General features: G+C 41.1%; 2 protein-coding genes across 3 annotated transcripts; both read right to left on the bottom strand.

Annotated features, from left to right (window-relative positions):
* Nucleotides 1-4,750: 4,750 nt before the first annotated feature.
* Nucleotides 4,751-5,797, bottom strand: LOC130910193 (ADP-ribosylation factor-like protein 8). The gene is made up of 2 exons (XM_057827223.1): nt 5,428-5,797; nt 4,751-5,012 (listed from the first exon to the last, which is right to left on the bottom strand). The coding sequence occupies exons 1-2, from the start codon at nt 5,548-5,550 to the stop codon at nt 4,800-4,802; spliced, it is 336 nt and encodes a 111-aa protein (XP_057683206.1). The 5' UTR covers nt 5,551-5,797; the 3' UTR covers nt 4,751-4,799.
* A 13,348-nt stretch (nt 5,798-19,145) lies between these two features.
* Nucleotides 19,146-53,045, bottom strand: LOC130910191 (carcinoembryonic antigen-related cell adhesion molecule 5-like). 2 transcript variants are annotated; one of them, XM_057827220.1, is made up of 10 exons: nt 52,935-53,045; nt 52,540-52,869; nt 47,584-47,750; nt 47,389-47,515; nt 41,724-42,002; nt 32,269-32,547; nt 29,202-29,456; nt 29,008-29,125; nt 24,875-24,913; nt 19,146-24,752 (listed from the first exon to the last, which is right to left on the bottom strand). In XM_057827220.1, the coding sequence occupies exons 1-9, from the start codon at nt 52,972-52,974 to the stop codon at nt 24,895-24,897; spliced, it is 1,614 nt and encodes a 537-aa protein (XP_057683203.1). In that variant the 5' UTR covers nt 52,975-53,045; the 3' UTR covers nt 19,146-24,752; nt 24,875-24,894. The 2 variants fall into 2 exon arrangements, with proteins under 2 accessions (XP_057683203.1, XP_057683204.1); XM_057827221.1 differs by having other exon boundaries at nt 19,148-24,752; nt 52,540-52,866; nt 52,935-53,031.
* Nucleotides 53,046-72,089: the final 19,044 nt, after the last annotated feature.

Here is a 72,089-nt window from a genome sequence, read left to right as displayed (position 1 = left end):
AAACTTCATTCTCCCAGTCCTTTTCTGGATCATCCAAATGCTCTCTAGCGAACCGCAGACGGGCCTGGACGTGTACTTTCTTCAGTAGGGGGACACGTCTGCAGTGCAGGATTTGAGTCCCTGGCGGCGCATTGTGTTACTGATAGTAGCCTTTGTTACTGTCGTCCAAGCTATCTGTAGGTCATTCACTAGGTCCCCCCGTGTGGTCCTGGGATTTTTGCTCACCATTCTTGTTATCATTTTGACGCCACGGGGTGAGATCTTGCACGGAGCCCCAGATCGAGGGAGATTGTCTGTGGTCTAATCTTTTCAAGTAGGAGAATTTGCACAATTGGTGGTTGACTAAATACCTATTTGCCCCACTGTAAATTCATAAAAGAGACGGTGCTTTGAAATTTGGATCGTATTTATGAACAACTGTTTAATAAAGTAAACTGATTCATTACAGTCTACCTCATCCTTATTAAATTTTGTTGTTTTATTTTGTTTTTGTTTGTTTAAAGAAAATAAATGCGACATTAATACCATTTTTTATCAGCGCTTTGCCCACAAGAAAAGAAAGTGTCAATCAGCAGAACTTTTTTATTCGAATGAACTTCTGTCTGATTAATGTTCTTAGAATTCTTTTGATGTTTTATACTCTGAACCTTTATTAAAAACTTGAACAAATTTCATGTATTTAAAACAGTACAATTATAGACTACAGATAAGTCAGGAAGGTGTAATAAAACATTATTTTTGAAGGAAATTGTCGTCCATTTTTTCTTCATTGTTACTTACAACATGTCTAAAACAACTTCAAGGTAAATTGTAAAGGTAATTGAAAAAGGGAGACATTTATTCGATTAGTTGTTTGATTAATTGTCTGATTAATCAATTATATAAATAATCGTTAGTTGAAGCCCTAATCGTTGTTGACTCGATCACTAAGCTCTGAAGGGTCCAGTTCACTTCAGCTGTTTAGAGAATTGGAACAGCCCTTAAGACAGTGGCGAGGATTCCCCTGAGGGCAAGTGCAGAGGGCAAGTGAGCGAGGGCGACTAAAACTATTTTTGAAATGCAGCCATTGCGTGCCTAACATTTACAAGCATTTTTCAAACCTTGAAAACACGACCCAAAAATCCAAGCATTTTCAAGGACCCGTACAAATCCAGCCAAAGTGTCCAAGTTGTGTTATTGTGTATTTGCATCGACTGCGTTTAGGCCTGGGACCTGTCAAACATTATTTGCATAATTGATTTTTTTTGGCAACAGCATCAAGAATGCGGCCGTCTAAAAGTTCTCTCACATCTTTTCTGAAAAGGAGAACGCAGGCGCCGCGCTCCCTGAAGGCCCGCCGGCCCTCTAAATCCTGGGCCCACAGTGCCACCCAGTGGGTGGTATATGTACTAAGAGGGAACGGCAAATAGGGCAATTATATCCGTTTGAATGTTTCCCTTCCCTCAAAAACTACACTGCAAATTTAATCAGATTATTTTTCTTAAAAAGTAGTTAAAACAGCTTTCTCCATCCTGTTTTGAGTGTTAATGACTAGTTGACAAATTTATGTGTAAGATTATTCCACTTACTTTAAGTAAATATCACTATTTGTTCTTACTAATACCATTCACTGAATTTTCACTGAAAAAAATAACTGGTTGATTTACTTGATGAAATCGTTTTAATAATTTGCACTTACTTTTACTTCCTAAATTTTACTGCTTGCAATATTAAGTTCAGTTCATAAGCAGTAAAATTTTCTTAAGAGAAGCATGTGCAAATTATTACAACGATTTTATCAAGTAAATCCACCAATTATTTTTTTCAGTGTACATCTCTAAGAGTTTGTCATTTTTCACTTAAATCAAGAAAGATTTGCTTTCAAATTGTGTTTTGAACAATATCTATTCTTGAACTAAGAACATTTCTAACAAACAAGGTTTTTATTTAAATTGGCAAATTCATTATACAAATTTATTGCTTAAAATAAGTCTGTTTAACATGTTTTCAAATAGCTATTTTTCTAATTTCAAGAAATCTGCGTAAAATTTACTTGTAGCACTGGCAGATAATTTCATTTGTTACTAGTAGATTTACCGTACACCGTTTTGCAGTGTCAACAGGAAGACCTTCCAGGAAGTCTTGGGACAACTTTTGTGCCTGAGCGTCTCCCTGAGGTCTTTCCATATCCAGACATCCTTTAAAGGGCCAGTGACAGCATAAAAAAACCCATCTCAAATAGCATTATTATGTGAATTAAAATCATATTTTGAGACGATTTGACTATATACAACAATTTGGCAAAGCGCAGATGACGGGAAATTAGTCTTTTAATCTGCTGTTTAGCCTCACCTGTCATTATAGCACTCTAGCGTCCCCAGCTTGATGATGACATCGGCAGGGTCACGATTTCAGCTGATTTAGAATTCAGCACACTGAGGGGGAAGATTCAGAACTCGGAAAATGTGACACAGAGCAGCGAAATATCATCGTTTCAATCTCTCTACTCCAATATTTTTACATGATATTCTTTTTATCAAAATATTTTTCTCTAATTAAATAAATGGTATGGTCATAACAAATAACAGTCTTGTGCCAAATGGAATATGAAATATTAAAAATGCATTTATTCAGTACGACATGGCAAAATTACTAAAGATGCACCGATACTGATACTAGTATCGGCAGGGGGCGCCGATCCGGCCCGAAATGGTGGTATTGGTATCGGCGAGTACCAACAAAGACGGCGCCGATACCATTTACTGGTCCATTATTATAACATTTGACCGCAGCCTTTTTTTTCTCCTGGCGCTCACTACACTCAGTCTCTGTGTTGTGTGATGACACGTGATCACCAAGCAGCTATCGCTATTGGCCTGCTCCAGACCAATGAGAACGGGCCAATAGCCACTCCCGACCAATGAAAAGGGCGCTTTTTCATATGAAGGGAAAAATAAACCAGGATAAATGGCAGCGGTCGGGAAATATTTCAAAATACAAATCCAGTCGATTAAAATCAATGGCTGCATGCAAGATTTGCGGCTTGAAAGTTTCGAGATGTGGAGTAATATGTGATGTGGAGTGATAAAACATTTGAAGACGAAACGTGAACGAACACAACGAGTTTGAGCCTGCAAGAGCAGGACTGCTATCCAGAGGAAGGGCGCTGGACGGTGCAACAATCTCTGGTAAGTTCACTACGTCAACTTTACTTTGTCTTTTACTTAAAGAAATGCTGCAGTAATTTGGGAACTGTTTCCAAAGTAGGGTGGCCACCTTTCAGAAATAGAAATAAGGGACTCCCCCCGTCCTGAAAAAAGGAGGCTAATAGAGAGACGGGATGCTGTGGTCAATTATTATTACTTATAATTGTTAGCGTCCGCAAATGCGGAACCAAGGTTGGACCTCGAAGCGGACAACAAGCGGGGGATACGTACAAGGGTTTAATGATTGCAAACAAAAAAAATAACACGCGATCGCGGGATAGTAGAAATAACAAAAGGAGTCTGTGACAGCAGGTCGACTGAGCTCAATACTACAAACTCGAAGGTTAACTAAGACGATAGGCAGCGAGCCAAAAAGCCAAAATAAAAACACTCAAATACCTGCACAGGGTAGAGGTTACAAACGAGCGCAGCACACTAACAGAAAAAGCCCAATGCAGGGGCGTAACAAGCAAATGTAGCGAGACTATAGTGCGAGACGTCAAATGGCGATCAGCAAGGCAAATATCTCGGCAGCCTTCTCTGAGATCACCCGTGCTTAAATGCTGGTTTGATGAGCCTGCATCGGATTCAGGTGCGACGTCAGGAACGCCCCAACTAACAGCCCAGCAACAAAACACAATCTAACCAGCAGCAGAATGTGACAATTATTTCATGAAAGTTGCACTGTTTGGCCTTTGAGAGGTTTAAAAAAATTTACTCAGTTCATTCAGAGTTTATTATTATGAATTTATTTTTACTTTCTTACTGTTGGGCTAGTATTATACTTTGTACTAGTCTTTTTTCCTATTTTGCAAAGGTAAGCAACTGCCTGACAAAGCCTTGATAGCAATGATTTCACATCGAATTATGTAGCTCTTTGGGGAAAAAAAAAAAAAAATATATATATATATATATATATATGTATATATATATATATATATATATATATATATATATATATATATATATATATATATATATATACCGTATTGGCCCGAATATAAGACGACCCCCTCTTTTTCAAGACTCAAGTTTGAAAAAAGACTTTTTGAACACCAAATTAATTTTTATACAGAAAATAATTACAATACATCTGAAACAAATGATTATAAGAATATATTTGAGAGAAAAGGCATTTAATTTCGCATTCAAAACTTAATATCTGAACATTTAAACATTTAACATTTAAATATGTAAACTAAAGTGCAATCAAATTCATAAATGAATGGCTTCTGGTTTTTGAAATATAAATAAGAAAAAACCTGTGACACCATATTTCACAGCCGCTTTGCAGTTGTTTGAAGACACCGCCTCATTTATCACCATCAACTTGAAGTTTGCGTCATAACTTCTCCTCAGCTGCCGGTTAACCTGGCCAATCTTCGACCCACTTTTCTCCAAATTGTCGAGAAGTTTCTCCATTTTCGGTTATCTCTTCCATACCTGTTAAGTTGTAGAAATTGCAAATAGGGAGATTTCTGTTTGCCAACCCCGATGACGCGCGCGCGCGACAATCGCTAAGACAAAATGCAACCATTTTTTTTCAAGTTTATTTTGGTCACAACACTTGTGTAAAAATTAACTACACTGTCAAAGAACCTCTTTTTGGTGGCATCAGAGATAGTCTTCAACTTGCTCCATGTATTGTCTGGCATCATGTGATACTGCTATGTTGCCTGTGTCATGCCAGTTCTCCTTGTTCCTGTAATCAACATCTAGGATATCCTCAGCTTTCCTGATCACATCCATTTGCACAAATTTGGACATCAGCTTCCTCAGCAGCCTCTTCATCTCATCAACCATCACTCCAATTAGGGTTTCGTCAGACTAAATCAGCAAGATTAAAAACATTAATTATATCATTTAGAAAATTAATCATATTTGTTTTTAAAAGTATCTTTGTCATGGCAGTTTTTTAATTGAATTGTAACCTAGAATTGAAACTTTATATTTTTTGTTTCAGCACAGTAATAATGATATAATGTAATAAAGTGTATAGTATACACTTTAGCTTTAGCATAATAGCGAATCTAAATGATTAAACTTTAAGTAAGTAACGATATGTTTTCTCACTTAAATTCATATATTGTGGGGGAAGGACCGCAGTGGTTTAATATTCCATGATGTTTGATCCACGAAAACACAGAGTAAAGCAGCGACTTCTTCCTCATCGTTCTCCCATCATTAGCTCTAATGCTATTAGCATTAGGCAAGTTAGCTATCGCTAGCAGGTAAGACTTACGGCAATTACGTTGACGAACATCGTTTTTCCCGAATACTGGAGGCCGACCAGGGTCAGCTCCATCTCTTCCTTCCAAAATAAAGACTTGAACCAGTCTAAAAGCCGGTTTATTAGTGCCAGCATCTTGGGAAGTCGGTGGTGCTTCGCCTCTTCCCTCCCTGTCAGATGTTTGGTTGGGCTTTTCCAGCTCTGAAGGGGAGGGAGGGCAGGGAAGTCGGAGACGGCCAGGCTATTCGTTGTTGGTCACTTTCCGAATCGGGCTGAATGGTATCGTTACAAAACGGTGACAAACAAAAACGTAAAAAAAAAAAAAAAATTGACATTTTTGGAAAATCGGGAGATTTGGCTTTCTAATCGTGAGGCGTGAGCATTGGGGTCAAAATCGGGAGTCTCCCGACCAAATCCTGAAACTTAACAGGTCTGCTCTTCTATTACAGGTATTTTCTTCTCTTTTCCTTCTTACCACTTTCTTCTTCGTGTCAGGGGTTCGCTTTGGCCGCCGGAGTCGCGTTCAGCATTCGATTCATTGAGTACTGGCGCCATCCAGCGTCGTGAATGGGTATATGTCTAGGCCGCAGTTTTTTTTTTTTTATTTTTTTTTTTAGGCCGCAGTTATAAGACGTCCCCCAGGTTTTCATTCTTACTTTAATGCAAAAAACACCGTCTTATATTCGGGCCAATATGGTATAAATATATACATAAACGGGGTGGTATCGGTATGGTATCGGCCGATACTGCACAGCCAGTTATTGGTATCGGGGCCAAAAAATGGTATCGGTGCAACACTAAAAATTACTGCATAATGGCCAAAACTGCCGACTTCTTTCACCTCCTGAATGGTATTTTATGCCACTGGAGTTAGTCCAGCTTTTGTCTTCAGAGACGGAGGAAAGAGCGTAAACAAAACAGGAGGCATGACAGTGAGCCGACATGCTAACCCCAGCAACAAAAGCCTGCAGCACATTGGGCTGGCGTAATGCGGATTAACAAATTAATCCGCAGAATCGGCTGAATCCGTAGCCCTTCAGCATGCTATGGCTAATGGCTGTATTGTGAGATGGGGACCCGGCTGACGTCACATTCACATTCTTCCTCAATTTAGGAAGTCACTCATTTTCATGGCGCGGGATTAAAAAAAATTTAATAAATAAATCGATCGCTTCCACACACATTCAAGCGGTCAATTTCATACAGCAACATAAAATATTGCGTGAAATATGAAATAAACAAGCTTTTTGCTGTCATTGGCACTTTAAAAGCAAGTCTGTCAGACCGTCATCCAACGGCTCTCGATTAAGAGAACTGATAAGCGCTATCGATATGACAGGCAGTGTTTTTTTTTCGTCAACAATAGTTATAACGAAAATATTTTGTCGACAATTTTTTCATGACAATGACGAGATTCTTACGAGCTAAAAACGTGACTTAGGAGAATAAAGCGTAACGGCACGAATGCCAGTTTTTGCCTGACGAAACAAGAACAAGATGAAAATGCGCCATAGTGCCCATCATGTTCACAATGTGTGACATTTTATGTGTAGTTAGCCTGCATCGTAGCAGTGTCTGGTTGTGTCACTCATGTGATGTGCTGCGCTACCCCCACTCACCCACTCCAGTATCCTCATTGCTTTTTTTTTTGAGACACACAATATAAGATTTGTCTTCTTATCTTGGCAAGAGAGAATATGCAATGTTGCTTTAGCCTTTAAAGGTCTGTGCTGAGTGAGCGGAAAATAGTAGCTTCCGCAACTCTGGCAGGGCTCTTTGCTTTACCAGCCAGCTTCTTTTGCAAGTTCCGAGGTTGAAACATAAACAGCGGGGAGACCGATCTTTTGCGGTAGCTGCCCCAAGGTTGTGGAATAGCCATCTCCCTGAAATCCGCACCAATACGAATGTAAGCCTATTAACATCTCGGTTAAAAACATACTTTTTTAGACTCGCCTTTTCCCCAGACTCGGATAGCCTGGTTTAATTTCTAAAGGGTTTTAATGTTTTAGTTTTTATGTGTCTTATTATTTTATTTGCTGTTGTGACTTTTATCGCGATGCGCTGTTTTTGTTTTCGTTTTTTTCTTAATGTCATTGTATAATACTTTCCTTCCTTTTATTTTTCATGAACCATCTTTGTTGTAACGCACATTGAGGACCTTACGGGTTTTTGTAAAGGTAAGGCAAGGCAAATTTATTTATATAGCACAATTCAACACAAGGCAATTTAAAGTGCTTTACATCACATGAAGATCATAAAAATCACATTTAAATCAATACAACGTAAAAACCAAGACAATCAAAATCGGAAATAGAATTATACTTAAAAATCGCATTTAATAACAAATAGAATAAAAATAAATAAATAAAAATAAAACAAAAACTACTACTACTTATAATAATTGAAATCAGCAATGGAGATAAGCACAATAGGAATAGAAAGCAAGTACTGTAGATTGAAATATATAGACAGTTATGGATATGCAGTGCTAAACAAAAGCGTTTTTAGCCCTGATTTAAAAGAGCTAACAGTTTGAGCATACTTCAGACATTCAGGTAACTTGTTCCAGAGGTAAGGACCATAATAACTAAATGCTGCCTCACCCTGCTTGGTTCTTGTTCTTGGAACATGCAGAAGACCGGTTCCAGACGACCTTGGGGGTCTAGATATCTCATAGGAATCTAACAAATCAAGCATGTATTTTGGTCCAAGGCCATTAAGTGTTTTGTAGACGAGCAGTAGTATTTTATAGTCTATCCTCTGACTCACTGGAAGCCAGTGTAGATATTTCAAAACCGGTGTAATGTGGTCCAGCTTCCTTGTATTTGTGAGGACTCTGGCTGCAGCGTTCTGTACTAGCTGCAGCTTCTTGACTGATTTTTTATCAAGACCCGTAAATATACCGTTGCAATAGTCCAACCTGCTGAAAATGAATGTATGAATAAGTTTTTCCATGTCTTGTTGAGTCAGAAGCCCCTTAATTCTGGTTATATTTTTATAGGTGGTAATAAGCGGATTTAGTGATGGACTTTAGATGGCTATCAAATTTTAGGTCTGAGTCAATAATTACGCCAAGGTTTCTGACTTGATTTGTAGCTGTAAGTGACATTGAGCTAAGTTGCCTGCTTATCTTTGACCTTTCCTTTTTTGGCCGAAAAATGATCACCTCTGTCTTCTCCACATTTAACTGGAGAAAATTCTGGCACATCCATTCATTGATTTGATGAATGCATTTACTCAGGGAGACTAAGGGACTATAATCATGTGGGGACACAGAAATGTACAGTTGTGTGTCATCTGCATAGGCGTGATAGGAGATGTCATACTGTTCCATTATCTGAGCTAAGGGAAGCATATAGATGTTAAATAAGAGTGGTCCAAGAATTGACCCTTGAGGGACTCCACACGTGAATTTGGTTCGTTCTGACTGATGGTTTCCGATTGACACAAAGAAATCCCTATCATGTAAATTGGATGTGAACCACTGAAGTATAGTGTCAGTAAGCCCTACCCACTGTTCCAATCTGCTGAGTCGTATGTTGTGATCAACCGTGTCGAATGCGGTGCTGAGATTCCAATAGTAACAGAACAGATGATTTGCCTGCATCGGTATTCCGACCAATATCATTTAGGACTTTGATAAGCACAGTCTCGGTGCTGTGTTGTGGCCGAAATCCAGACTGAAATGAGTTAAAAATATTGTTTTGCATCATGAAAGTCTGGATCTGTTCGAACACAACCCTTTCGATAATTTTCCCCAGGAATGTCAGATTTGATATTGGCCTGTAATTACTAATGATTGAGGCATCCAGATTAGTTTTTTTTAGGAGAGGTTTTATTACTGCAGTTTTTAAAGTCTGTGGAAACTCTCCTGTTTGGAGAGAAGTATTCATAATCTGAAGTATGTCTGGGGCTATGCAATGAAAAACAGTTTTGAAAAAGTTTGAAGGAACGATGTCAAGGCAGCATGTTGTGGGCTTTAATTTTGACACAATTTCTGTTAAAGTGGCATAGTCCAAGAGGCTAAACTGTCTACAATTGACGTGGGGGACATTTTGGGAGGCATTTAGTGTAACAATTGTTAATCTGGAGTTGCACACAGTCTGTCTAATCTTTAGTACTTTGTGTGTAAAGAATGCTGCGAAATCATTACAGGACACCTCAGATGCCAATTCCTGAGGTATTGATGCTTGTCGGTTTGTCAGTTTGTCAACAACAGAAAATAGTGTGCGGGTATTGTTGGTGTTTCTACTCATGATCTCTGAAAAATATGACTGTCTAGAATTTTTCAGTTCCTGGTTGTATTTGCGAAGACTCTCTTTGTAGATATCATAAAAAACTAGGAGTTTGTTTTTTCGCCATCTGTGTTCTGCTCGTCTACAATCTTGCTTTTGTTTTAAAGCTAGTGTGGCATTTCTCCAGGGTGACATCTTCTTTCTTGACAAAGTTTTTGTCTTAAAGGGCAACTGAAGACCTTTCCGGATTTTGGTGCAATTTTACGAATATAAACTTTGGACGAGTTCGTCAAAACAACCATGACATTATCAACACGTAATTGCAAGGATACTTTGTGTTTTTTTTTTAGTTTTTTTGCACTCCGTTAATGGTCCCTTCGCAAACCCGGAAGTGTGACGTAGATTCCCCGACGCAACAGAGAAGACTATCCACAGCTAGCATAGCAGCAACAACGATGTCAGTGATATTTCCACCAAAGGTAACCATTCAGGATCGCTCTTTCGTGATGCTACCGATGGCAAAGGCTCCCAGGAAAGATGAACTACAATTAATCCCTACATGTTTGAACCTGAGGCGTCAGATGACGGCGATTTACTTGACACAGCAGATGGTGTCATAACGCCAATTGACAGCTCGACACTTCACGAACGGGAGAGTGAGTGGTAAGTCCAGCATCGCGATTTTTTTATTAGGGAGAATGCGATTACATGGTTGTATATTTTTCCATGCTCTACACATAGCTAAAACTGGATATTAGGTAATGGGACAGCTCCTCCTCTAAATATGATAAAGCTAGCCCAAATGTGGCTAAATGAATGATATGTTTTTGATATTTCGAAATAAATGACAAAACGATTTTATTTTCCAGGTGTTGCTGTAAACCGTCAAGCAATTACCCTTCCAAGAGTATGCTTGTGTCGTCAGGAAATCCCAGACGTGAGAGCCAAACTTGAGGAGGCTGAAGCACTGACAGGGGCATGAATTACATTTTAAAAAATAAATTCATAAATTGTAAACAACATTGACACATTTTGTTGACTGTTTAATGTATTCTATTGGTATATAATATATTGTAATTATATTCCATTCTGAAAAAATATTCAATAGGCCACAATAATAAATGACACCAGATTTATGTTGAATCAGCATCAGCTTTCGCTGTCAGATTGTGACACAACATATAAGATAAGTTATACCAAGCACACATCAAAGACCATAATTTTAGTAAGCAACACAAAGTTAGGATAGCAACGGACTAGCGCAACATTGAAAAATGATAATGGCAGTGGGAAATATGTATTTACTCTTTTCTGTAGCATTAAGTGTTCTCTATACAAAGATAATGCATTATCATTAAAATATGAATGGTAAATGGTGTTATACTTGTATAGCGCTTTTCCACCTTTCAAGGCGCTCAAAGCGCTTTACACTCCATCGCCATCCACCTACTGGTGACGCAGCACCAGGAGCAATGTGGGGTTCAGTATCTTGCTCAAGGATACTTAGGCGAGTTCATCAGGGCAGAGAATCAAACCCACAACCTCTGGGTCGGGGGACAACTACTCTACCACTGAGCCATACCACCCCAATATGAAGGTAACTAGATTTTTCTTTTTAAAAATGTGTACTGTATATATGACTAGTTTATGATTTCATGTCATCAAAATTTGCTACGGTACATTTATTTCTCCTAAGTCATTGTCATTTGATGTCGCAGACGGAAGAAATTCAGCATCTGGCAGGCCTCATAGGTTCTCTTCAGTTGTCATCGCTGGACACCGCATCACTTGGGTCATCATATGACGACCCACTCTCTCTTGATTTTGGCAAACTGGGTGGTGACTGACTTGCAACGCTTTTTTCATCGTGTTGAGGGTTTCTGCCGCTTAATTTTTTATGTTTGGCTTCCTGGAGGAAAAAAAAATCACAGCAGCATGAAAATATTGGATTTTTTTATTTTAATTTAATAATAATTTCTTGGTGATCAAATAATAATGCCCTAGTCAAAGCAGCATCTATTTGATGCTATTGTTCCCTCTTCAAATAGGCAGACCTTGATGTTGAAGTATGATAGTTATTGTTTTATTGAGATGTATTTGATACATTAGGGCCTGGCAGAGGATTGCTTCACATATAGGCTTCATATTTACCCTGTGACAGGCCAAAAAACAACGAGCCAAGGACCTATTTGGTGCTGGGAACATTTGAATTTACATAATACCTATTGATATAGTAATAAAATCAAATGAGTAGACGACATGTCAGCCAACCTATCTACTTATGACAAGCCAACAGCAACAACAAAAAAATGTCGCACTACAACAAACAGGCAGTAGCAGTCCCCCTCGTTTATAAAAAAAACCTAGTAATGTTCTACTTACGTCTTTGTAAAACCAAGGTTGCATTGTTGTAGGTTTTCAAAGCTGTCGTCGCTGAAATGAGGAAAACAATGAGCCGATTGGGGACCTGTATGCATACTCACAAAAACGGTCCAAAGAAGTTTTTTTGGATCACTCCTAGAGTCTCGAGTCTTCCTGTGAGCAATTCATTGCTACACATCGAGATGGCATGACGAATCCCGCGAGTAAAACCCAGAAAATGTTTGCAATATATGGCGAGGATAGCGTGGTGCTATATTTCCGTGTTCAGAGTGGTGGCGAGGCTTCCTGGAAGTTACGTCATGAGGTAGCGGTCGGCAGGACGGCGCGTCCCTCGTTGCTATGGTGTTGCTATGGCCATAACTCAAAAACTACGCGGTCAATTATTTATTTATTTTTTTTAATGTGACTTTTTGAGACAGCGAATGATGCATTTAATACAATTCAACTGAGTAAAACACTCAAGCGCGAAATCAGAAAAGCTCTTCAGTTGCCCTTTAATCGGGGCAATAGTGTCAATTACAGTCATCACGCTGGAACTGAAACTATTTACAAGTTCTTCCACTGGAGCTGTTGTAGGGGTTAATGGTGAGGCATAGGCCTGTGTGAATAACGCACAACTGTTATCACTTATGTAACGCTTCCTAATCACCTCTGTTTCCCTTTTCAGAGGATGGACGGGGGGGGTGGGGGGGGTGTCATTGTAAACATAATGCAGTAGTGATCAGAAAGAGCAACATCATTCACTGTAACCTCAGAGATGTTAAGACCTTTGGATATCATTAAGTCCAGTATGTGCCCTCTGTTATGTGTTGGAACTGTGACATGCTGAGATAAACCAAATGTATCCAAAATATTTAAAAGCTCTCTAGCACATCCTTCTTCGGGACTATCAACATGAATGTTAAAGTCACCCACTAAAACAACACAATCAAAGTCCATGCTATAGAAATCAATTTGACTGATTGATCATCACACACGGAATGTAACTCGTCGCGTTTGCATAGCATTCACATTCCCATTAGGCTATTGCTAAAGGCTAAAGGTCCTCTGAAACTATCGGACATTTTTTTACATACAGTTCGTGGCATCCAGGTGGGTTTAATTAAATGAAAATACTTTACTGTTTTCCTGCTGAGTGTTTCTTATCATGTGATAGATTTGTAGATGCTTGAAGACGCTAAAATGTCTGTCAATGTCCATTCGATTGAGTTGGAACTTGGAAACCTATTTTTATCTATTTACTTTTATAATGAAACTTTCGAATTTTACAGACAAAAATATTGAGTAAACGTAGACTAAAATTAGACAAAATTAGTTTTCGTTAACAAAAACTAGAGACAAACACATTTTGAAATGACTAAATGACTAATAAGTATCATTGTCCAAAAGACTGACTACGTCCATGAGTTACGAATGAGTTCTGTTCCTACACTGGCGATGCAACCCAGGGGTGGCGTGGCTCAGTGGTAGAGTAGTTGTCCCCCAATCCAGAGGTTGTGGGTTCGATTCTTCGCCCTGATGAACTCACCTAAGTATCCTTGAGCAAGATACTGAACCCCACGTTGCTCCTGGTGCTGCGTCACCAGTAGGTGAATGGCGAGATAGTGTAAAGCGCTTTGAGCGCCTTGAAAGGTGGAAAAGCGCTATATAAGTGTAACACCATTTACCATTTTGACGAAAGTCGGAAATAAACCTTTAAGTACACCTAAATCTCAAAGTAACCATACAAAAAGTCCAAAGGTATTGTATTTTGTTTAATGATGGCGGATACATTGCCCTCTGGTAGCAGTGTTGGGTCTGGCTTGGGTCTCATCTGACTTGGATGAAGGACAGCTGGGCTCTGGTTTGGCCCACATAAGGCTGTAGGTTGTTTTAGCTAATACAGTGGGGCAAATAAGTATTAATCAACCACCAATTGTGCAAGTTCTCCTACTTGAAAAGATTAGTGAGGCTGGTAATTGTAACATGAGTAAACCTCAACCATAAGAGACAGAATGTGCAGAGGCAGAAAAAAAAAAAAAAAACAGAATATGACATTGTTTGATTTTTAAAGAATTTATTTCCAAATTAGTGTGGAAAATAAGTATTTGGTCACCTACAAACAAGCAAGATTTCTGGCGAGGTCTAACGAGGTCTAACGAGGCTCCACTCGTTACCTGTATTAACGGCACCTGTTTTAACTCACTGTCGGTATAAAAGACACCTGTCCACAACCTCAGTCAGTCACTCTCCAAACTCCACTATGGCCAAGACCCAAGAGCTGTCGAAGGACACCAGAGACAAAATTGTAGACATGCACCAGGCTGGGAAGACTGAATCTGCAATAGGTAAAATGCTTGGTGTAAAGAAATCAACTGTGGGAGCAATTATTAGAAAATGGAAGACATACAAGACCACTGCTAATCTCCCTCGATCTGGGGCTCCATGCAAGATCTCACCCCGTGGCGTCAAAATGATAACAAGAACGGTGGGCAAAAATCCCAGAACCACACGGGGGGACCTAGTGAATGACCTAAAGAGAGCTGGGACCACAGTAACAAAGGCTACTATCAGTAACACAATAAGACGCCAGGGACTCAAATCCTGCACTGCCAGACGTGTCCCCCTGCTGAAGAACGTACACGTCCAGGCCCGTCTGCCGTTCGCTAGAGAGCATTTGGATGATCCAGAAGAGGACTGGGAGGATGTGTTATGGTCAGATGAAAGCAAAATAGAACCTTTTGGTAGAAACACAGTTTCTCGTGTATGGAGGAGAAAGAATACTGAATTGCATCCGAAGAACACCATACCCACTGTGAAGCATGGGGGTGGAAACATCATGCTTTGGGGCTGTTTTTCTGCAAAGGGACAAGGACGACTGATCTGTGTAAAAGAAAGAATGAATGGGGCCATGTATCCAGAGATTTTGAGTGAAAATGTCATTCCATCAGCAAGGGCACTGAAGATGAGACGCGACTGGGTCTTTCAGCATGACAATGATCCCAAACACACAGCCAGGGCAACAAAGGAGTGGCTTCGTAAGAAGCATTTCAAGGTCCTGGAGTGACCAAGCCAGTCTCCAGATTTCAACCCTTTAGAAAATCTGTGGAAGGAGTTGAAAGTCCGTGTTGCCCAATGACAGCACCAAAACATCACTGCTCTGGAGGAGATCTGCATGGAGGAATGGGCCAAAAGTGTGTGAAAAGCTTGTGAAGAGTTACAGAAAACGTTTGGCCTCCGTTATTGCCAACAAAGGGTATATAACAAAGTATTCAGATGAACTTTTGGTATTGACCAAATACTTATTTTCCACCATGATTTGCAAATAAATTCTCTAAAAATCAAACAATGTGATTTTCTGGGGTTTTTCCACATTCTGTCTCTCATGGTTGAGGTTTACCCATGTTGACAATTACAGGCCTCTCTAATATTTTCAAGTGGGAGAACTTGCAACATTAGTGGTTGATTAAATACTTATTTGCCCCACTGTATATGTTTATGTACGCATTTGTAATTAAGGTTACAGCTACAGTTTGCAGATTACAAGTGAGTGATTTGCTACGAGAATTATACATTAGGATTCGTAGCATTTAAACTAGCAGACTTTTGTTAGGCAAATTAGGCCAATTTAATCTACTAAATTTGCATATTGATCAGACTAGATGGACGTTTTTTTTTCGTTTGTTTTTTAAATGTTTGTCATTTTGAACATAAGTGTACATACATGTATACTTTGGTTTTTTGAGGGTTTTTTTTTTTTTTTTTGTCATAAGTAAAGGAAGTAAAAAGCTCCAAAAAGCACAATTGCCTTGTTTATGTCTGTAAAGCCGAACAACTTCACGTTTTGTGAGGATAGAACACGTTATATTAATAAAGTAAAAAATATGATACTGTGAGGTATAATAATGTACTGTTTATGCGACTAAAAAAAAAACGACTGGAGACAAAATGGTGGACAAGACTTCGGCGTCATAAAGTCAAAATAGCTTAAATCCTGTATGTCATATCCCGGGGACTACCCGTATGAATGTTTTATATACGAACACCGATGTGTAAATACGAGTTTGTTTGTTTTTTTTTGACAGCTATCTTACTCTACAAAGAAAAGACTCAATTAAAATGAAATAATGAGTACTCACTGCTTTTAACTGATGTGCGCATGCATGCGCAAACGCAATGGGCATTGGTAGACGTTTCGTTGTGTAGAAATTTTGGCACACCGTTTCAAAATAAGATTTGTTCTTGGGCACGTTGCAATATGAAAACACAGCACTGTAAACTAAATAAACTGTCAAAAAAAATTAACTTTAATTGGTATGTTTTTCGTACCATAATTTTCACTCAAGGCGCACTTGACTATAAGCTGCCACCCACCAAATTTGACATTAAAACGGCATTTGTTAATAGATTTATTTATTTGACAGTGGTGCCATAAGAATGTCATAAGACCATCATAATTATGATATGACACTGCCCTGAGCATTAATGAATGCTTATGACAGACATCATTTCGTGCCATCTGGCAAATGATCTCACTTTTGAATTGATGTAAAAGATCCAAGCTAGACAGAAATGGAGTAAGTGACATTTTAATATGTCCTTAATTTTGACCTCATGGAAGTGGTTGTCAATTTTTCTTTTCCGTCCACATCTAGGGAAGTTAGCCACAGTGCCATGGGCTTTACACCTATTGATGACACTGCGCACGGTAGACACAGGAATATTTGGGTCTTCGGTGATGGATTTGTAGCCTAAAGATTGCCCATGCTTTCTCACACTTTTGTTTTTCAAGTCCTCAGACAGTTCTTTGGGAATCTTTCTTTTCTCCATGCTCAATGTGCATACCTGTCAACCGGAGGCCGTTGGCAATCTTGCAAATAGTGACATATGCCCTTACAAATTGGTGACTAATCTTAAAACGTTGTATATGGCGTGCAATATGAAACAAAAATAAAACCCAATTTTTAAAATAATATGATTTTTTTAATATTAGTATTATAGTAATATAATACTACTCTAATATTACTCTAATATATTAATATTATAGCATATAACCTGATGCAATCAAAGAACTATCAATATCTTCAGCTACATCATGATTACTAAAATTTAACTGTGACTTTTGTTATAATTGTATGTAGCACTTTTGGCAAATTCTATCATGTCTTGATGGCTGCACTTCATGGCACTTCAGCTCGCAATTCAGTTTGACTTGAAGGTAGTTCGTTAGTGTGCCCAATTATAAATTAAAAGGTCAGTTGATAAAATGAACTTACAATGCAATCTTTGAGTCAGGGAACATTTCTTTTGCTAATTAGGAGAGGTGATCAGCAATAGTTACGGGCAAATTGTGTTCCGCAACAAATTGGCAGAATGAAATCTTTTCTTCGCTTTTCATTCTGCAGACTTATGAACAGTTTTTTTAATCTTACTTTTAAAAAGTAATTAATTAGTTACAAATTACTTCTCCCAAAAAGTAATTGAGTTAGTTACTCAGTTAACTGAAGGTAAGAGTAATTAGTTACATGGCAAAGTAACTGGTGTTACCTTTTATGTTTTTTGTTTTGTTTTTTGTTTTCCCATAAAAAAAAAAAAATAAAAAAAAAACATGGTAACCTTTGCTATGTTTGGAAATCGTTTAATGTTGTGAATCAACTGTTAAAGTTGTTAAAATTGCTACCGTTTTTGCATTAGTTTCCTTCTGTCTATTTTTTGACAAGTTTTAGAAATGTTTTATCATTTAAAGATAGATTCAAGTCAGGATTTTGCCGATTTAGGAGTATTTTAGATATAAAGTTACTTAAGTTCGCTAGGAAGGTTCACAACAACAGAGCCTTTCTGAGAAGTCTACTGCTTCAAAATGGTGGCTGTTTATTAACGTCTGTCATTTTGCATGTAGTTCTATAAGCATCTAGGCGTAAATTGTAGGCTTTTGGCTACAGTCACGAAATATTGGAGCCACCTAGCCTAGCATCGCGTTTGCTACAGAGTCACAACACTCTTCTCTCTCAGTGTCTCAGACTTTTCTCGTGTCATTCAACCAACATAGTAACGCATCGTAACGCACATTGTCTCGTTGCCGAAACAGTGACAAAATCCGAACGGAGAAAAAAAAACACGTCATACACGAGAAACGTAGATTTTGAACGTACAGCGTACACATTTAAAAATCAGTGCTCACGTGTACAAATTACGCCGAAACCGTACAACTTGACAGGTATCTGGTACACACAAGGACACAGGACAGAGGTTGAGTCAACTTTAATCCTTTTAAACTGGTTGCAAGCGTGATTTAGTTATTGCCACCACCTGTTATGTGCCACAGGTAAGTAACAGGTGCTGTTAATTACACAATTTAGAGACGCATCACATGACTTTTCAAAGGGTGCCAATACTTTTGTCTGGCCCATTAACGGAGTTTTGTGTAAAATGATAATGATGTACTTTTTTCCCCCCTTCTCTTTTGTGTTTCATTGCCAGCAAAATAAATGAAGATATTACTACAAAAGCATTTGTAATTGCAATCATTTTCTGGGTGAAATTGAGCATTCTCTGACAGAATTGCAGGGGTGCCAGTTCTTTAGGCCAGCAGTGTACAATCAGTTTTCATAGGGGTCTAGTGCTACGCCGGCCCCTGTCTAGCTTTGTCAGCAGACAGAGACAGATTGGAGCAGAGACAGAGCCTTTGCAATTGTAGGACCTGAATCCTTCTGGCAGCATACATTCACTAGATGTCACTGCAGGCAAACTTTACATAACTGAGTGACTGACACCACCTGTGGTACAAAGTAGTATTGCGGCGTCTTCAACGGACACTTTAGGTCCATCTGTGGCTTGCACGACGTGGGCGTAACTAGCTTTAGGGGTCACCCCGCCTCCATCCTAACCTCAACCACACCCCCTATCTTGCAAATTACATCCCCGCCCTCTGTCGAACAGATACACCTGGACACTTCCAGTTTCTTCGTCTTCGTAGTCAGCTTAAGAACCTGTCAACACCTCCCCTCCTCCCAGACACAAACATGCATGCACAACCCCTTCCCCCATCCCAGAGAAGACTAGGAAAATAGTAGCGGCAAGGCTAAAATGTTGATCTGCAAAAAGGCAAGTAGTGACACGACATGCAGGAATGCATGTGAGATTACAGGGTACAAACACCCAAGCGCGTGCACGCACACGCTCACACACATACCTTATGCGACCTCTATATGCCACTGAACTCAAGAGAGCTATTTGGTTAGCAATTAGCAAAACTGGGCTGTCACGCCTCACCCCCATAGCGGTCAACACACTCGAAAACACGAATGTGTGGCGCACACAAACATATGCGTGCATTTACAAAATATATACACTTAAGTTTAACACATGTTCATATGCTGACTCAAACACAGAGGAATGTAGGTAGGTGGTGCTTCCTCACTGTGATTGGCTGCTTTAAACACACACAGGCACGCACAAGGTTTCAAAATGGAGAACACCTTTCGTTTTTAATTTTTTACGTGAGCAACAGAAGACAAAAACAAACATGTTCCACAGCTAACAAATGGCGGTGGAGGCTCGTCACGCTTAACATGTGGATACACCAAACGCGTCACGCTAACAGGCTAACGAGTTTGCCAGTGATGGACTTCAGCTCCACTGTTTTTTTTTACAATAAATACTTAAAGGGGGGGGGTTCAGAATTTTTGACATTATGCTTAATCTTCAAGTTAGCGGGGGTTTAATTAGTCAGTGGAGTTGATTTAAACAAATTCTGTGCAGTTTGCTAGTTAAAAAAAATAGTAATGAAATGAATTACGGCAGTTTGGTGTGACGTTGTTTTGGCCGTGTGGGTATTTTGTACAATGATCTATATTTTAAATTTACTTGACAGTTCTGTTAATATCAATTTATATTTGCATGCTAAGGTTGTACCACTGACTCAAGCTAGCTTAGCCACTCTGGAGCCCTGAAACTACAGTGGTATGAAAAAGTATCTGAACATTTTGGAATTTCTCACATTTCAGCATAAAATCACCATCAGATGTGATCTGATCTTTGTCAAACTCACACAGATGTAAAAACAGTGTTTAACTAAAACCACACAAACATTTATAGGTTTTCATACTTTAATGAGGATAGCATGCAAACAATGACAGAAGGGGGAAAATAAGTAAGTCAGCCCTCTGAGACTTAAAGAGCAATTGAAACCAATTTAAGTTAGGTGTGTGTCCAATCACTGATGAGTGGTTTAAAGCTGCCCTGCCCACTATAAAACACACACCAGGTAGGAATTGTCTTGCCGAGTAGCATTGTCTGATGTTCATCATGACTCGATCCAATAAGCGGTCTGAAGACCTGCGATCAAGGATTGTTGATTTGTATAAAGCTAGGAAAGGACACAAAACCATCTCTAAAATTCTGGATGTTCATCAATCGACAGTCAGAGAATTGTTCTACAAATGGAGAGAGTTTGGCACTGTTGCTTCTCTCCCAAGGAGTGGCCGTCCACCAAAGATGACGCCAAGAGTTAAGCGCAGAATACTCAGAGAGGTAAAAAAAAAAAAAAAAAAAAAGAACCCTAGAGTGTCTGCTAAATCACTGGCACAGTCCAATATCTCTGTGCACACATTACCTATATGTAAAACTATGGCCAAGAATGGTGTTCATGGGAGGACTTAAGGGAGGAAGCCAATGCTGTCTATAAAAACATTGTTGCTCGTTTAATGTTCACAAAAAGCCACTTGGACACACCACAGAAGTTTTGGCAAAATATTTTGTAGACTGATGAAACCAAAGTGTAACTGTTTGGAAGTAACATACAATGTCATGTGTGGATGAAAAATGGAACATCTCACCAACATCAACACCTAATCCCCACGCGAAGCAAGGTGAAGGGAGCATCATGATTTGGGGCTGTTTTGCTACTTAAGGGCCTGGGCAACTTGCAATCATTAATTGAAGAATGAATTCAAAAGTTTATCAGGATGATTTGCAGGAAAACCTGAGGGCGTCTGTCAGACAGTTGAAGCTTAAAAGAGGATGAATGCTGCAACAAGACAATAATACTAAACACAGAAGAAAATCAACTTCAGAATGGTTTCAGAAGAACAAAATACATGTTCTGGAGTGGCCAAGTCAAAGTCCAGACTTGAACCCCATTGAAATTCTGTGGCATGACCTAAAGACAGCAAATCATGCCAGACATCCCACGTATCTGACTGAACTACAGCAGATTTGTAGAGAAGAATGGGCCAAGATTACTCCTGGTCGATGTGCCAGACTGATCTGCAACTGCAGGAAGTGTCTGGTTATTGCTGCCAAAAGGGGGGCCGCAAAATATTAAATGTCATGGTTCACTTACTTATTTTCCCCTCTTCTTTCATTGCTTACATACTATCCTCATTAAAATGTGAAAACCTGTAAATGTTTGGGTGGTTTTAGTTAAACTAGAGACTGTTTTTTCATCAGTGTGATTTTGACAAAGATCAGATCACATTTGAGAGTGATTTTATGCAGAAAAGTGAGAAATTCCAAAAGGTTCAGATACTTTTTCATACCACTGTAACATATATCTGACCAACTGCACAGAATTTGTCGAACTAATTAAACCTCGAAGATTGAGCCCAATGTCAAACATTCTGAACTTCCCTTTCAAATGCGTGCAAAAACACACACACACGCAAGCAAACAGTAACCTGAAGTAAATTAAAACAACAAAATGTACAAAATCAAAAAAAGCTCTATTTCCCGCCAAAAGTCCGGCCCCGCCAACTTTGCCAGTTTATTGCGTGAGTCAATCTTGGCGTGTCTTTGCACGTTCTCTTTCTGTGTGGCTTCGGTTGTCTAAACGTGTGCAAATTTGTGTGACTGTAGAGTGTTTGTGTAGGTTTAGGCATATTTGTTTCTCAGGGCATGTGTGTGTTCTCAGGTTTCCAGCAGCCACTCTGGTGTTGCGTCAGGGGGAAGGGCATCCGTTGGCGGTGGGCGGGGATGAAGCACAGAAGTCAAGTGACGGAGGCGAGGCTGGAAGGGAGGAATGGAGCAGGCCAGTTGGGGACGACAAAACAAAAGACGAGACCGGGAAGGAAGTAGTGTTGCACCGATACCATTTTTTGGCTCCCGATACCGATACTTTAATGATACTACATGTTTTGAGAAGATGTGCCATTTTTCTTTTAATACTAAAAAATCAGAGGTGGGTAGTAACTCATTACATTTACTTGAGTAACTTTTTGAGACATATTGTATACACTTCTAAGAGTAGGTGATGGAGCTTTGCAAGGCAAAAATTCCTCAACTTTATTAATTCTTTCTCTCATAATCTTCGCCGCGTTTTTTTGAGTCACTGCGCAGCCCAAACCGTCTGACCAACCGGCACCGTTCAAATATTGAAATGACTGAATTCTCGCACGATGCAGGGAAATTCTCGAATGACCCCCCCAAAATTTTCACTTCGCCCATAAATGCATTTTTTTTTTTTTTTTAAATCGAAATGTATCTAGTCCTACAATTTTCGACCAAATCACATAAAGTACACATAAAAAAATCCAGGATGGTAATGAGCATAAAAGTTGTATATAGAATTCGGATAACACAGTTCTCCCAAAATTTGCCAAAAACTTTCCCATTCATTTTTAATGGGATGCCATTGACAGCCAATTACGTCCAAATTTCCCATTGATTTTCAATGGCAGAAAAAAACTGTCTGGTTGTGTTTTTTGATAAAAAACTTACCATCACAGCACAGTGACATTAAACTGGTGCCCAAGTAAGTCGATGCTAATTGTCCCCGAAATGCCCCAAATCAACAGGAGGTGACCTGATATCAACAGGAAGTGTCCCGGAAATGTCCCCAAATCAAAAAGAACTGACCCAATATCAACAGGAAGGTACCAGGACTTGGGGGGGTCAACAGGAAGCCCCAACAAAATGCCCAAAGAAACAACTGGGCAGGTCTGAGTTCTGTATCTACAACAGCAAAGTTCCATCGCAATTTCTCCAGAAATCGCAGTTTGTAGTTTTACTAAGTCATACTTTTTATTATTACTTGAGTCGATTTGTGAAGAAGAAACGCGACTCAAACTCCATTACATTGGGCTGCACTAGTTGTTACATTTTTCGTCTATATTCAAAATATTAGATTTTACATCTTTTTTTGCCAGTGTCACCAATGAGACCCAAGCCTTCCATTCTATGATCATGCCAGCTTGTTCAATCACGAGATGTCTTTAAAGCACCGTAAAAAAACAAACAAACAAAAAAAACAGTATTTGACATAGAGCGCTGCCATCAAAATAACTCGAAAGTGCTGATTTTTATCTCCCTCCCAGTTTTTATTTAGCACCGATCAACCATGAAAAAAACGGAGATTTGAAGCCTTTTAATTTCATTATAGGAAATATGTTTTCTCCACTAGAAGGCCCTCATGCCCTTTTAAATGATTGACGCTTCGCTTCATTTCTGTAGATTTTTTTTCACTCGCTGGAATTCAATGATTTTTTTGTGTGTGTGTGTATGTGTTTATTTCTCCTAATGTAGTTATGTAAACACTTATAGTACAGTATAATAATAACAGTTCATTTATATAACTTTGTTATGAGAAAAAAATACCGTTGTTTGAAAATAAAACATCTAACATCGTAAGCAGTTACTCACAATGTTACTAATGACTTGAGTATTCTTTTCACCAAATACTTTTTTACTTGTACTTGAGTACATTTTTAGGATGACTACCTTTACTTGAGTAATCTTATTTTGAAGTAATGCTACTCTTACTTGAGGAACATTTTTAGCTACTTTACCCACCTCTGTAAATAATCACATACTCCATTAAATGTCAAGTAGTTGGAATCATGTCTTGGTCAGACACTGCTTAACTAATGTTCTGCCATTGACGGCAATAGACGTCCGATCCATTTGAAGTGGCTTCAAATGGGTCGGATGTCTACTGTGGATTCACTGAAATATACTGTAAATTATCAAGATTGGACAGCCATCTTATGTAGTTTGACCAGTGGTTGACACTACATCTGGAAAAGTACATATTGCGCAGTAGCACCGCATGTTTTCTTTGTACTTCCCAATACTGATTACGTCATCTTGGTGCCGATTCTGTACCGATACATGTATCGGTATCGGTGCAACGCCACTGGAAAGCACATATTTTGCGTCGCGTTAGGTCTGACAGCTGTTTAGAACTCATTTTTGGGTGCGAAATAAAAGAAAAAAAAACAATTTTACCTCTTTTGTGTCAAGTTTGTGAACTGCAGGTACCCCCTTTTTCTTCTGAAAAATGAAAAATACTGTACTTAATCTCTTTGGCTGCCAGATGTGATGTACAGTAGTACAGTAGTGTCGTGGTAGTTATTTACTGACTTGTAGATTGAAAACACCCGGCGCCGTCAATGGCGGCTAATGAGTTTTATCATTATTATTATTATTTATCATTAAAAATTGATAATTGGCACGCAATGAAATGACTTTATCTAAACATTTGTAAAAGTTACGGGTTCCTGCTGCACGTATATTGACAACAACTTGACATTAGGGAGACCAATTGAGATCAATTTTGGATTGCGCAATCAAAAATTTGTTCAAAACAACTGGAACAAAGGAACTTTTTTTTTTTTTTTTTTTTTCATAGCTAGGAGATTCCTGCCACGAAGCCCAACGAATGAAAATGGGCATGGGTGACGACTTTCTCTCCCACGGGGAGCGGCCGAATCCAAACGCCGCCTCCGATGTCGGGACCCGTAACTCCTGCGTGCACAAACAGCAAGGTGCTCTTTATTGCTGTTAGCAAGCATCTGAACGGTCACCATGGAAGCCCAAGAGAGACAAGAATAGCCCACGCACAGAAAGACAAACACGCATTTACTTACCAGTAGTGTACCAAGGTTCACTAGTACGGTGACTCCACCCTAGACACACACAAATTCAGGATGAGCAACAACAACAACAAAAAGTCCATCATTAACCCTTTGTAGGGAAAGAGACTATTTTTGGTCATTTCGAAAACTTGAATATCATTACGATTACATTCATTTAAGTTTCCATTTTTATGATGAATGATTGTATTTTGACATGATTTTTCATGAACACTTACGTCTACAAATTTTAAAAATGTAATAAAGCTAAGTGTACTTGATCATTAAAAATGTAACTAAAAGCTATAGGGTCAATTACTGTTGATTTGGGTTATTTCCTATTAATTTTTCAGCAGGACCGAGAACGAAAAGTTGTATTTATCATGTGGCAAAATTGATTTTGTCATGTGGCAAAATTGATTTTGTCATGTGCCATTTTTTTTCCAAGTGGCATTTTTTCTTTGCCATGTGGCATTTTTTTGACACGTGGCAAAATTTATTTTACCATGTGAATTATTTTATTTTTTTTGCCATGTGGCATTTTTTTTTTTGCAATGTGGCAAAATTGATTTTGCCATGTGGCAAAATTTATTTTCACATGTGGCATTTTTTTTGGGTATGTGGCAAAATTGATTTTGCTATGTGGCATTTTTTTTTTTTGCCAAGTGGCAAAATGGATTTTCACATGTGGGAAAATTTGTTTTCACATGTGGCTTTTTTTTTTATTTGGTACGTGGCAAAATGGATTTTGGTTTGTGGCATTTGTTTTGCCATGTGGCAAAATGGATTTTGCCATGTGGTATGGGGTATGTATATATACATACAGTATAATACATATGTGGTATGTATTTTAACGTGGCATTTTTTAGGGGTATGTGGCTAAATGGATTTTGGTTTGCGGCATTTTTTTTCCCCGTATGTGGCATTTTTTGGGTTGTATGCCATTTTTGCAGGCCATGCACGTCCATGCCATTGACAGCTATGCACGTCCAAATTTTCCATTCATCTTAAACGGCAGAAAAACGTTTGGCTGTGATTTTTGACCATACACTTACCATTACACCACATTGACATTCAACTGGCACCCAAATAAGGCTATGCCATTGACTAATGGTAAGTGTATAGTCAAAAATCACAGCCACACGTTTTTCTGCCATTTAAAAGGAATGGAAAATTTGGACGTGGATAGCCGTCAATAGCATAGCCTTACTTGGGTGCCAGTTGAATGTCAGTGCACTCTAATGTTAAGTGTATAGTCAAAAATCACAGCTACACGTTTTTTTGCCATTTAAAATGAATGGAAAATTTGGACGTGCATAGCCGTCAATGGCTATGCAAGAAATTCCCCATACAAAAAAAAATATACCACAAACCAAAATCCATTTTGCCACATACCATTAAAAATGCCACATGGCAAAATACATTTTGCCACATGGCAAAATCAATTTTGCCACATGGCAAAAAAAAAATGCCACATGGCAAAATCATTTTTGCCACATGGCAAACAAAAAAATGCGACATGGCAAAATCCATTTTGCCACATTGCAAAAAAAATGCCACATGGCAAAATCAATTTTGCCACATGGCAAAAAAAAATGCCACATGGCAAAAAAAAAATGCGACATGGCAAAATCCATTTTGCCACATGGCAAAAAAATGCCACATGGCAAAATGGCAAAAACAAAAAAAAAATGCCACATGGCAAAATCAATTTTGCCACATGGCAAATACCACTTTTGGTTCTTGGTGTCATTCTAATTTTGTGTCATTTCTGGGCCACTTCTTGATTATTTTGGCCACTTCCTGTTGATTTTTGGGCAATGACGGGTCACCTCATATTGATCTCGGGTACTTCCTATTCTTTTTCTGCCATTTCTGAGCTACTTCTTGATTTATCTGGTCACTTGCTGTTGATTTTGGGGCATTTACGGGTCACTTCCTGTTAATTTTGAGTACTTTCTATATATTTTGTGTAATTTCTGGGCCACTTCTTGATTATTTCGGTCACTTCCTGTTTATTTTGGGGCTTTTACTGTTCACTTCCTGTTAATTTTGGGTACTTCCTATTCATTTTGTGTCATTTATGGGTTAATTCTTGATTTTTATGTCACTTACTGTGGATGTTTGGGCATTTATGGGTCACTTCCTGTTAATTTTGGGTACTTCCTATTCATTTGGTAACATTTACGGGCAAATTCTTGATTATTTTGGTCACTTTCTGTTTATTTTGGGCCATTTACGTGTCACTTCATGTTGATTTTTGCTCACTTCCTATTCATTTTGCATCATTTCTAGATTACTTTTTGATTATTTTGGTCATTTCCTGTTTTTTATCATTTCTGAATGACTTCTTGATTATTTTGGTCACTTCCTGTTTATTTGTGGAAATGTATGGGTCACTCCCTGTTGATTTAGGCCCACTGTCCTTTCATTTTGTGTCATTACTAGGTTACTTCTTGATTATTTTGGTCCGTTCCTGTTGATTTTGGGGCATTTACGGGTCAGTTCCTATTTATAGTGGGTACTTCCTATTTATTTTGTGTCATTTCTGGGTAACTTCCTGATTATTTTTGGTCACTTCCCGTTGAATTTGGGTCTTTCCAGGAGAAATAAGCACTGGTTTTGGCCCCCCAACAGATTAAAAGTTTTTTTTTTTTTCTCGGGTTTTCTTTTTTTTAATTCACAGTATTTAAATAAGTGCCCTGTAGGGGTTAATGTTTATAAGAAAGATTGCTGGCAAATTCTGGAGTGAGGCACGCGTGTAAGCTGGCGACCAAGTATTGACACACAACTACTCTCTGGAAGGAATGCGGTCTGGCAGGCAAATTTGCTGTGGGGGAGGTGACAGTTGGGCTCTAAGACAATGAATTTCCTGGCTGCCATTAGCGGCAGTAGACGTCCAATCCATTTTAAGAGTGAGGGGCTGGAAGCGATCATTCGATAAAATGGATTAAATGTCTTTTGCCGTCAATGGGTGTTTCCAATATTAATTGAGCTAAACTAAAACCTCTGGTTTGCTATGTGGCAAAATGTATTTTGCCATGTGGCATTTTTTTTGCCATGTGGTAATGGCTGTAATTGTTAGTGCATAGTCAAAAATCACAGCCATGTTTTTCTGAATTTTAAAATGAATGGAATATTTGGACGTGCATGACCTGCTAAAATGCCATATACAAAAAAAAATACCACATACCAAAAAATAATAAAATAAAGCCACATACTAAAATCCATTTTGCCACATACCCCAAAAAGTGCCACATGCAAAAAAAAATAAAACATGCCACAGGGCATAGTCAATTTTACCACTTTTCGTTCTCGCGCTCTCTAATTTTGTGTCATTTCTGGGCCACTTCTCGATAATTTTAGTCACTTTCTGTTGATTTGTGGGCATTTACGGCTCACTTCATGTTGACTGAAAAACAATGCAACATGGCAATATCCATTTTGCAACATGGCAAAAATAAATGCCACATGGTAAAAATCAATTTTGCCACATGGCAAAAAAAAATGCCACATGGCAAAATCCATTTTACCACATGGCAAAAACAATGCCACATGCCAAAATCAATTTTGCCACATGGCAAAAACAAAGCAACATGGCAACATCAATTTTGCCACATGACAAAAAAAATGCCACATGGCAAAGTCCATTTTGCCACATGACAAAAAACAGTTTTGCCACATGGTAAAAAAAAGACCACATGGCAAATACCACTTTTGGTTGTTGTCGTCTCTCCCATTTTGACTGAATGATTGCTTCCAGCCCCTCTCAGTCCAAATTAAATGGACGTACTGTATATTGTCAATGGGTGTTTTCAAAATCAAACTAAAACTATACTTTCGCTATCTATTGACTTTGAAGCATTTAAGGGTCCCTTCTTATTGCTTTTCAGTCACTTCTTGTTGATTTTGGGTCATTTCTGGGCAACGCCTTGTGTATTCTGGTTAGATCCTGTTGATTTAGGGTCACTTAAGGATCGCTTCCAATTGTTTTTGGGTTGACGGCAATAGACGTCCACTCCAGTTTGATGGAAGATCGCTTCCAGCCCCTCTATTGCCGTCAGTGGGTGTTTTCAAGCTCAATTTCCTTTTTTACTTTATTTTTTTTACAACGTACTGTAATTACCACAACGCATACTCTCACTTACGGAACTTTCTGCCTGCAGTAAATGACCAAGCCAATGGCGAGGCCCAACGCGGCTAGGACACCGATGATAATTCCGGCGATGGCGCCATCTGACAGGCCTTCATCCAGCGCCCCCTCCTCTGCGCACACACACAAACAGCAAGTGTCGGCGGGCGTCCGAAGTGGTACCCAAAATAGGAACCCGCGTCCGCCCACCTTTGACGGACAGGTTGTGCGTGTAGACGGCGCTCTTTCCGGTGACTGTGTTGCGTGCCTGGCACGTGTACGTGCCAGTGTTCTTGTAGGTGGCCTCGGCGATGGTGTATGTGGAGGTCTTGATGTCGGTCAGCGTTCCGTTGAACTTCCAGGTGAAATTTGCGGGCGGCACAGAAGCGGCCGAGCAGCGCAGGTTGATACCGTCACGCACCTCCACTGCGGTCTCGCCACTCACCTTCACCTCCTCGGGACCGACTGTTGGATGGGGCCGCATCATTAGCTAACCCTTTTCAAACATTTTACATTTTTTATTGTTTGAAAATATTTTCTTGTATTAGAATAAAAATCAGAGCTCTTTTAACCTTCTCAGTTTGAAGTTGGAATTTCTAACATCACCTCAACAACACCCCTGCCAACGAGCTAGCAAAAGCCAGCGAAAGCCAGCACAAGCAATTGAAAGCTAGTAGAGGCAACCTAAGTCATTGTACGAAAAAAAAAAAAAAACTATATCCCCAATACCATCGTGTGATCAAAAACATGATCACTCAATGACAACGTTTCCATTTGTAATTGATTTGACGTCTATAGCTGCCAATACCAATGAATGAATTCAATTAATATAGGTTCTAAAAATAATTTGTAAACATGTTTTGTTTGGCGAATACAGTGATCCCTCGTTACTTCGCACTTCAAACTTCACGCCCTTAGTCCATCGCAGATTTTTTTCAATTAAAAAAGTATCTGCAGTATTTCATTTAAAAATGTCAAGATATATGCATGTATACATGTACAAATCATTGTTTTCGTTCATATATATGTCATTTAATTCATAATTATTACATTTCCAGTGCTTAAAAACAATTTTTAAAAATATTTATATACCATAATTTTCGGACTAAAAGGCGCACCTGACTGTAAGCCGCCATCCACCAAATTTGACAAGAAAACAGCATTTGTTCATCGATAGTATTGGACTATAAGCCGCAGCTATACTCTCTGTATTATGGGATATTTACACCAAAAGATATTAATCGATAACCCTTTATTTGACAGCGGCATCATAAGAATGTCATAAGACCAAATGAACTACCATGGAGCTTTGAACCAATTGGCTGCAAAGCTTCAAGAAGCTTCATTTGGCCATCAGTGTTCTTTTGAGGGCGACAGTCAACCTCTGCTGCCATCTGCTGTCAACACTGTTGTCGTTCAACATGCTTCCTATCATGCATTGCAGCACTAAAGATGTAAATAACAATCAAAATTCATGTTCTGTGCTAATTATTTCTTCAGTTACTGTTCTAGTTGTTACATTAATTGCTAGTTATGGTATATGGTAACATTTTATTTAACAGTGGCACCATAAGACTGTCATAGGGCCATCATAATTAAGACATGACAATGCCATGAGCATTAATGAATGCTTATGACAGATCATTTTGTGTTATCTGACAAATTATCCCCCTTTTGAACGGATGTAAAAGATCCGAGCTGGACATTAATGGAGTTCGTGACATAATTTGCCAGATGGCACTTAATGACATCTGTCATAAGCATTCATTAAGGCCCATGATAATAACATTATCGACATATGACAGTCTTATGACACAGCTGTCAAATAAAGTGTTACCAAATACCATAACTAGCAATTAATGAAACCTCTAGAAACAGTAACTTAAGAAATATTTAGCAGAGAACATGAATTTTGATTTTTATTTACATGTGTAGTGCTGCAATGCATGATAGGAGGCATGTTGGACGACAACAGTGTTGACAGCAGGTGGAAGTAGTGGTTGACTGTTTCCCCCAAGCAAACAGTGATGGCCAAATGAAGCTTCTTGAAGCAATGAAGCTTTACAGCCAATAAATCAACAGATAAACCTCATTTTTTTGTTTACGCTGCATATGCTTCATTTAGGCAATATCATCGGAAAACATAGAAATAACTTAATTGTTACGCTGACGACACACAACTGTATTTATCAATTAAACCTGAGCAGATCAGGCAAGTGGATAAACTAAGCACCTGCGTCCGAGATATAAATACCTGGATGAGCACTAATTATCTTCTACTTAACCCTGAAAAGACAGAAGTCCTTATAATAGGCCCAAAAAGTGTGAGAGACTCTTTAACTGCCCAGATAGTCACTCTGGACAATGTAAGTGTAGCCTCCAGCACCACAGTTAAAAACCTAGGAGTTCTATTTGACCCAGACTTATCATTAAAAGCTGCAAACCTGCAGAACAGCCTTTTTTCACCTGCGCAACATAGCCAAAATTAGAAATATTTTGTCTAAAAACGGTGCAAAAAGATTAATTCACGCGCTCGTTACATCTAGATTGGATTACTGTAACTCCCTACTTGCAGCTTGTCCTAAAAGTTCTCTAAAAGGTCTTCAGCTAGTCCAGAACGCAGCAGCAAGACTTTTAACAGGAACTAATAGAAGAGAGCACGTCACCCTTGTGCTCCAGGCCCTTCACTGGCTTCCAGACGAGTTTAGAAATAAATTCAAAATCCTCTACCTTATATTTAAGACCATTCATGGTTTGAGGCCATCTTATCTCACCGATGCTCTGGTTCCATACCACCCCAACAGAACACTCCGTTCTCAGAATGCAGGTCTACTGGTAGTTCCCAGGGTTTCCAAAAGGACAGTAGGCGCTAGAGCCTTTAGCTACCAAGCTCCTGTCTTATGGAATCAGCTTCCAGCTAGTAATAAAGAAGCCAACACAGTCTGTACATTTAAGATTAGACTAAAAACGTTCCTGTGCGACAAAACTTATGGTCAGGCTAGTTGAAACCGGACAGGACTCACAGTTCAGTCTAAGCTGTACTAGAAGCTATAATGCTGGGGGAAGTACAGCCACTGGTCCTATCTGCTTTTTCTCACTCTACCTACCACTTGTCTTGTAGGTTTAGCTCAGTAAACATCTCGTTCGCACACTATTCACATGTATCTAGCATACGGGAGTTTGACCCCCCTAGCAACAGTTGCTAACGTCATGAATGAGCAAAGGTGACGTGTTACGTGCAGTACGTTATTGTGAAAAATGGCCAAGGCGCACTCACAGTTGACGACCATCTTGTAGGCGGCCTTCTCGGAGCTGACGGCATTGGCGAGACGGCACTCGTAGAGCCCGTTGTCGTCCCGCTGTAGGGTTGTAAAGCCGATCCAGGAGCCGTCGGGCGCCGCCGCCACTCGGGCCGGCAGTGGCTGGCCATCCTTCAGCCATGTCCTGTCGGTCACGGCGCCGGCTGCCGCCTGGCAGCTCAGATTAGCCGAGCTGTTGCCAGCCAGCAGGACGGCAGCGGCTGCTGGGTGGCTCATCTTCACGCCTGACACCGGCTCTACATGCGTGCAGGAAAGAAATAAAAGACCGCAGGATTTCAATTTAGATATCTAAATGAACTGGCATTGCAGGTCAAATAAATGAAGCAATGAACTAACTAAGCAGTGCGGCCAAACTGTCCAGCTTGCATTTGGTACTTAAAGTTAATGATGACTGACAGGTTTTGTAGCTTTGATCTTGCCAGAGAAGCTTGGTAGTACTACGACCAAATGCACCCAGAGCGAGGTCGGATCAGAACGCGGTCGCCGCGGCGTGGACACACCGGTTACATTGGTGCCGTGACCCGGATGGGCAGCAAAGGTTTTCTGGGGGTGAGTGTAACAGTTCCGCGTGTGTGAGTGGTCCATGGAAAATCCTTCCCTCCGATGCTTTCATGTGGGTGCGCTGGTGGCTAGGGTGTTAGCTCGAACTTATGGCCTATAGGTTCGAGTCTTGACCTGAATGAAGTTAGGAACGCAGGTCGGCGCGGAGCGGACACACCGATTACAGCAGGGGTGCCCAAGTACGGTCCTCAAGATCACATATCCAGCTTATTTTCCATGTCTCCCTCCTCCAACACACCTGAATCAAATAATCAGGATCGTTATCGGGCTGGTCATTTGGTTCAGGTGTGTTAAAGGAGGGAGACATGGAAAACAAGCCGGATAGGTGATCTCGAGGACCGGACTTGGGCACCCCTGGATTACAGCTTCAAGTTGGGAGCCGTCCCGCACTCCGCTTCAGTCGGTCGCAGTTATTCTCAAACACATGCAACGCCGAATTTAGGTTGAAAAAGTACGAAAGCTCTACCATATAGAAACAGGAAGGATTGTCTCAGGAGTGATTTTGTTGTGAAAAAAATCAATGGGAGAAATTAACCGCTACGGCATTGGCGTCATAATTCGCAATATTTACGTAAAATAAATGCTAACTGCCCGTTTTTTTCCTTTTAACCAAGAATAAAGACTTTTTTACGTCCATATCTGTAAAGAATTTGTGAGTAAGCATTTATTCACAAGAATTTTCAACGTAAAAGCTCTTTGTGGTGTAAAGGCGGCGCCAAGGTGGCTTAAAGACTAGCAGCACATTAGACATATTTACGTAAAATAAATGCTAACTGCCTGATTTTTTTGCTTGCAACCAAGAATCGAGACTGTTTTGCGTCCATATCTATAAAGAATTCAGGGACTTAACTTAAGCATTTATTCACAAGAATTTTCAACGTAAAAAGCTCTTTGTGGTGATAAGGCAGCGCCACAGTAGCTTAAAGACAAGCAGCACATTCAACATATTTACTTAAAATAAATGCTAACTGCCCGTTTTTTTGCTTTAACCAAGAATCAAAACTGTTTTACGTCCATATCTATAAAGAATTCAGGGATTTAAGCATACATTCACAAGAATTTTCAACGTAAAAGCTCTTTGTGATGTAAAGGCGGCGCCAAGGTGGCTTAAAGACTAGCAGCGCATTAGACATATTTACGTAAAATAGATGCTAACAGAATGATTTTTTTTGCTTGTAACCAAGAATCGAGACTGTTTTGCGTCCATATTTATAAAGAATTCAGGGATTTAACTTAAGCATTTATTCACAAGAATTTTCAACGTAAAAAGCTCTTTGTGGTGATTAGGCGGCGCCACAGTAGCTTAAAGACAAGCAGCACATTCAACATATTTACTCAAAAATAAATGCTAACTGCCCGTTTTTTTGCTTTTAACCAAGAATCAAGACTGTTTTATGTCCATGTCTATAAAGAATTGAGGGATTTAAGCATTTATCCACGGGAATTTTCAACATAAAAAGCTCAATGTCTGTGTTTCCACTCGGTCAGCTTTAATGGAGGTAGGCCCCCTATTAATCGGCCCCGTGCCCCGTCAATATATTGTGAAGTTTAAGATTGTATATAATATTTTTATTCTTTTTATTCCAGTTAACATAAATATCTTTGATGTGAAAAATGTAATAGAATGGAGCATGCAATAACGTGTAGAGCAGGAAAAGTAACATCAGGTAATTTACTGAGTAACTAATTACTCTTACAATGAGGTAACTGAGTTACTAACATAATTACTTTTGGTGAGAAGTACTTTGTAACTCTAATTACTTTTTAAAAGTCAAATTAACAACACTGATTAAAACGTACTGTGACAAAACTCGGCCAATTAAACTTAGAGGTTTGCATGAGAAGCGTTTTGGGGGCTGTTTTAATCAGTTGCCACCGCGCTGCTGTTTTCTTCCAACAAAGAAAGCAAACGCTAGCAAGCAAACTCTTCAGGGCGCAATTTAAGACTGAAACACACACGTAAAATACACTTTCTACGCACTCCCACCACACACTCACACACACCAGTCGAACAGGTTTCCAGAAGAAGTCGAGAAATGGAGGAGGAACGCCACACCTTACAATTGCCTGCCTGACTCCATTTTAGGGCTGCATTAACCCTTTGCAGGGCACGCATTGGCAGCCATTGACGCTGCTCGACGTGACCAGGAGTGCTGGAAGTCACTCACAGCATGGGGTGATGAGGAGCTTTATTAGTTTTTTCCATCCAAAAACAGCCGTGTCAAATTTGTCATGCTCCCGCTTTTTCACCACACAAGGCGTGCACAATGGTAGTACACACGCATGCTCTACAGTTTACGTACTACTACTAGGCTTACTACAAAGACAGTGTTCTACACTGCTGGCCAAAAGTATTGGCCCCCCTGCAATTCTGTCGGATAACGCTCAATTTCTCCCAGAGTGATTGCAATTACAAATGCTTTGGTGGTAATAGCTTCATTTATTTTGCTTGCAATGAAAAATTACAAAAGAGAATGGGAAAAAAATTAAATCATTTTTAATTTTACACAAAACTCCATAAATGGACCGGACAAAAGTATTGGCAGCCTTAGAAAAATCATGTGACACTTCTCTAATTTGTGTAATTAACAGCACTTGTTACTTATATGTGGCAAATAACAGGTGGTGGCAATAACCAAATCACACGTGCAGCCAGTTAAAATGGATTAAAGTTGACTCAACCTGCGTCCTTGTGTGTACCACATTGTGCATGGAGAAAATAAAGAAGACCAAAGAACTGACAGAGGACTTGAGAAGCAAAATTGTGAGGAAACATGTGCAATCTCAAGGCTACAAGTCCATCTCCAAAGACCTGAATGCTCCTGTGTCTACCGTGCGCAGTGTCTTCAATGAGTGTAAAGCCCATGGCACTGTGGCTAATCTACCTAGTTGTAGACGGAAAGGCAAAATTGACGAGAGATTTCAATGAAAGATTGTGCGGATAGTGGATAAAGAACCTCAACTAACATCCAAACAAGTTCAAGCTGTCCTGCAGTCTGACGGTACAACAGTGTCAAACCGTACTATCCGCCGGCGTCTGAATGAAAAGCGACTCTATGGTAGGATACCCAGGAAGACCCACTTCTGACCCAGAGATACAAAAAAGCCAGGCCGGAGTTTGCCAAAACATACCGAGAAAGCCAAAAACATTTTTGAAGAATGTTCTCTGGTCAGATCAGACAAAAGTACAGCTTTTGGAGAAAAGGCATCAAAAGTTTACAGGAAAAAAACGAGGCCTTCAAAGAAAAGAACACGGTCCCCACAGTCAAACATGGCTCAGGTTCCCTCATGTTTTGGGGTTGCTTTGCTACCTTTGGCACTGGACTGCTTGACCGTGTGCTTGGCACTATGAAGTCTGAAGACTACCAACAAATTTTGCAGCATAATGTAGGGCCCAGTGTGAGAAATCTGGGTCTCCCTCAAAGGTAATGGGTCTTCCAGCAGGACAATGGCCCAAAACACACTTCAAAAAGCACAAGAAAATGGTTTGAGAGAAAGCACTGGAGACTTCTTAAGTGGCCACCAATGAGTCCAGACCTGAATCCCACAGAACACCTGTGGAAAGATCTGAAAATGGCAGTTTGGAGGAGGCACCCTTCAAATCTCAGAGACCTGGAGCAGTTGGCCAAAAAAGAATGGTCTAAATTTCCAGCAGAGCATTGTAAGAAACTCATTGATGGATACCAGTTGCTGTTGTTCGCAGTTATTTTGTCTAAAGGTTGTGCTAACAAGTATTAGGCTGAGGGTGCCAATACTTTTGTCTGGCCCATTTTTGGAGTTTTGTGTAAAATGATAATGATTTCCAATTTTTCTCTTCTGTTTTGTGTTTTTTCATTGCAAGCAAAATAAATGAAGATATTACTACCAAAGCATTAGTAATTGCAATCATTTTCTGGGAGAAATTGAGCATAATCTGACAGAATTGCAGGTGTGCCAATACTTTTGGCCAGCAGTGTATTATACCTGCAGTGTGTGTTGGAGTTTTTGTATTGGAAATAAAAGTGCCTGTGTACTGTATTATAATGCAATTCCCCGCAGCTAGGTGGCACAATAACACACAAACATATTTGAAAACTAAACAAATACTGTAGCACCTTATTCAACATGACCCGGATAGCAAGTATTGTGTCAGGGTGCCGGTGACCATGTTGTAAAAAAAATACATAAATAGATAAATCAACTTTTTCAACGAAGAAATTTATTCCCCAAAGTTAAATATTCATATTCATATATGTTCAATTTTTTTTTTTTTATCCCCCCCCCCCAAAAAAAAAATATCTACCAAAACAATATTTTTCTCCCCAACATCACCCCATTTCGTGCACCACTGCCGACGTCCAATCCCTTTCCACTGAGACTCACGGTCAATAAAGATTGGACGTCTGGCGCCGTCAGTGGCACAGAAATATGAGCATTTGCAAGAATAAAGTTGCAATGTGACAAGATTTAAATTGCAAATTTACGAGATTTAGGTAATTTATACGTAGTCATCATACGATATCAAAATCGTAACATGACATGAGAAGAATATTACGAGATTCAAGTGGTCATTAAAGAGAAATAAAGTCATTTATTTAAATAGGGATATGACGAAATTGAAATTATACTAGGGCTGCAGCTATCGATTATTTAGGTAATCGATTACTCTACCAATCAGTTAGTTCGAATAATCGAGCAATCAGATTATGAACAATTAATGCGTTGCATAATAAATTTTAGGAGATGTAAAACAAATAAACAAGTGTTTATGCTGGCAATAATATTTATTTTAGCTTGCTAAGATTACACTTTCAAATGAGGATTAAATTCGAACACAAATTAAAATTCCTGTGTGTATGCAGAAATGCACTTTCATTTCACAAGAACAATATATAAATAAATAAATAAATAAGGAAGGATCTAAGTCCAACAAAAGCTATAAAATGCTGAAGTTTTTTTTTTTTTTTTTTTTAATACAATGCTCTTAACAAATTGTTCAAACACACATTACCACAAAACACTGTTAATATACTTCTAAACTAAATAACGAACGTATAAACAAACATATTAGCTCAAACAAAAACATACCTTATGTTGGTCTTAACAGGGAGCAGCTGGATTTAGCAGTGTTAGACGAGTTATTACATATTCACTGTTGCCACTAGAGGTGTAGCCACCCAAATCAATAAAACTAAATGCAACACTTTCAAAACAAGCCTTTACAACGTCACTCGATTAAAGGAATCCTCGAAGCAGCAAGAATTGAAGGTTTTTTTCTATTCGAATTACTCGAGTTAATTGATTAATCGTTGCAGCACTAAGTTATACCATAGACTTAATAATTATATTGACGAGTCAAATTCGACCTTCACTGCGCCACGCCTTCAAGTAAGGGGCCATCCTACAATCCGCTTCAGTTATTCGCAGTCGGTCGCAGCGACACGTGCAGTGATCCAACGCCGGATTTAGGTTGAAAAAGTACGAAAGCTGTACCGGATACAAACAGGAAGGATTGTCTAAGAGGTGATTTGTTCGAGGATTCAAGGTAATTATTATATTTTTCTTTTTATCACAAGAATTTTCAACATAAAAAGCTTTTTGTTGTAAGGCTGCCGCCACATTGTCAAACAGACTAGCATCATTCCTCATCATATTTACGTAAAATAAATGCTAACTGCCCATTTTTTTGCTCTTTTAACCAATCGAGACTGTTTTTACGAACATATCTGTAAAGAATTCAGGAATTTAAGCATATATTCACATGAATTTGCTCCGGAAAAGCTCTGTTTATATATGGCGGCCGCCACACTGACTAACAGACTAACGTCATACTTCGACATATTTACGTAAAATAAATGCTAACTGCACGTTTTTTTTTTTTTTTTGCTTTTAACCAAGAATTGAGACTGTTTTACGTCCATATCTATGAAGAATTCAGGGATTTAAGCATTTATTCACATGAAGTTTCACCAGAAAAGCTCTGTTTACATATGGCGGTCGCCACATTGACTAACACACTAGCATCGTATTACGACATACAGTATTTACGTAAAATAAATGCTAACTGCACTTTTTTTTTTTCAAGAATCGAGACTGTTTTGAATTCAGGGAGTTAAGCATTTATTCACAAGAATTTTCAACGAAAAAAGGTCTTTGTCTGTCAATATCATTATGAAGTCTATGGTTATACATTGTAAAATTGAGGTGAATGTTGTTACGCCTCAAGAAAAAGATTAAATATTAGGAGATTGAAGTCGTGATATTACAAGATTTAAGGTAAACATTGTTATTATCCAAATGTTATTATATGTTATACTGCATCCATATGTGTTACCAGGGGTGGAAAGGAGGGGCAGAGTGGCCTGGGAGTCATTGAAAGACCGGCTCACTTCATGGACGGTATTGGAAGCCATCCAGCCAGGAACACAGAGACTACTACTAATATTCAATAAAAATGAGAACTCTAACCTGTAACCAGATCAAGGTCCACATGTCAGACTTTTAAGTTAAGTTTGCAATATATTTGTACAGTAAAAATGCATTGTTTGGAGTATTGGAGTAGGCAGAGAGGCCTACTACTAATATTCACAAACCTTGGCAAGAACTTATTCAGAATTGTGGATTTACAGTCCCATAAAAATGAGAACTTGAACCAGATCAAAGTCCACATTTAGGGCATTTAATTCATTATTCTAAATATTGATACTGTAAAAATGCATAGTTTTGAGTATGGGAGTAGTCAGAGAGGTCTACTACTAATAAATAAATTTGTGGATTTACAGTACCACATAAATGAGAACTGTAACCTGAATAAAGTTTACATCCAGGACTTTTATTCATTTTTCCAAATATTGGTATAGTAAAAATGCATAGTTTTGACTATGGGAGAAGTCCGAGTAGCCCCCGTTGTGTGTTACGTAAAATTTCGCAGTATTACGACTTTTTCTCTTGTAACGCATAGACTTCATAATGATATTGACAGGACACATTCCCCAGCCGTCCTACACTCCGCTTCAGTCGGGTGAAGTTATTCTCAAACACATGCAGCGAGCCAATGCCGGATTTAGGTGTAAAAAGTACAATAGCTGTACCGAATACAACTAGCTTTTACGTAAAATAAATGCTAACTGACCGTTTTTTTGGTTTGAACCAACAATTGAGACTGTTTTACATTCATATCTATAAAGAATTTAGGGATTTAAGCATTTATTCACAAGAATTTTCACCGGTACAGCTCTGTTTACATATGGCGGCCGCTACACTGACTAACAGACTAGCATCATATTTTGGCATATTTAGGTAAAATGAATGCTGACGGCACGTTTTTTGTTTGTTTGTTTGTTTGTTTTAACCAAGAATTGAGACCTTTTTGCGTGCATCTAGAAAGAATTCAGGGATTTAAGCATTTATTCACAAGAATTTTCAACATAAAAAGCTTTTTATTGTGATAAGGCTGTGCTACAGTGGCTTAAAGGCTAGCAGCACATTCGACATATTTACAGTGGGGAAAATAAGTATTTAGTCAACCACTAATTGTGCAAGTTCTCCCATTAGAAAATATTAGAGAGGCCTGTAATTGTCAACATGGGTAAACCTCAACCCTGAGAGACAGAATGTGGGGGAAAAAAACAGAAAAACACATTGTTTGATTTTTAAAGAATTTATTTGCAAATCATGGTGAAAAATAAGTATTTCGTCAATGCCAAAAGTTCATCTCAATACTTTGTTATGTACCCTTTGTTGGCAATAAGGGAGGCCAAACGTTTTCTGTAACTCTTGACAAGCTTTTCACACACTGTTGCTGGTATTTTGGCCCATTCCTCCATGCAGACCTCCTCTAGAGCAGTGATGTTTTGGGGCTGTCGTTGGGCAACACGAACTTTCAACTCCCTCTGCAGATTTTCTATGGGGTTGAGACCTGGAGACTGGCTAGGCCACTCCAGGACCTTGAAATGCTTCTTACGAAACCACTCCTTTGTTGCCCTGGCTGTGTGTTTGGGATCATTGTCATGCCGAAAGACCCAGCCATCTTCAATGCCCTTGCTGATGGAAGGATTTTCACTCAAAATCAAAAACAGGTGCTATTAATACAGGTAACGAGTGGAGTCTCGTTAGACCTCGTTAGAAGAAGTTAGACCTCTTTGACAGCCAGAAATCTTGCTTGTTTGTAGGTGACCAAATACTTATTTTCCACTCTAATTTGGAAGTAAATTCTTTAAAAATCAAACAATGTGATTTTCTGGGGTTTTTTTCACATTCTGTCCCTCATGGTTGAGGTTTACCCATGTTGACAATTACAGGCCTCTCTAATCTTTTCAAGTAGGGGAACTTGCACAATTGGTGGTTGACTAAATACTTATTTGCCCCACTGTACGTAAAATAAATGCAACTGACTGGTTCTTTGCTCTTTCAACAAAGAATCAAGACTTTTTTTACATCCAGATTTATAAAAAATTCAGGGATTTACGCATTTATTCACAAGAATTTTCAACATAAAAAGCTCTTTGTGTTGATAAGGCGAGGCCACAGTGGCTTAAAGACCAGCAGCACATTCGACATATTTCGTAAAATAAGTGCTAACTGCCTGTTTTTTTGCTTTTAACCAAGAATCGAGACTGTTTAACGTGTATATATATATATGTATATATGTATATATATATATATATATATATATATATATAAAGAATTAAGGGATATCAGCATGTATTCACAAAAATTTTCAACGTAATGCTCTTTGTCTGTTTCCACTCAGTCAGCTTTGAAGGAGATAGGCCCCCTATTAATCGCCCCCTTGCCCTGTCAATATGTTATGAAGTCTACGCGTAACGTCACAAATTTAGATGTCAATCGCAGTCGACGGCAGACAACTCACCAATGACAGCAAAGGAGACGACGGGCGAGGTGGCAACTCTCTTGGTCTTGGCATTGGTTGCCTTGCAGGAGTACTGATTGAGTTTATCCCACATGGGGCGGCCCTGCACCACTTTGAGTGTAAGCGTGGCCCCTGCGCCGTCCAACAGGGTGCCGTTCCGGTACCAGGCCAAGGCGGCGGGCGGGTTGCATAGCGAGGTGCACGTCAAGTTGAAGTCGGAGCCGGCCCGGACAAAGCGCGGCGGCTCTGACGGCTTGAGTTTTGGCACATCGGGACCGTCTGTGCACAACACAACAGGGGTTGTGTGACGCTTGAGTGTCAAAATGTGCAGGCACGCATGCTGCGGCCGAGCGGCGATACAGTTACAATGTCAACAATGGTGACCGACCACTTTGCGATATCGTCTTTCCTTACACTAGCGCGTGTTGAAACTCAAGTTAACTTTAAATCAAACAAAAGCCTTTACAAAATGTCAGACCATAGGCAGAGTTTGACTTTTGGGACGGGGGGGGGGGCATAACATGTTGATTACCCCGAAACGCAATGTCAGCGATAAAATTAACTTACAAGAATATTTATAATAAAAAGTTGACACTGAGCATGTTTTTGTTTCCCATCATTCTTGAGGGGAATTCTAAATGAGGCTGCTTAGGCAATACTTTTCGCCAAGATCGTCATCCATTGAATATGGTACGCCGGTGGCGTGCCGATGTAGTTACCCCAGTCAAAAATTGTATCCCCTGGGTGGAGCCATAAGGAGGTAGATTTGTGTCTTTATTATTCAATCAAAAAAAGTTGCTTCAATCAAAAAAAAAAATGTGTTTCAATGCAAAAATAAATTAGAAACTAAAAAAAAAAAAATGCATGTGAAAGCTATTTTTCTTTGATTTTTAAATTTTTTTTCGTCGTCGTTTTTGTTTTGTTTTTTTGAACGAAGCAACTTTTTTGATTGAAGTAATGTTGGTTTGTGTTTGGGCCACAGTTTGGCTAGGACATGTTTGTCTTTATTATTCAAATCTAAAAATAAGTTGCTTCAAAAATATATTTTTTTTTTTAAAAAATCATTTCAATCAAAAAAAAGAAAAATTTCAATCAAGGAAAAAGCTTTTGAATGCGAAAAAATATTTGCGATGGAAAAATTTGCATTTGAACACTTAATTTTTCATTAAAAAGGTTTCTTTGATTGAAGCAATCCTTTTTGTTTGGGCCATATTATGAGTAGGAAATTTGTGTCTAAATCATTTAATCCCCAAAAAAGTTGCTTGAATCGAGAAAAAAAAAAAAATTAATCAAAGAAAAAAATCACTTGAAAAATAAAATTGCCCTACCCTAATTTAAAAAAAAATATATATATATATATTATATGCAAAGCAAATGACCGTCTAAGTTGGTGGTCACATGATCAGATCGAGAAATAATTTTGACCCATTTTAAAAACATATTTTTTTGTTCATTTCATTCATTTTTGTTGCAGCTTGATTGCTTAACAACTTTTATATACATAGGAATGTCAATTACATGCAATGACACTTTTCGGCCACTGTGGGGGGCCTGGCTCCCCCTTAAAATCCGCTTATGTGTCAGACCGTCTTTTAAGGGAACTCATTCAAGTACTGATCAACTTTGACTGTTACTGTCAACATTGCTAGGGATGATATAACAGCATAACCTGCGTGTACTCTTTTTACGCGGGACGGGACATTAGTAAGACAAAACCAATTTTTGAACAGGGATCAAGGTTACATTTCATACCAATATAAATCTAATTAATTGATAAGCTAAATGATTATTGCAAAAATAAATCTATTGACCTATACTAACGTTCATGTGTACTGGTTCTGGTGATACAATGTTCGATTCAAACCTTTGTTTTAAAAAAATGCACTTTGAAGTGCAAGTCCCTTTATCAAAAAAACCGGGGAGCTATCCAAGAATGGGTCAACTTCTGGGGGGACACTAGAGCACCCCTAAACTCAAACTAAAGTAAATGTGATTTGGGAAAAGAAAATAATGAAAAGAAATCCGAGAACTGATCTACAGCTGAGGCATACTACAACCCCTAGCAAAAAAGTATGGAATCACCAGTCTCGGCCGAGCACTCACTCGGACATTTTATCATGTTGAACAAACTCAGATAAAAAAATAAAAAATAATGAATTAGTTCAAAAATGCAACTCTTTAGCATTCAGAAACACTAAAAGAAATGAATTTTAAAAATGGTGGTGTTAGTAAATGACATGGTGACGATGCTGAAACTTTTGTTTGGTGCTGTTCCAGTGAGATTTACAAAGATGACTGCGTGAAGAAGACATCAAAATTCCCTCAGTCTTTGATGATATGGGGCTGCATGTCAGGCAAAGGCACTGGGGAGATGGCTGTGGTTAAATCTTCAATAAATGCACAGGTTTACATTGAAATTTTAGACAGCTTTCTTATCTCTTCAATTGAAAATATGTTTGTCATTTTCCAAGATGAGAATGCATCATGCACAGTGCTAAAACTGTTAAAGCATTCCCTTGGAAAAAGACTCATACAGTCAATGTCATGGCATGCAAATAACCCAGATCTCAACCCTATTGATAACCTGTGGTGGAAATTGAAAAAAAAAAAGGTCCACAGCAAGGCCGACCAGCTAGGATGATCTGGCAACTGCAATCAAAGAGAGTTGGCACCAAAGTGAAGAATACTCATCAAGTCCATGCCTCAGAGACTGCAAGCTGTTATAAAAGCCAGAGGTGGTGCTACTGAGTGATCATCACACAGTAAATGTGACTTGTAGCGTTAGCATAGCGTTCGCGGTAGCATTAGCATTTGGCGTGGTGAGTGTCGTCTTAAACTCTTGAAAAACCCTTTACATCCAGTTCGTGGCATCCAGGTAAGTTTAATTAATTGAAAATAATGTACTGTTTTCTTGCTGATTGTGTATTATCATCACGAAGTTGGTGTTGTCCTAGTAGAGTGTACACTCTAAAATGATGTGCTCGTCCGTCAATGTTCATTTGAAATTGTTGGAAAACTTTTATTTATTTAATTATTCATGAATTAAAACTTTTTAAGTTTATAGATGAAAACATTTTGGGTAATTGTAGACTAAAACAAGACGAAATTTTCGTTGATTTAAACTACATGAAGACAAACACATTTTCAAATGACTAAAATATGACTAAGACAAATAAGTATTTATGTCCAAAAGACTAAGTCTAAGATGAAAATAAAAGGGCTGCCAAAACCAACACTGCCTGATGGGATTAGTTTTGCAGGTGAGCATGTTCACACAGTTTAATGTTATGCTAACTCTGATGCAGGTCGGACTTTCAGTAGCAGAATTAGTTGTGTTTCCCCCACCTCCACAACATTGAAGTTTTTTTTATATTACTTATAGTGGTTGCTGCTGCCCGAAAAAAAACTAATATCCCTCCTCTTTGAAGGGGATGGAGGAGGTGGCATATTATCGACATGAATCTGTCTGAAGTCATCAGCCAATCAAACGTGCGTTTGAAGAGGAAAAAAATGGACATTTAGCCAATGAAAAGGGATCAGAGTAAGTGTGAAACTAATGAAAATAATTTAATTAATGATGGTAGCGTCTATTCTATTCTTAGCACATATGGGAAGACAATCAAAATTGATCTATATACCTGAACTCATTATATAATGAAAACAAGGTTGCTTAAAAGTTGGTGGGGACAATTTGACCATCCTGAAAAGTTGGTTGTGTTATGTTTTTGGATGACTACTTTTAATCCTAATTGAATATTATTATTTTAAAGTAATGCTACCCTTATTGGAATAAAAGTTTTGGCCTTGGTAAGGGCTGTTCGGTCCCTGTACTACCGGTGTCAGAGTCTGGTCCGCATTGCCGGCAGTTAGTCGAATTCATTCCCAGTGAGGGTTGGACTCCGCCAAGGCTGCCCTTTGTCACCGATTTTGTTCATAATTTTTATGGACAGAATTTGTAGGCGCAGCCGAAGCGTTGAGGGGGTCCGGTTTGGTGACATCAGCATTGAATCTCTGCTTTTTGCAGATGATTTAGTGCTGTTGGCTTCATCAAGCCGTGACCTCCAACTCTCACTGGAGCGGTTCGCAGCTGAGTGTGAAGCGGTTGGGATGAAGATCAGCACCTCCAAATCTGAGACCATGGTCCTCAGTCGGAAAAGGGTGGAGGGCCCTCTCCGGGTCGGGGATGAGATCCTGCCCCAAGTGGAGGAGTTCAAGTATCTTGGGGTCTTGTTCACGAGTGACGGTAGGAGGGAGCGGGAGATCGACAGGCGAATCGGTGCGGCGTCGCAGTAATGCGGACTCTGCACCGGTCCGTAGTGGTGAAGAAGGAGCTGAGCCGAAAGGCAAAGCTCTCGATTTACCAGTCGATCTACGTTCCTACCCTCACCTATGGTCACGAGCTTTGGGTCGTGACCGAAAGAACAAGATCCCGGATACAAGCGGCCGAAATGAGTTTCCTCCGCAGGGTGTCCGGGCTCTCCCTTAGAGATAGGGTGAGAAGCTCGGTCATCCGGGAGGGACTCGGCGTCGAGCCGCTACTCCTCCGCGTAGAGAGGAGCCAGCTGAGGTGGCTCGGGCATCTGGTTCGGATGCCTCCTGGACGCCTCCCTGGAGAGGTGTTCCGGGCATGTCCCACCGGCGGGAGGCCCCGGGGACGACCCAGGACACGCTGGAGAGACTATGTCTCTCGGCTGGCCTGGGAACGCCTTGGGATCCCGCCGGAGGAGCTGGTTGAAGTGGCTGGGGAGAGGGAAGTCTGGGCTTCCCTGTTAAAGCTGCTGCCCCCGCGACCCGACCCCGGAACAAGTGGAAGATAATGGATGGATGGATGGATGGAAGTTTTGGCTAGTCTACCCACCTCTTTTTAAATTCAACAAATGAGTGACGTTGCTTCGATGTTCACCATGGTTCAGCTAATGCTAAGCTGAATGCTACGCTAATGCTACAAGTTACATTTAGAGTGAAAGGATCACTCAATGAAAACCTTAAAAGGCTAAGGCAACATTGCATATTCTCTAATGCAAGATAAAAAAATTAAAAAAAATCTTAAAATATTTACAAAACACACAAGCTTGACGCTTCCTATAGCTGCCTGCCTTCAACCTGCACCAGAGTCCTTCTGGGGTCCTACCGTCAGTCAGCGGCAGGCACAGTTGTCCACACAGATGCCTTATAAAAATCCCTTTTTTATCGGCTAATTTTTTTGTTTATTAATAAGCCGATATTTTTTGTTAATCGGCCCATATTGGAAAAAAGTCCATATATCGGCCCGATATATCGGTTAGTTGATATATCGGTCGATCTTACTGAAAATGCTCTGAAATCAACAGGAAATGACCCGGAAATGCTCCAAAGTAAAAAAGTGACTCGATAAACAGAGTGTGAACTGCAGATGCTCCAAAATTAACAGAATATGAGCACATATCTTCACAAATTAACACGGATACCATACTATGCTATGCTATAAAGTAAACAAGAAATGACCCGGTTAAAAGAAGGTGACCTGGAAATGCTCCCATATTAACAGGAACTGACCAAATATCAATAGGAAATGACCCAGAAATGTCCCAGAAGGTGACCCGTTATCAACAGGAAGTGACACCAAATCACAGAGGTCTGAAATGAAGCTCTAAAAATATTGGACATTATAGAGTGTGGTACTCACAGTAGACGGGCACACTGAAGGGGGCGCTCTTCTTGGTCTCCAATTTGTTGGCTGCGCTGCAGATGATGGGTCGTGACAGATCGTAGCGCAGCACCCGCGCGATGGTCAGCCGACTGCTGGATTCGCTCTGCGGGCGAAACGCGAGCGGATGTGAGAAGCGGGGCCCGGCCGGGGGGTGTAGCGGCAGCCTCGGACCTGCTCCACTGATAGCCGACCGCCGGCGGGCGTTGCGATGGGCTCAGTGCCATTGAGCCAGGTGAAATTTAAGAAGGAACCTTTGGCGTTGCAGGTTAGGACCAGTGTGCTGTTGTGCTCCAGCGCTTCCACCATGTTTGCAGTCACCACCACGCCGGACACCGGTTCTAAATGGGAAGTCAGTCATGATTTTAACGACATAATATCGCGTAGTACCATGTTTCGATCGTATTACCCAGTGTCAAGACATAGCCGTGAATGGCCACCGACGGATTTGGGGGGGATTTTATTGGTGAAACATGGTAATATAACAAAGGTCGCGATGCAGAAATCGCAGACATAAAGGAGTGGTCAGGATTTTCTTTTTCATATATTTACCATTTTAAACACTTTTTTTTTCTTTGATTGGATCGAATATTTATCATGTAACATATCGAGGAAAATGCAACAGTAACAAAAAAAAAATACAACTAAGCGATAGTTATAAGGTAGATTTATTTACAGACACCATTTTTTTTCATTGTGACGTAATTTGTTTAAATGTTTAAAATATGAGTGAATAATTTTTTAAAGCCGTTTTTTTTTTTTTTTTTTTAATTAAAACGAAATATTAGACATAAATTAATGATTCTAAGCTAAAAATGAATGAAACATTTTGAATAATAAATATAATTACTTCTTTTTATGGTTGGGGTGAAACAAAAGTGGTTGCGCGACATCTGTAAACTGGGTTGTCCAGGGTAAAACGGACAAATTAAAAATAGTTCGGGAGCTTAATGCGCCATTAATCTGCTATGGCAGCATATAGACATATTGTTCTATCAAACACAACAGTTCTTTTGGCTAAAAATACAGCAGTTTCTTTTAAAGAAGGTGCAAGCGCAGAAACTGCTTTTTCAGTCTTGTCTGTGTTTTTCGCCATATGTATTTGGCTCTTTTTGAATGTTCCAGACTAAAGCAAGATTTCTGCCGCAATGCAGAGTTCCCGCAGGTCCTTAGAAAGTCTACGTCGGCTCACTGGCTGCCGTTGATGGCGCTAGACACCCAATTGATCTTGACTCGATTGGACGACAAGCGCCGTCAATGGCACTGAAACTAGTGCATCACAGCTAATCATTTGTGTGCATTTACAGGGCACATCCTGTTCATTTTAGGGCATTTACAGGTGACTTCATGATGATTCTAACTCACTGCCTATTCTTTTCTTAACATTCTTTAGTCACTTACCGTGGGGCAAATAAGTATTTAGTCAACCACTAATTGTGCAAGTTCTCCCACATGAAAATATTAGAGAGGCCTGTAATTGTCAACATGGGTAAACCTCAACCATGAGAGACAGAATGTGGAAAACCCAGAAAATCACATTGTTTGATTTTTAAAGAATTTATTTGAAAATCATGGTAGAAGATAATTATTTAGTCAATACCAAAAGTTCACCTCGATACTTTGTTATGTACCCTTTGCTGGTAATAACGGAGGCCAAACGTTTTCTGTAACTCTTCACAAGCTTTTGGCACACTGTTGCTGGTACTTTGGCCCATTCCTCCATGCAGATCTCCTCTAGAGCAGTGATGTATTAGGGCTGTCGTTGGGCAACACGGACTTTCAACTCCCTCCAAAGATTTTCTTTGGGGTTGAGATCTGGAGACTGGCTAGGCCACTCCAGGACCTTGAAATGCTTCTTACGAAGCCACTCCTTTGTTCTCCTGGCTGTGTGTTTGGGATCATTGTCATGCTGAAAGACCCATCCACGTCTCATCTTCAATGATGATGGAAGGAGATTTTCACTCAAAATCTCTCGATACATGGCCCCATTCATTCTTTCCTTTACACAGATCAGTCGTCCGGGTCCCTTTGCAGAAAAACAGCCCCAAAGCATGTTTCCACCCCCATTCTTCACAGTGGGTATGATGTTATGATGCAATTCAGTATTCTTTCTCCTCCAAACACAAGAACCTATGTTTCTACCAAAAAGTTCTATTTTGGTTTCATCTGACCCTAACACATTCTCTCAGTCCTCTTCTGGATCATCCAAATGCTCTCTAGCGAACCGCAGACGGGCCTGGACGTGTACTGGCTTCAGCAGGGGGACACGTCTGGCAGTGCAGGATTTGAGTCCCTGGCGGCGCATTGTGTTAATGATAGTAGCCTTTGTTACTGTGGTCCCAGCTCTCTGCAGGTCATTCACTTGGTCAGCCCATGTGGTTCTGGGATTTTTGCCCACCGTTCTTGTTATCATTTTGATGCCACGGGGTGAGATCTTGCATGGAGCCCCAGATCGAGGGAGATTAGCAGTGGTCTTGTATGTCTTCCATTTTCTAATACTTGCTCCCACAGTTGATTTCTTTACACCAAGCAAAGAGTGAAGAGTTACAGAAAATGGTTGGCCTTTGTTATAGCCAACAAAGGGTACATAACAAAGTATTGAGATGAACTTTTGGTATTGACCAAATACTTATTTTCCTCCATGATTTGCAAATAAATTATTTAAAAATCAAGCAATGTGATTTTCAGTTTTTTTTTTTTTTTTACACATTCTGTCTCTCATGGTTGAGGTTTACCCATGTTGACAATTACAGGCCTCTCTAATCTTTTCAAGTAGGCGAAGTTGCACAATTGGTGGTTGACTAAATACTTATTTGCCCCACTGCACTTCTCAGTGACCCAAACTCAACAGGAATTGACCTAGAAATTCTCCAAAATCAACAGGAAAGGACCTGTAAATGCTCATCAAGAAAAGAAAATGACGAAAATCAACAGGAAATGATGTCAAATGCCCCAAAATGAACTTGCCTGGCATTGCCTGCCACTGATGGCCATAGACGTCCAATCTGTTTGAAGTGGGAGGGATGGCAGCGAATGAATGAAAGGTTATTTGCTTCCACCTTCCCACATCAAATGGATTGGACATCTACTAGTGATAAACTCATTCCAATTCATAGCAGAGGGATGAAAATAGCTTGTTTTTCTGTGAATTACAGTATTTTCCGCACCTAAAAGCCTTCAATTTTCTCTAAAGCAGACGGTGCGCCTTATAATCCGATGCGCCTTATATATGGATCAATATTGGTTAATCATTGCATGACATTCCCATTAGCACAGCAACATCTAGTGGATGTATAACGCAGCCCCAACCACTATTACTACTACTACTACTGCACCTGATAATGCGGTGCACCCTATAAATGAAAACAGTTTCAAAATAGGCCATTCATTGAAAGTGCGCCTTATACTCCGATGCGCCTTTTAGTGCGGAACATTGGGTAGTTGTTTAGTAGAATGATTTCTTGACCTATGTATCGATAATTTGCACATGAGAGGAGAAAAACTCCACTTACAGTGAAATAAAATTCGTTTTTTTCTTCATCAGAAACTGTTGCGACATGTTTTGGTCTTAAACATCTCGGAAACATCTCCCGTCAACATTCAAAAACGCACAATTCTGGTAGTTCAGTCATATATCGTTCCGCGAACTGCCTGCTGTCGTTTAGCCTTCTTTTCTTTAACGTGCCTATGACAGCAAAAACATTTTTATTTCATATTTCGCACGGTATTTTATGCTCCTGAATGAAATGGACTGCTTGGATGTGTGTGGAAGCGATCGTTATATTTGTTCAATTTTTCAAATCCCGCGCCATGAAAATGAGTGACTTGGGGCTCCAGTCTCGGGTTAAGGACGAATGCGAATGTGACTTCACCCGGGTCAGCATCTCACAATACAGCATTTCTTTATAGCATGCAGATGGACTGCGGATTCAGCCGATTTTGCGGATTAATTCTTTTATTTTTCGCATCATGCCATGCAAACGGCTGCAGCGATTTGTAGCTGCCCCAGGGAGAGGCGTGTGAGCCTTTTTGGTTTAAAAAAAATCCCGTTCACCCCGAGATTGGCCAAAACAAGTCTGACAACTGTGGGACCATTGGACTTACAAGGAAGTGAGTAAACATCGTGTTTTGCATTATATCAAATACTGGGATCATGGCACACGTTTTAATACGGAGGTGGCTTGCATTTTGTGGCTGATTGTTCACCGAGGATGCCACTCAGCCAGCGAGCGGCGGATTATCGCACACCCCCCTAGGTCCTCTACGCGTGCACTCGGTTCGGGTTAACATGTCGGCTAGCTGTCATGCCTCCTGGTTTGTTACGCTCTTCGAAGCCAGGGCTGGGAAATTACAAAAGCCGGACTAAATTCAGTGGCATTACATATCGTTCGGGAGGTGCAATAAATCGACAGTTTTGATCATTATGGAATAATTTTGCCATGTCGTACTGAATAAATGCATTTTTAATATTTCATATTCCATTTGGCACAAGACTGTTATTTGTCATGACCATACCATTTATTTAGTGATTGAGGAAAAATACTTAGATCAAATGAATATCCTGTAAAAATTTTGGATTAGAGAGATTGAAACGACATTTTGCTACCCTCTCCGTTGCACTTTCCTCGTTCTGAATAATTCCCCCTCATTGGGAAGAATTCTAAATCAGATGGAACCATGACACTGCCGACGTCATCCTCCTGTTGGGGACGCTGGAACCACAACAGGAACCCTATAATGGTAGGCGTGGCTAAACAGCAGATTAAAAGAATAATTTCTCATCATCTGCGCTTTGCCAACTGTTGTATATAGTCGAATCGTCTCAAAATATGATTCTAATTCACATAATAATGCTATTAATGGTTTTTTATATTATCACAGGCACTTTAACGTACCCTCCAACGGCATTGGGACACCGGGGAAATGACGTCATCCCCTGAGTCAAAGTAGGGAAAAGGTGCGGAGAAGGGGGGCCGCGCCCCGAGAGTCGCCGGAATGTTTGGAATTATTCCCGAGCGCCGCTTTTCCTAAACGTAGTCCCGCCCCATGGAAAGGCCTGGTCTGGTGTAGCTAATACACATCTTTTTGAACCGGTTCTGAAAAGACTGGAAAGGAGGGATCGTGGCTCACCGAGTACGCGCAGCTTAATCTCGGCGGTTTCGGTGTCACCGTCGGCTTTGACGACGTTGATGCTGAAGTCCCCACTGTCGGCGGCGGTGAGCGCGCTTAGGCTGAGAGTGCCACTCTTGGGATCCACGCTGGCACGGCCCTCGTAGGGTGCATTGACCTTGAGTCCTTGGGGCCCCACAGTAGCCACGGGGATCTGCTCGCGCTCGTTATTGAAATTCCAGATGATGAAGGCGTACTCCGGGTCCTTCAGGAGCGTCTGCAGGGTCACGTTCTTCCCCACCACCGCGTCCACGGGGCCTGGCGGCAAGATGTCGCGTGCCACAGCCCCTGCTTGGGGTAAAAGCGCCATCAGAGGGACTCCGGCAGACAGAGCCGACCCCGGAACCAGAACTTACCCGACAGGGCGAGCAGGAGTGCTACAATCGTCGTCGTCATGTTCTTTGGGAACTGAGAGCAAAATGCAGGAGCAGGGACTGGCTTCTCCTCCGCCGACACACCCAGACAGGTGAGGCTACCCCCCCCACCCCCACCCTCGCGCTTGCGCGCTTGGGGGGGCGGAGCCAGCCGGTTCCTCACCAAATGACTCATTCACAAATTCTTTTCAGGTTGACAAAGCACACACACACACACACTCTCAAGTGGGCGGGGCTAACTGCTTTCTTGCATCTTCAGGTTAACCCATTGTATCTATATCTCGCAGTGAATGAATGAAAATCATGTCAGAAAACATGTTTTAACAGCACATGTTACACTACAGAGGAACCAGATATTACATTTCTTAAATGAAGGTTGGCTGCGATTGACAGAGATACACTATAAAAATAACAACCTATCACAAGGGCATAGGCTTGGTTTCAACATTGGTATGGACGATATACTGTAACAGCATAACCTGCATGTACAGTTTTTGCTGGGGACCGGACATTAATAAGACCAAACAGATTATTGAACAGGGGTCAGGGCTACATTTCTCAGGAATATGAATGTAATTAATTGATAGGATAAATGATCAATGCAAAATAAATCTATATTGACTTATACTAACTTTCATGTATATTGGTTCAGGTGATATAAAGATACATTCAAACCTTTGTTTTCAAAAACTACTGAAGAAACATTTTGAGGTGAAAGTCCCTTTATTAAAAAAAAAAAAAAAAAACAGGGAGCTATCCAAGAGTGGGTCTACTTCTGCTGGACACGGGAGCACCTCTAAGCTCAAACTAAAGTAATCTAATACATACAGTGCTTGACAAAATTACTGGCACCCCTGTAATTCTGTCAGATAATGCTCAATTTCTCCCAGGAAATGATTTCAATTACAAATGCTTTGGTAGTAATATCTTCATTCATTTTGCTTGGAATGAAAAAACACAAAAGAGAATGGGGGGGGGGGGGGGGGGGATCCTTATGATTTCACACAGAACTCCAAAAACGCCGGACAAAATTATTGAAAAATTATGTGATGATTCTCTAATTTGTGTAATTAACAGCACTTGTTAGTTACCTGTGGCACATAACAGGTGGTGGCAAATTGCAATAACTAAATCACACTTGCAGCCAGTTAAAATGGATTAAAGTTGACTCAACCTCTGTCCTGTGTCCTCGTGTGCACCACAATCAGCATGGAGAGAAGAAAGAAGACCAAAGAAATGTCTGAGGACTTGAGGACTTAAGAAGCAAAATTTTGAGGTATGGGCAATCTCAAGTCCATCCCTAAAGACCTGAATGTTCCTGTGTCTACCGTGTGCAGTGTCATCAATAAGTGTATAGCCCATGACACTGTGGCTAACCTCCCTAGATGTGGAAGGAAAAGAAGTTTTGACGAGAGATTTCAATGAAAGATTGTGCGGATGGTGGATAAAGAACCTCGACTAACATCCAAACAAGTTCAAGCTGTCCTGTTGTCTGAGGGTACAACAGTGTCAACCCGTGCTATCTGTCGGCGTCTGAATGAAAAGGCACTCTATGGTAGGATACCCAGGAAGAACCCACTTCTGACCCGCTGAAATAAAAAAGCCAGGCTGGAGTTTGCCAAAACCTACCTGAGATAGCCAAAACATTTTTGAAGAATGTTCTCTGGTTTTTGGGAAAAGGCCATAGAGTTTACAGGGGAAAAATGAGGCCTTCAAAGGAAAAAAACACAGTCCCCACAGTCAAACATGGCAGAGGTTCCCTGGTGTTTGGGGTTGCTTTGCTGCTTCTAGCACTGGACTACTTGACCGTGTGCATGGCGTTATGAAGTCTGAGGACGACTAACAAATTTTGCAGCATAATGTAGGGTCCAGTGTGAGAAAGCTGGGTCTCCCTCAGAGGTCATGGGTCTTCCACCAAGACAATGACCCAAAACACACTTCAAAAAGCATTAGAAAATGGTTTGGGAGAAAGCACCGGAGACTTCTAAAGTGGCCAGCAATGAGTCAAGACCTGAATCTCATAGAACACCTGTGGCGAGATCTAAAAAATGGCACCCTTCAAATCTCTGACACCTGGAGCAGTTGGCCAAAGAAGATTGCTCTAAAATTCCAGCAGAGCATTGTAAGAAACTAATTGATGGATACCGGACGCTGTTCTTCGCAGTTATTTTGTCTAAAAGTTGTGCTAAGGCTTAGTGAGCCCATACTTTTTGTCCAGCCCATTTTTGGCATTTTGTGTAAAATGATCATGATTTTTTTATTTTTCATTCTCCTATATATTTTTTCATTGCAAGCCAAATAAATGCAGATATTACTATACCAAAGCATTTGTAATTGCAATCATTTTCAGGGAAAAATGAAGCATTATCTGACAGAATTCCAAGGGTGCCAATACTTTTGACCAGCACTGTATGTTATTCAGAAAAAAGTAAATTAAGAAAAATTTGAGATATCCAGGGACCGATCTACATCTGAGGCATACTAGACTACCCCAAGACTTGAACCAAAGTACTGTCACGAAATTCATTTCACTGATTTTGGCCCCCTGAAGTGGACCCATTCTTGCATAGTTTTTATTTTATTTTTTAATTAATTTATATATTTTTTACTTAACCTGAAGCCACCACGTTGCATTACCGTAATGCACATAATGCAAACAATGAATCAAATGAGGGACAGCTAGCTTAACTTTGTTGTTCCTTGTGGAGGCAGGCCTGACCGCAGTAGTTTTGCAGGTTAGTAAATTCACACAGTTTAAAGTTATACTAACTCTGATGCAGGTCGGACTTTCAGTAGAAAAATTAGTGATGGTTCCCTCACCTCTTCAACACTGACGTCATTTTACATCAGTTACAGTGGCTGCTGTTGGCCAAAAAAACAACAACAAAAAACTACTAAAATTCCTTCTCTTCGAAGGGGAGAGAGGACTCGGCATGTTGTCGACTTGAATCTGTCTGAGCTGTGTGAGTGTGCGTGTGTGGCGGGAGGTTTGGGGGGGGTCTTTTGTCATCAGCCAATCAAACTGAAAACAAAACTGAACTCATTATATTATGCAAATAAGGTTGTGTAAAAGTTGGTGGGGACAATTTGAGCATCCTGAAAAGTTACTGTTATGTCCCTCATGTCCCTATGGAAACCTACATCCTTGATCTATACAATATACTCAATATAATTTATACTCAGTTGGAATGTGTAAAGTTTAGCCAATTCTACCTAGTAAATATTACCTAAATGCGTGAATAATAATTTAGTCATATAATTTGGGTAAGGTTTACTTACCTTTTGAAATGATTATATCACTTAATATCTAAATTGAGTATTATTTATTTATAATTTTAGTGTATTTGTATTGCATATTTTAATTAATGTTTTTTTTTTAATAAATACTAATTTAAATATTAACTTAATTATTACCATTTTATATAAGGTTTGTTTTACCCTCAAGTTATTGCACACAAAATGAGAGACATTAGATTGTGAACTGTTTTTTGCCACTCAATTTATACTGAAGGGCGAAACATTTGACAATACAGTGATCCCTAGCTACTTCGCGCTTCAAACTTCATGCCCTCAGTCCGTTACAGATTTTTTTTTCCAATTAAAAAAAAACCAAAAACAAAACAGATTACGCGGTCGGTTCGGGACAGTTAATCTCACTCCCTCCCACTCCCTGCTCTTTGTTTGTTAGCACTGGAGGTGCCTATTAAAGTTAACGATGATTGACAGACGTTTGGGTTTGATCTTGCTAGAGAACCGAAGTTTAAAGTGCTGCATGAGTCAATCATCATTTAACTTGTCAAACAGTTGCTGTCGCAACTCATTGTGTGTAAGTGAGCAGCTTGAGTGGATTTGAGTGGTCTCACTCAATTTCATTTAATAAAGCCAAGCATTTTCCACTTTATTCTTGTTTTAAAATAATTCGGTGGGACAGTAACATGTTTAAAACCTATCATAATAATTACATTCGAAGTGCTTCAAAACCATTTATTAATATATATATATATATATATATATATATATATATATATACAGTATATATGTATATTTATTAGAGGCGTGCGAAATTTCCGATTCTTAAATTACTCGCGATTCAGCCGTGAAGATTCGAGAACGATTCACAAACATCCAAATTCCCATTATTGAATTATACCAGGTAAAGCGGAAATAAAACACAGTCAGCGCGGTCTTCAGGACGCAATGAGGAACGGACCGAGAGTAAATATCATGTTCAACTCATGCTAATAATAAAAAAAAAAAAAAATCAATAATACCTGATTGCGGCCGTCAGCCGCTACAAGCAGCGCTCAGTTGCTAGTTGCTACAAACATACGGCAACATACGGCTATGGTAGATATCACATATAACAAGAACTAGATGTGAAATGACAGATGACGGCCGTGTTAGATCATATACCAAGAACTTGATGCGAGAGAGCGAAAGGAGGAGCATGCTGTGACGTCGTTACTCTCGCGAGACTCCGTAGACGCATGACGCAATCAACTGGCTAGGCTAGCAAGTAACTTTGCTCAAGAAGACTTCAACTAATTTTTCCCTAAAAATTTTCACGATCGTGATTTACATTTTTTCTCCGACTCCGCCACACATCAAGGAAACGCCATGGCAACATCCAGTCAACGCAGTGATCTCCCGGCGAAGCGTAAAAAGGCAGATTCTATTGATTCGGCTACATCGACCGACGATCTGTTGTTAGCAAGCCCACCCGAATACACAAAGTCACTTAGCGAGGGAATTGGATCAATCGATAAGAAAATATCGATAGCATTAGAAATCCTTCAAGCCGAGATTAAAGAGTTAAAAGAAAGCCTCGTGTTTACTCAGCAGGAGGTAGTATATCTCAAGTCGCAAAACGATATCCTTAAAGGCGCCTTCGAGTCGACGACAGGTCTATTAGAATCCCTGAAAAAAGAGAACAAGATAATGAAAGAATCTATTTTGGACCTTCAATCAAGGAGCATGAGGGACAATTTAATTTTCTCTGGCATCGAAGAAAAGTAGACACAGTAGACAAACCAGAAGCCCTCGTTAAGTCATTTATGGCAACATCTCTCAAGCTGCCCAAGGAAATGGTGGATTCGATCAAGTTTGCGAGGGTACACCGTCTTGGGAAGCCAAGAGGAAGCGGTCCGCGTCCAATAATCGCCAAGTTCGAGCTCTACCAGCAGAAAGTACTGGTGAAATCCAAAGGAAGAGAACTACAAGGAACAAGATTCGGTATGAATGATCATTTCCCGCGCGAGATCAACGAAAGACGGAAAATCCTCTATCCAATTCTGAAGCGGTCCAGAGCAGAGGGCAAACGTGCAATTATCACACTCGACAAACTTTTCATTGATGGTCAACTATACCGAGACCAAGTGCTCACCCCATGGCTATTCTGACCGATAAGTAATGCCTAAATACTTCTATTATGCATACAATGCTGAATGTAGCCGTCTTGATTTAAGCAAGACATATGTATAGATTAGGGATGCTTAATACTTAGTTTGCTATTCCTAAACACTTCCAGTATGCATATAATGCTGAATTAAATTGTTTTGGGTTGATTAAGGCACATATGTAGATTAGGGCTGCATGATAACTATTTTGTCTGTACCTTCGAAACACTTCCAGTTCGTATATAATGCTGAATTAAGTGATTTTTTGTTTGAGCAAGGCACTTGTGTAGATTAGGATTGCATGATAATCACTTTGTCTGTACTTCCTAAACACTTCCAATATGTACACAATGCCGTATTAAGTCGATTTTATTTCAACAATGCACACGTACAGATCAGGGTTGCATGATAATCACTTAGTCTTTAAGAGTCACGCATGTCTCACACTACACATTTCTGTACTGGCGCTCATATCTTTTCTTTTTCTGGGTTATTTGTCTCACCTTTTCCACACCGCTGTTTTCAAACACACACTAAGTACACACTTTAAAATTGTATTGTTTAGTGATGATGCTACCCATGTATTTAATCCTTCTAACAACGTCTTAATGTTGTTATGAACGGCAAGCCGTTAATGTGGATCCAAAACACAGACCAGGAGATCAGTAGAGTAAATGTTTGTATTTAATAAGTACAACAAAGGGAGCACGCTAACAAACGCGAGTTTAACAAGAACAACTAAGAGAGCACGCTAACAAACGCGAGTTTAACAAGAACAACTAAGAGAGCACGCTAACAAACGCGAGTTTAACAAGAACAACTAAGAGAGCACGCTAACAAACGCGAGTTTAACAAGTGCAACCAAGAGAGCACGCTAGAATGCATGAATATAACAGAGTATAATAATCTAACTACAATGCCCAAAAGAGCACTAACGTAAAGATGACCAAACCAAAATACAACCGTAGAACGTCGGGAAACTCGAAGGCTGACGATGAACACACAGGCGGTAAGCAAGGCAAGTAGCAAGCAATAATCCGACACTTGCAGATGGTGACAGGCTTCCTTAAATATTGAGCCTTCCTAATGCAGCACAGGTGTGTCACGTTACCCCGCCCAGCTGGCTCAATCAGGTGCTGAATACAGGAAAATGAACTGAGAATACAAACAATCATGACAGAACCCCCCCCTCAACGGACGCCCCCTGGCGGACCACCTGGTTTCGTGGGGTGAAGGGAGTGGAAATCCCGCAGCAGCGACGGATCGAGGATCCAGGAGCGGGGGACCCATTGGCGTTCCTCTGGGCCATAACCTTCCCAATCGACCAGGTACTGCACCCCTCTACCCCGCCTCCTAGAATCAAGAATTGTACGCACCGTATACACCGGCCCACCGTCGACAACACGAGGAGCAGGAGGAGGCACTGGCGGAGGGTTCAAGGGACAGGTGGAGACCGGTTTCAGCAGGGAGACATGGAAAACAGGGTGGATCTTCATGGAGCATGGAAGTTTCAGTCTGACAGAGACCGGATTCACCACAGCGTCCACAGCGAACGGACCGACGTATCTAGGGCTCAGCTTCCTAGAAGTTCCAGCAAGGTGTAAATCCCGCGCTGATAGCCAGACCATCTGGCCCGGACCATAGACCGGAGCAGGCCTTCGGCGGCGGTCAGCAATCCGACGGTTGCGGGCTGCTGTGCGGACCAGTGCTGCCCTTGCGTCCCTCCAGACTTTATGGGCCCTCCGCAAGTGGACCTGGACAGACGGCACAACCACCTCGGCTTCCTGCGACGGGAACAACGGAGGCTGGAACCCGTATGCGGTCATGAATGGTGACCTCCCAGTTGCCGAGCAAACCAGGGTGTTGTGGGCATACTCCACCCAAGGTAGGTGTGATGACCAGGAGGCCGGATGCAGTTGGCACACACAGCGAAGGGCCGCCTCCAGTTCTTGATTGACGCGTTCCGTCTGCCCATTTGACTGCGGGTGGTAACCAGAAGACCGGCTGGATGTGGCCCCCAAGGCCTTGCAGAATGCCCCCCAAACACGTGAGATGAATTGTGGCCCTCTATCTGACACAAGGTCACTTGGAATGCCGTGAGTCCGAAATACATGAGTCACTAACAGGTCAGCAGTCTCTAGAGCTGAGGGCAATTTGGGGAGCGCGACAAAGTGCGCCATCTTGGAGAACCGATCCACCACAGTCAAGATGACAGAATGGCCCCTGGATCGTGGGAGACCAGTGATGAAGTCCAGCGCAACATGGGACCAGGGGCGAGACGGAACAGGCAGTGGGTGCAGCAATCCCGCAGGTGGACGATGAACTGCCTTGCCTCGAGCGCAGACGTTGCAAGCAGAGACATAGTCCGTGACGTCCTTGCGCATGCCCGGCCACCAAAACCTCTGTGAAACTAGAAAAAACGTGCGGGACACGCCCGGGTGGCAGGCAAACTTTGAAGCGTGGCCCCACTTTAGCACTCCTGCGCGCTGTGCATCTGGGACAAACAATTTGCCAGCGGGGCAGCCTCCCGGCACCCTTACACCCCGCAAAGCCTCCTCCACAAGACGTTCGACCTCCCACCGCAGTGCACCAACAATCAGGTTGTCTGGTACCACCGGCTCCTCCGATGGTCCCTCCTCCAATGGTTCATAGAGTCTCGACAGGGCGTCGGGCTTCCCTAACCCGTTCTTCGACCCCGGACGGTAAGTGATCACAAAATTAAAGCGGGTCAGGAACAACGCCCAACGGGCCTGGCGGGAGTTGAGGCGCTTGGCAGCTCGAAGGTACTCTAAGTTTTTGTGGTCAGTGAGAATCTGGAACGGCTCTTCAGTTCCCTCCAACCAGTGCCTCCATTCTTGCAATGCCTGCACGATAGCGAGCAGCTCCCGGTTGCCGACATCATAATTCGCTTCCGCCGGACTGAGGCGGCGGGAGTAGTATGCGCACGGGTGCAGTCTCTGGTCGACCGTAGACCTCTGGGACAGGATGGCCCCCACTCCGGAACTCGATGCGTCAACCTCGACCACAAAAGGAAGAGCAGAATCAGCGTGGACTAGGACAGGCGAACTTGTAAATGCCCGTTTTAAGCCTAAAAATGCAGCCTCTGCCGTCGGAGACCATGCAAAGGGCCGTTTGTTAGAAGTCAATCTAGTGAGTGGCTCGGCTCTCATACTGTAATTGCGAATAAAACGTCTGTAAAAGTTGGCGAACCCGAGAAACCTTTGTAAATGCTTACGTGACGTGGGAGTCGGCCACTCTGCCACCGCCTGGATCTTAGCAGGATCAGGCCTGAGCTTTCCTTTTTCCACAATAAAACCCAGGAACTGTATCGACCCACGGTGAAACTCGCACTTCTCGGCCTTGACAAATAATCTGTTCTCGAGAAGTCTTTGTAGAACCATGCGGACATGTTGGCGATGTTCCTGCTCGTTTCTTGAGAAAATTAAAATGTCATCCAAATATACAAAACAAAAAATGTTTAACATGTCACGCAATACATCATTTATGAGAGACTGGAATACGGCAGGTGCGTTTGTGAGACCGAAAGGCATGACAAGGTACTCAAAATGCCCGAGCTGGGTTTTAAAGGCGGTTTTCCACTCATCACCCTCACGAATCCTGACCAAGTGGTAAGCACTGCGCAAATCTAATTTTGTGAATATGGTGGCTGATTTTAATGGAGCGAAAGCCGAATCCAACAACGGCAGCGGGTATTTATTTTTAATAGTAATCTCGTTGAGACCCTGGTAGTCGATGCACGGCCTAAGACCCCCATCTTTTTTGCCGACGAAGAAAAACCCCGCCCCCAAAGGGGAAGATGAAGGACGAATGAGGCCAGCAGCCAAGGAAGAGGAGATGTATTCCCTCATTGCCTCCTGCTCCGGTTTAGAGATTTTGTACAGTCTAGAGCTGGGTAGCGGGGCGTTAGGCAACAATTCAATTGCACAGTCGTAAGGACGGTGTGGTGGTAGAGTCTTAGCACGCTCTTCGCTAAAAACTTGTTGGAGGTCATGATATTCAACAGGAACGTTCACCAAATTAACCGGCTCGGTGGCCGTCTGCGCTTGAGTGGGAAGTAAACATGCAGAACGTAAGCAGTGCGCATAACAAAACGTACTCCATGTTACTATTTGTGTTTTGGTCCAGTCAATATTAGGGTTATGCACCTTTAACCAGGAAAGCCCCAGCACAACTGGGGCCGATTTACATGGCATAACCAGAAAACTGCGGACCTCAAAATGATTCCCTGACAGCTTAGTTTTAAGTGGCGGCGTAATAAACGTCACGTCCGCCAGGGGTCGCCCATCGAGATCTAAAACCCTTTTGGGCCTAGCGAGCTTTATTAATGGACATTTAAGTGCTTCGACAACACTCCGATCCATAAAACAATCGTCCGCCCCTGAATCAATCAGAGCAGTAATCCCAATATTTACCCCACCATGCGACATTTCCCCCTGTAACTGCAATCTCGTAATACCCCGGGGGGTTATTCGTTCTTTTAACTCCTCGCGAGGGGACTCACTTGATGGAACATTGTCATGCCCGAACTCCGTACCCCCTCGGGGAAGGGGAACCACAGGAAGAGCAGAACCAGGTCGGCGCGAGGGGATCGCGTCACAAGCGGCGAGACGGTGTCCCGGCAAGCCACAGTACAGACACACACCTGCTCTCATCCGTCTCCGTCGCTCCGCTGCAGAGAGACGCCCACCGCCGATTCGCATGGACTCCTCCCTCATCGAGCCTGGACTCCGTGACGGCGCCCGGACGACCGGCGAGCCAACGAAGCCGTCTGCACCGATGGCAGTCGGGCAGCTTCTCGGCGACGGCCACGGACATCCCTGGCGCTCCACGGCCCGTTCCCTCTCGCGTTCTTTCAGCCGACCATCCAGAGAGACGGACAAGGAAATCAGCTCCTCCAGACTCGAAGGCGTGTCCCGGGAAGCCAGCTCATCCTTGATCTCAGAAGACAGCCCGCGTCGAAAAATTCCACACAGCGCTGCGTCACCAAAACCACACTCCGCCGCCAAAATGCGGAACTGAATGGAATAGTCAGCCGCGGTCAGATCACCCTGAAAAAAATCCAGCAGGCGGCTGGCTGCCTCCTTGCCCCTAACCGGATGATCAAAAACTCTCACGAATTCAGTCTCGAAAGTTTCAAATGAATCACGAATCGCTGACCTTGTGTTGCTTACCGCCATGGCCCATGTAGCAGCTTTACCGGTGAGTAGACTCATTACGTATGCTACACGGGATCTGTCATTAGCAAACGTGTATGGCTGCTGATCAAAGATGAGGGAGCACTGGTGTAAAAATTGTCGGCATGCGCCAGGTTCGCCTTCGTAACGATGAGGGTGTGGCAACATAGGCTCCCGAAAAGATGCCGGCGGGTTGGATTGTTCCGACGCCGCGACCACATTAACGGTACCACCAGCTTGTACAGGGGATGTCATGTCTTCTATCCTTGTAGTTAAAGAACTGATCATCTCCACTAATTCGCGTAGCGATTGCTCATGTTGACTGATCATGCGGCCGTGACCAGCCAGAGCATAGCAAAACCCCTCCAAGTCTGTGGGATCCATGTGGTCGGATTATTCTGTTATGAACGGCAAGCCGTTAATGTGGATCCAAAACACAGACCAGGAGATCAGTAGAGTAAATGTTTGTATTTAATAAGTACAACAAAGGGAGCACGCTAACAAACGCGAGTTTAACAAGAACAACTAAGAGAGCACGCTAACAAACGCGAGTTTAACAAGAACAACTAAGAGAGCACGCTAACAAACGCGAGTTTAACAAGAACAACTAAGAGAGCACGCTAACAAACGCGAGTTTAACAAGTGCAACCAAGAGAGCACGCTAGAATGCATGAATATAACAGAGTATAATAATCTAACTACAATGCCCAAAAGAGCACTAACGTAAAGATGACCAAACCAAAATACAACCGTAGAACGTCGGGAAACTCGAAGGCTGACGATGAACACACAGGCGGTAAGCAAGGCAAGTAGCAAGCAATAATCCGACACTTGCAGATGGTGACAGGCTTCCTTAAATATTGAGCCTTCCTAATGCAGCACAGGTGTGTCACGTTACCCCGCCCAGCTGGCTCAATCAGGTGCTGAATACAGGAAAATGAACTGAGAATACAAACAATCATGACAAATGTCGTGTGAATTATGCCAAGCGGTTTACAAAAAATTGCATTCATTTCTATTAGAGTTTGATTTATTACATACTCGTATGGCTTCTAATGAATGTGAATGGTTGATGACACTCAGGACCAAATATTATAACACACATCCTGAGATCATCACTTTCCTTAAGATACTTAGAAATATCCGCATATGACATATATAAATTTTGTTTCATTTAATGTGAATGGCTTCCGATCGCAGGCAAAGAGAACTAAAATTATGGAATACATCACCAAATTAAAGGCAGACCTCTTCTTCATGCAAGAATCACATCTAGCCAAATCCGAAGAGAAATATCTTAAACACTCAAATTTTAACTTGATGTATTCAGCCAGCTATAACAGCAGACAAAGAGGAGTATCAATATTAATAAATAAAAGAATCTCATACACATTAAATAGTGCAATTGCAGACCCGGAAGGTAGATTCATAATAGTACAAGCTACCATAAGTAATAAACTGTTCACATTAGTGAACATATATGCCCCAAACAACGAGGATACACAGTTCTTCCACAATATCTTTGGTAAACTGAGTGACATGTCAGTGAACTCAACAATTATTATAGGAGGGGACTTTAACACTACACTTGATCCAAGTATAGATAGCTCCAATTATAAACTCACTAAACAGTCACAAACTGCAAGAACCATTAGGAAATATATGGACGATTTCGGCTTAAGTGACGTCTGGAGAGCAAAACATTTAACAAAAAGGGAATATACCTTTCAATCCCTAGCCCATGGTTCGTGCTCAAGAATCGATTTTTTTCTAGCGAATAATTCCGCTATTAATAATATTTCGCCAAGAATACATCCAATAATCATCAGTGATCATGCACCAATTTCTTTAGCCCTTAAAACTGACTCCCGCACGATACCCCACGCAACCTGGCGCTGTAATGATTCCTTATTAGATGACCCAGCGTTTGATACATTCGTTAAGAAAGAATGGAAAGACTTTATGGAACTTAACGATTCCCCAAACATCTCACCGTCATTGCTTTGGGAAACAGGAAAATGCGTAATTCGAGGCAAGATTGTCTCATATTCATCATATAAAAAAAAACAAGAACAGAAGTTGGAAAACGAATTAGAAATGAAAATCAAACAACTGACGGAGGAATTCGCCAATAATCCCACAGACAATACCACAAAAGAACTTTTCAGCGCCAAAGAACGGCTCAATAGTATTCTGTCTAAAAAAACTCAGTTTCTGTTACAACAACTACGATATACCAATTTTGAGCATAATAACAAATCCGGGAAATATTTAGCAAACCAACTCGAACGTAACAAAGAAAAAACATTAATTACAACAATACAAGATTCAGCCGGCATAATAACACAATCACCAGAAAAAATTAACGAAACTTTCTATAGCTACTACAAAAACTTATACTCGGGGACAAACGATCATAATGAAGACATTGACCTATTCGTTAATAATCTTGACATCCCCCAAATAACTTTAGAAAGCCAACAATTGCTAGATACCCCACTTACCCTCGCTGAATTATGGAATGCCGTAAAGGACATGCCAATAGGTCGCGCACCGGGGCCCGACGGGTTCTCGACATCATATTTTAAACACTTTTGGAATATGCTGGCACCACTTTTCTATAGAATGGTTCAAGAAATCAGTGCCAAGGGTCAAATTAGAGACAATATGAACACTGCAGTAATCAAACTACTGCCAAAAGAAGGGAAAGACCTAACCCAACCAGCAAACTATAGACCAATATCCTTAATGAATACAGATATTAAAATTATTGCAAAGGCTTTAGCTACTAGATTAGAACAAACTCTTCCCACTATAATTCATAAAGACCAGACCGGCTTTATTAAAGGACGTAACTCTACAAACAATATAAGACGCTTGTTAAATCTTATTAATATTGCACAGAATTATAAACAGAAAGCAATTATCCTCTCTTTGGACGCAGAAAAAGCATTTGAGAAAGTCAACTGTTTTTTTCTCTTCAAAGTTTTGGAAAACTTTGGCTTCGGTGAGCCATTTATCCGCTGGATAAAAATATTCTACAACGCCCCAAAAGCCACTGTAAACACAAACGGGGTCATTTCACAAAGTTTCTGTCTTCAAAGGGGAACTCGACAAGCCTGTCCACTCTCACCCCTATTATTCGCTCTATTTATTGAACCATTAGCAATTGCAATAAGACAAAACGCTAATATCAAAGGGATCTGCTCGCACACATCGGAACACAAAATTAACTTATACGCAGACGATATACTTTTATATCTAGAAAAGCCAGAATCCTCCCTACATGAGACTTTTGAACTAATAAAGACATTTTCACAAATATCAGATTATGCTATAAACTGGTCAAAATCAATTATAATGCCCTTATCAACAAACTCATGGAATCCTGCAAATCAAAATCACAATATTCCAATAGGGAATATAAAGTATCTTGGAATCAACATTTCACCAAAACTTACAGAATTAACTAAACTAAACCATACACCCCTCCTAGCAAAAATATGTGAAGACTTGACACACTGGAATAATCTACCCATCTCACTTTTGGGCCGGATAGCGACAGTCAAAATGAAAGTATTACCACAAATAAACTATTTGTTCTCAATGATCCCCTTTAAACCCACTCAAAAATGGTTTCAAGACCTAGACTCAGCCGTCACAGAATTCTACTTTAAAAACAAGAAAAACAGAATTAGCCTTGCCAAATTGCAAAGAAATAAACCAGAGGGGGGTCTAGAGGCCCCTAATTTCCAACACTATTATATAGCAAATCAAATACAATATCTTATTAGGTGGTTATATCTTTACACTGAACAACAGTTATGGCTAGAATTAGAGCAAACAGACTGCAACCAAATACAATTGGCAAACCTCCCCTTTATTAGTTCTAGTATCAAGCACCATAGCTGCTTCAAAAACCCAATGATAGCATGTACCTTGAAAGCCTGGTGGAGAGGTATGGAAATTACGCAATCACAACAAGCCCCGTGTAAATTCTCACCAATCTGGCACAACCCAGACTTTGGGGTTAATAAAATTCCTATTTATTTCAGCACATGGGATGATACGGGAATAAACCAGTTACAGCATTTGTTTAAAGATAATACATTCATGTCATATGAAAAAATATTACAAGATTTCCAGATCAAAGGGGTCAATTTCCTTCAATACAATAAAATCAGGGCAGCCATCAGAAGCAAATTTCCATCACTAACGGGTACGTTAGACCCACCACCTTTCGTAAATAATATAATAAATATACATCCTCAACAAAAAAAAATACTTTCAAAAGTATATAAAGCCCTCTCATGTAACAACTCTACTTGCCTACCGATCGAAAAATGGAATAACGAACTTTCGGTAACATTAGATAATAACTATTGGTCCAACATCTGTAAAAATGCATTTATAATGACAAAGAATAAGAACCTTCAGCTTATACAGTTCAAAATACTGCACAGATGGCATATTACTCAATCTAAAATGCACAAAATGGGGTTCTCCCAATCCGATAAATGTACAAGCTGCAACGAAGATACTTCAGATACATACTTTCATGCTCTTTGGCAATGTAAACCAATACAAGATTTCTGGGCACAGGTAACGAAGAAACTCTCTTTCCTATTGAACTGCAGGATTCCATTGTCTCCAACTCTTTGTCTGCTTGGCGATCTGCATACAGTGAATATCTCTATCCATCAAACCCGTCCACTACTAGCAAGTCTAACGATAGCCAAAAAAACAATATTGTTGAATTGGAAAAACAAACAAAACATTAGCATTAACCAATGGCTAAATCTAATCATTGAATATATAACATTAGAGAAAATATCTGCCAAACAGACAAATAAAATGGACAAATACGAACAACAGTGGGAAACGGTCGGAAGAATGATGAACATAGAATAAGGATTCTCTCTCACCTGCGAAGGAATGCCACAAAAATAATAAAAATGTATACATAAATGGATGTATGCGGGGTGTCCAGGGAAGTTGTATGCATCCTTCTGCAGCTGGAAACTGGACATGTTTAAATCCGAACTGTTTTATACACTCCCAACAGCATGTAATAAATAATTTTTCTTCCTTCACAGTTTAGTCGGTCAATGGGCTTATTTTACAAGGATACTTATAGACAATTTGGTTTCCAGCTACTGGGGATCATATGCAACTTTTTTTGGAACACCCTATATATTACTTATCAGACTTGGAACAATTAAGGAACTATGCGTAAATATTACACTTCACTGGTCCTTGGCATACATCTAATGGTGTTTGATAAACCTCTTCTTCTATCAGCTTTACAGGTGGAGTTTGTTGGCGTCCTGCCCTGGGCCGTCCCGCCGCCGGTCTTGGCCCCCGGGATTTTCGGCCGGGGCTTGTCTGGTTGCGTCTGGCTGTGCGGGGGGTCCCGTCGGGCGCGCGCTGGTGTCGTGGGCGGGTGGGGGGGCCGCGCGGGTGCCGGTCCGGGGCCGCGGCCCTTCCCCGGCCGGCCGGGGTGGGGTGGGGGCCGGGGGGTGTATGCGGCAGCCATGGTTCCCTCCCAGGTCCGCCCGGCCGGAGCCGCGTCTCCCTGTACCGGGTGCCGGGGAGGTGCCCTCTGGTGCCATACCGCGCGCCCCTCTTGGCCCGGGGGTGGGTTGTGGGGGGTGCGCTTCCCTCCCCTTGGTCTGTTTCCGGCCCTGTCCGCCTCCCTGGGCCGCGGCGGCCGCGGCTGCCCCCCGGCCGGCGGGGTTGTTGGCGGGGCCTCTTGGGGCCCGCGGGGCCTAGGGTGAGGCTTGCTGTCCCTTGCCGGTGGGGTGGACGCCCCCTGGTCGCCGGCGCTTGGTGTGGCGCCTGCTCGGGGTGCGGGGTGGGTGCTCGGTGGGTGGGAGGGGGGTGGGCGGTCGCGGAGGCGCCGTGGGTGGTCTGGGGCGTGGATTGATCGGGGCCCTGACGCTTCTTCCGCCCTGGGGCCGGTGGTTCTGGTGGACGGGGCCACGCCCGCGGGAGCCTGCCTCTTAACTCACGCACTTCTCACTTCGGCACTGTAAATATTTTTCACCCTGGCACTTACATGCTCATACATTTCTCCGGGGAGAGTTGGGACGGGGCTTTACAGTCCCAGCCCGACTCCCCCCTGTTTTTAATGCACCGCACACCAAGGTTGTGGGATGGTTGGGACCTGTTAGGGGGGGCGGGGGGGGGGGCTCACGGCTGCCTCCTCACCACAGGCCCCGCCATCCCTGCACCTTTTTTAAATGCACCACACACATCATACTTCACAGGAGAGCTCCGGCAAAGGGCGGTGGGACGGGCGGCTGGACAGAAACTCCATGCTGCGGTCCCACTGCCCCAAGCCAAGCTCTCCTATTTTAATGCATACATTGCACTACCCTCCCCTCACACCCCCATCACGGTGCTGGGTGATGGCTGCCAGTCGGGAACCTGGCAGCCACAGTAATAGGGTGGTAGGTGGGTCCCACACTTTTTCTATATGGCGTGGCTCCCGGGGTGTGGCCTCCCCTCTGCCTCGGCTGCCGGCCGCGGGAGTGGGTTGGGGGGTCAGGTCTCCGATCTTGCATTGCCCCGTGGCAGTTCCTGGGCGTTCTCCTGCCTCCGCCTTCCCCTCTCTTCTCTGGCTGGGCATGAAGCGAGCAGTTCATGCCAGACGCCCATCAAACCTCTCTCAACTGACTGCGTTCTGCAAGGAAGAATGGGCAAAAATCCCCCAAAGTAGATGTGAGAGGCTTATTAGTCACTACAGAAACCGTTTGGTTGAGGTAATCTCTGCAAAAGGAGGCGCAATATCCTATTAACTGAAGGGGTTCACATACTTTTGCACACATGATATCTGAGTTTTTCTTAAATCAACCACTTTTGTTAAATAAAGAATGACAATATAACTATTTCTTTTGTTTCAGTCCATTATTTGGAATGTCAGTATTGTGGATTTGGGTATAACTTAACATTTAATAAGGTTATTTTAGTTTTTTTTACAAAAAATCTGACCATCGCTGTGGGGTTCACAAACTTTCGAGCAGCACTGTATATTCTATTTGGAAGAAAAGGACTGAATAAGAACTTAAACATACAAATAAATAATGTTGTGATACAAAGAGTACAAAAACACAAAGTATTAGGTATTGTTCTTGATCACCGCCTGACTTGGAAGCCGCATGTGGAGCAATTGTGCAACAAACTCGCTAGGAGCATCTCGATTCTCTTTAGAGTTCAAAACATGCTAGATACGAGGGCTCTCCAAACCCTATACTGCGCACTCGTTCTGCCGCACCTCAATTACTGCCTAGAGATCTGGGGACGTACATATGCAACTCACCTAAGCCCACTCTTTATCCTTAAAAAAAAAAGCCATTAGAATTATTCATGGAGCACCGTTCAGAGCACATACCAATGAACTTTTTATCAAGTCCAAGCTATTAAAATTTCACGACCTGGTTAATTACAAAATAGCTCAAATGATGTATAAGGCCAACACAAACAGTCTCCCGACTAACCTGCAAGCATTGTTCCAATTAAGAGAATCCTCCTACGATCTGAGGGGAAACAGAATGTTTTCCTATCAGACCATTAAGACTACAATGAAATCGTTCTCGATTGTAAACACTGGAGCTCGCCTAAGGAATACATGTGATGCAGCGCTAACGAATATAAATTCATTAAGTTACTTCAAAAAAATGTATAAACAAAATATAATAAAACAGTACATTGACCAAAATCCATCGTCACTGTAGAACGCACACACATCACAGATAAGATGTTCTCACAGCAAAGGATGATTAAATGTCAGGGTCAGAGAATTAGACACAACACTTGCTCTTAGGATATGCCCTTCAGCAAAATCACATTACTGAGCCGCCAGTGCAATGTGAGTGCTGTGTCTGACCTGAGACAAAATGGAACTTGTAGATTGGGCACTGAGTTCTATGGATAAAATATTTTCTGCGATGAGACCGACATCCAGCCAACGCCCATGTCCAGCCAGCACCTTCACGTCTGGTTATGTGGAGGATGCCTGGGGTAAATGGAGGCCGCTATGCCTAACGTCTCTCCAGATAGAGGACGTCGAGGACCTATTCATCTTCGGCTCTCTGATGGCTCTTGCCTTCCTGTTGCTTCTTGGTGCCCTCTGGGTTCGCCGATTCTCGATGAGGATGAAGAACCAACTCCACGAGATATTAAAGGTTGCTCGTCACAACGGCGACAAATTGGCACAGGTGACGAAGGAGCAAGCAGCGCTAAGTGACGCCGCCGCTCAACTGGTCACAAAAATCGACGCGGAGCTGCGTGATCATGAGAGACTCGCTCGAGCAAACCGGGCAAGGGAGGATGATGACAAATTTCCTGAAGCGGATACAGCACACGCGAGCCTCCATAGCACCCCAGGCCTTCCCTCCCTTCACCTACTTGGACATCAACTGATACAATGAACTCACTCAAATTGACAATATGTGAAAATCCATGGCAATCAATGACTTTTGAACGAAATGTGTAAGACTATGACTGGACTGATACACAATAAGCTGTTTGTGCGACCCGGGCTG

This window comes from Corythoichthys intestinalis, chromosome 22, assembly GCF_030265065.1.
Source record: "Corythoichthys intestinalis isolate RoL2023-P3 chromosome 22, ASM3026506v1, whole genome shotgun sequence".
Lineage (NCBI taxonomy): Eukaryota > Metazoa > Chordata > Actinopteri > Syngnathiformes > Syngnathidae > Corythoichthys > Corythoichthys intestinalis.
The sequence above is the reverse complement of the archived record's forward strand: the minus strand, read 5'-3'. Positions and strand labels throughout refer to the sequence as shown.

Coding starts and splice junctions, on each gene's coding strand:
- LOC130910193 (XM_057827223.1), bottom strand. CDS start 5,550: ATGCTGGCACTAATAAACCGGCTTTTAGACTGGTTCAAGTCTTTATTT. Junction 5,013..5,427: donor TGTTCGTCAACGTAATTGCC/GTAAGTCTTACC, acceptor TTGCTGATTTAG/TCTGACGAAACCCTAATTGG.
- LOC130910191 (XM_057827220.1), bottom strand. CDS start 52,974: ATGACGACGACGATTGTAGCACTCCTGCTCGCCCTGTCGG. Junction 52,870..52,934: donor ACTCCTGCTCGCCCTGTCGG/GTAAGTTCTGGT, acceptor TTTTACCCCAAG/CAGGGGCTGTGGCACGCGAC. Junction 42,003..47,388: donor CTTCAGTGTGCCCGTCTACT/GTGAGTACCACA, acceptor TGTTGTGCACAG/ACGGTCCCGATGTGCCAAAA.